Source organism: Barbus barbus (assembly GCF_936440315.1).
Source record: "Barbus barbus genome assembly, chromosome: 33".
Lineage (NCBI taxonomy): Eukaryota > Metazoa > Chordata > Actinopteri > Cypriniformes > Cyprinidae > Barbus > Barbus barbus.
Window position 1 is genome coordinate 17,250,431 of NC_136761.1, and position 71,848 is coordinate 17,322,278.

Genomic DNA, 71,848 nt, shown 5'->3' on the forward strand with positions numbered 1-71,848 from the left:
GTGCAAAAGATACAGTCAAGTCTGAGGGGTTTTTTTTTAACTATATGTTGTATGATATGTGTGTATGATAATCAGGAAGACAGTTTGTGAGACCTTATAGCTAAAAACCACAATGATGCACTATAAGTTTCCAAACCATGGTCACTGTGTGCAGAGACAAAAACTGCTGCTCATGTGATTCAAAACAATGACCATACAACTGCTGTTATGTTCAGACCGGGACTTGCTGTCAAACATGGAATTTGTCACAAAATTAAACTTCTTATCTGTAACTTTTTTTCTAGCAGTGGTATAATATGTTGATTTTAAAGAGCTAATTCAAAATACAAATGCATTGTCCAACCCAAATACATAAAAATCTAAGTTTTGCTATTGGGTGCACAAGTGAACACAATACAACCACACTGACATCCATTCAGACCAGATTCACTATAATGATTAAGATTTTAAAGCATTAGATTTTAACCTTTCAAGAGTTTTTTTCCTCCTTTTTTCATTAATATATAGATGGAAAACAAGTTGTCACATTTTTATTATTAATTTTATTATCAATTAAATTTATACAAATTTACTGTATTGTTTCATTTTGCCTTGAAAGCCTATAACACTGTTTAACGACAGAATAAACAATATAAATACCCCATAGTGTGAAACTATGTCCAGCTATGGGGCATGTTGTCACTAAAGTCAACACATGCCCAGTGTACTGTATGTTTTAATTCTAACGCCTGTGGCCTTATTTATTTATTTATATTTGTGGCTAATTCTGTAGCCTATATTCAAACTGAAAGAAAAGGATCTCTTCAGTATTCTTCATAACACCGTTAATCTCTAGCGCCATCTAGTGAAGTGACATTCAGCCAAGTATGGTGACCCATACTCGGAATTCGTGCTCTGCATTTAACCCATCCAACGTGCACACACACAGCAGTGAACACACACACAGCAGTGAACACACACCCGGAGCAGTGGGCAGCCAGTGCTGCAGCGCCCGGGGAGCAGTTGGGGGTTCGGTGCCTTGCTCAAGGGCACCTCAGTCGTGGTATTGAGGGTGGAGAGAGCGCTGGACATTCACTTCCCCCACCTACAATCCCTGCCAGCCAGAGACTCGAACCCGCAACCTTCGGATTATAAGTCCGACTCTCTAACCATTAGGCCACGACTTCCCCATCTAAAGGTTTAATGTAAATTGTGTAATTAATCTGTCCAGACAAATCAGATTTGCATTATTTGGATTAAGATAAATAACACAGTCCACAGATATATAAGTTTTGCAAAGGTATGTTTTTTTATATCATAATTTTTGATGGGCCTGTGGCTTCCATGGAAGTTTAGTTGATCTATCCCAACCGCACGTGTTGATCTTTCTCATTTGATATTGCCCTGTTGTAACATGTTGATTGTTATCTAGAACTTAACTAGGCCTGCCAGGAAATGATTGAGGATGAAAGGGCATGTGTTCAGGTTTCCTTTCCAGGTAAACATTAACTCTCTTTATCCCCACCCTGAGGTGGTAAATCAGCCAAGGCTTATATAATGTGTCACATCGCCTCGCCCTCCTGCAGCAGGAGTTTTTCTTCTGGGTGATATTACAATCTCTCAGTCCATATCCAGCTACAGAGAGGTCCATCATCATGTTGTTCGTTCAGTGGGCTTTCCTCTTGACCGTGTGGATGCTTCGTGTGGAGGTTTCATCTTTTAACCTGGACACGCAGAACGTGATGAACAAGCGTGGAGAAGCTGGCACTTTGTTTGGGTTTTCTATGGCCATGCACCATCAGCTCAAACCTTCAGAGGAGAGAGTGTGAGAAACTTATTATATATTTCATTTTATTTATTTTTTGAGCGAACAAGTGATAAATGTTTAAATTATAACAGGTACAAACTGTTGTGAACCTGTAACAATTAGTTTTATTGTTTTTCAAAAAATATCCAATAGTTCAAACCTTAACACTTTATAATTACCTGCATGATTATTAATATTATTGAAATATTAAATAATCATCTGTCTGTCTGTCTATCTATCTATATATATCTATCGACAAAACTTTCATCTTCAGATTGTTAATTGGAGCCCCTCGTGCTAAAGCATTGCCCAGTCAAAATGCCAATATATCTGGGGGTCTGTACAAATGTAAATTCACAACAAAATCTGATAATTGTGGACGCATTTCCGTTGATATAAAAGGTTGGTTGTGCCTTACTTATTGTTACTTTAACACATATTTCTAATATTTTATCAGTCAGTTGCATTTCTGAATAATGAGCAAATACTAATGAGTTTATTTTTTTGATAATGCAAGCAGTTTAAGTATCTTAAAGAGCTTATTCTAATCTTAAAGGACGTCCCCCAAACACTCCTGGACGAGATTATAGAGAAAATCAATGGCTGGGCGTCCGTGTCCGAAGTCAGGGACGAGGAGGCAAAGTAGTGGTAAAGAAGCATCTAATTTCTCTAATTTATTGTGAAAACTATATTTTTGTACATATAATAGCTTAATGTTTTATTGACATTATGTTTAAAGTCTATGTTCTGTTTTATCTAGACTTGTGCTCACAGGTACCAGGATTGGAGTTATGACAACCAGCAGTTATTGGGCAGATGTTTTGTCCTGGAACAGGACCTTAACTTGGTGACAGATGGAGAGCCCACAAGAGCAATTTGTAAGAATCTGGAAGCAGATAAGACCAAGTTTGGCTACTGTCAACAAGGTGTCTCTGTAGCATTTTCCAAAGACAAGAAATATCTTGTTTATGGAGCTCCAGGAGCATATGACTGGAAAGGTACTGCAAATTATTTGGGAAGGTGTATGTAAAAAAAAAATTTTATTTGTAGGTTTTTTAGAACTCATTGTAACTTTGTAAGTCTGTAATATTGAGTGTTACCTTGCAATCTATCATTTATAATCTCTTTTTCACACTTTAGGCATTGTGCACATGCAGCCTGTTGATGACTTCAATCTAGAGACCTATGAAACGGGAGATCATAATCAGCGTCAACACAAGCTTATTCCTGTGGAAATCAGCAGCCTTTTAGGTGATTATGGTCAACCTTTTGGACTACTGTGAACCAGAGGCCAACTTGCAGTACAACTGTATTGAATGCAGAACTATTCAAAATAATATATTACTGTAAATATAGATGCTTTTTCTTGTGTGATGCAGTAGATGCGTTAGAATGCATCAGCAAATATAAAATAATCAGAATCAGAATCAGAATGAGCTTTATTGGCCAAGTATGTTTACACATACAAGGAATTTGTTGTAGTGACAGAAGCTCCACAGTGCAACAGAAAGACAGTAACAGGACAGGACACAGGTAATGAAACAAAATAACAGGAAATAGCCAATGACCAATGTACAAGCAGCAAAAAAAAATAAGAAATACATAATATATAAAATATAATATAGGCGACTATGTATGTACAGGTCAAGTATGTGCAAATTAGAAATGAGAAAATAAAATAAGTGAGTGTGGTGAATGGATAATGTATTAGTTGTGTGTTCTACGTTTATTTATTGAGTGTTCATGAGATGTATTGACTGAGGGAAGAAACTGTTCCTGTGTCTGGTCGTTCTGGTGCTCAGAGCTCTGTAGCGTCGACCAGATGGTAAAAGTTCAAAGAGGTTGTGTGCTGGATGTGAGGGGTCCAGAGTGATTTTACCAGCCTTTTTGCTCACTCTGGATGAGTACAGTTCTTGGAGAGTGGGGAGGGTTGTACCAATGATTCGCTCAGCAGTCCGGACTACCCTCCGTAGTCTTCTGAGGTCAGATTTGGTAGCTGAGCTGAACCAGACAGTTATTGAGGTGCAGAGGATGGATTCAATGATGGCAGAGTAGAACTGTTTCAGTAAGTCCTGTGGCAGGTTGAACATCCTCAGCTGGCGAAGAAAGTACAACCTCTGCTGGGCCTTCCTGACAATGGAGTCAATGTGAATATCCCACTTCAGGTCCTGAGAGATGGTGGTGCCCAGGAATCTGAATGACTCCACTGCAGTCACGGTGCTGTTCATGATGGTGAGAGGGGGGAGAGCAGGGGGGTTTCTCCTGAAGTCCACGATCATCTCCACCGTTTTGAGTGTGTTAAGCTCCAGGTTGTTGAGACTGCACCAGACAGCCAGCTCCTTAACCTCCTGTCTGTAAGCAGACTCGTCACCGTCCTGGATGAGGCCGATCAGTGTGGTGTCGTCTGCGAACTTCAGGAGCTTGACAGAGGGGTCTTTAGATGTGCAGTCGTTGGTGTAGAGGGAGAAGAGCAGTGGGGAGAGTACGCAGCCCTGAGGAGCTCCAGTGCTGATGGTTCGAGTGCTGGATGTGAATTTGCCAAGCTTTACTAACTGCCGTCTGTCTGTCAGGAAGCTGTTGATCCACTGGCAGACGGAGGTGGGGACAGAGAGCTGAGTTAGTTTATTTTGAAGGGTTTCCGGGATAATGGTGTTAAAAGCAGAGCTGAAGTCCACAAACAGGATCCTCACATAAGTCCCTGGTCTGTCCAGATGCTGCAGGATGAAGTGCAGTCCCATGTTGACTGCATCATCCACAGACCTGTTTGCTCTGTAGGCAAACTGCAGGGGGTCCAGTAAGGGACCAGTGATGTCCTTCAGATGAGCCAGAACCAGTCTTTCGAATGATTTCATGGCTACAGACGTTAGTGCCACAGGTCTGTAGTCATTAAGTCCAGTAATTTTGTGTTTCTTTGGGACGGGGATGATGGTGGAGCGTTTGAAGCATGAGGGGACTTCACACAGCTCCAGTGATCTATTGAAGATCTGTGTGAAGATGGGGGCCAGCTGCTCAGCACAGATTTTTAGGCAGGCTGGTGACACACCATCTGGACCAGATGCTTTCCTTCTTTTGTTTTTCCTGAAGTAATACAACTTGATGTACCATGGAAGCACACTGTAACTTTCAGAAATTCCAAAAAAGGCATTTATTGAAACTAAGCAGCAAAAATCGACTCATTCTGAACATACTAATGTATGGACCCCAGGGAAAAATTATCTTATGTTCATCAAGGCTGCATTTATTTGATCAAAAATACAGGGGAAATAATTATAAATATTGAACCAAATAGAATTGGTTTACTATTTTAATATATTTTAAAATATAATTTATTTCTGTGGCACAGCATTGAATTTTTATCAGCCATTACTCCAGTCTTCAGAGTCACATGATCCTTCAGAAGTCATTCTAATATGCTGATTTATTATCAGTGTGAAAACTGTGGTGCTGCTTAATATTAATTTGGAACCTGTGATACTTTTTTCTTTGATTCGTTGATGAATAAAAAGTTAAAAAGAACATTGTTTATTCAAAATAGAAATCTTTTCTAACAATATAAGTCTTTACGATCACTTTTTATCCATGTAACACATCCTTGCTAAATAAAAGTATTAATCTCTTTAACAAACAGAAAAGAAAAAAGAATACTGACCTCAAACTTTTGAATATTAATGTATATTGTACCACAACATTTCTATTTTGAATAACACTGTTCTTTTTAATCAAAGAATCCTGAAAAAAGTCCCAAAAATATTAAGCAGCACAACTGTTTCCAACATTGATTATAAATCACCATTCTAGAATGATTTTTAAAGGATCATGTGACACTGAAGACTGGAGTAATGATGCAGGAAATTCAGCGCTGCGTCACAGAAATAAATTATATTTTACAGTATTTTAAAGGTACAGTAGGAGATCTCGGAAAATGCTAACTTCAGCCTGATAGCACTGAAAGCGAAAGTCCTACACTCCCTGCAAAACGCCGTCCAAAGCCACACCCCCTGAAGGCATATACGCACACTGACCAGAGACAACATTAATACATAATGTGTCATTCACCATTGAGAAAACTTTACAGTACAGTTAGTAACAGGTCTACAATACCAGGAAGGAAGATCAGGTTGTTGATTTTTGCCTGCCATTCTCGCTCTGTCAGCAGTAGCGTACGTGACCGCGCTGATGACGTATCCTGTCTGTGCGAACAAATACATATGGCAGGGCTCTCAAGTTATAGCAAACGTTTGGAGTGAGATTACATCTGTTAGGGGAGGGGCCACACAAAGGGCCACTCACGTGGGAGGAATCCACTCAAATATTTGCAGCACCCAAGTTTTTGCTAGCAGTTCAGTTTTACCTATTGTTCATAATTGACCAGCACAAATAGAAATTATAACAACTGGTAAATCTGATAAAAGACACATTAATCCAAATAAAATAAATAGGTTTATGCATGTCAAAACGTGTGTGTGTGTGTGTGTGTGTGATTAAAAAAGATTAAAAAAAAAAAACATTAATAAGCTTAAACTTTTTTAAAATACTGTATATAAAACAATTTTTTGTATTTGGATGAATTTGTGTTTTATCAGATTTTACCAATTGTTATATAACATTTCTTGCACTTTCCTTAGTTTCTGGGAGCAAAAGCTAAGTTAAAGCTTCTGGTTGCAAAGCGGTTGGAGTTTTTGACTGCATCAATAATAATTTAGCACAAATTTGGCTTCCCACCATCAGCTCTCACTATATTTGATCACAGGTAAGTGATTTCGTCCAGGAATCGTGAAATCAAAATGCTAAAAAAGGAAGGGGTTACCTATAGTATTCATCGTATCTTGCTCTTTCAACTTAATTGTAGGCTATATATAGCGGGACAAGTTATCCCTTACTTCTCAGCGTGAGAACAAGGTATGTTGTGAGAGCGTGTGAACTGGTTGAAATGCGTATAACTGAATGAAATGCATGTGTCTCACGGTGAATGCGTGCGTTGACAGGCAGGTAGGAAAGTCAATCAAAATGCTCAGAACGAGCATTTTGATTGGATGAACATTTCTTGGTCCTACACCTTCCACAGAATAAATAAATACAGAAAAATACATTTAACCATCTTCAAGAATCGGCTAAAAACACATCTCTTCCATCTTTATTTACCCTCTAACTCTAGCAGTCTCTATTCTAATTCTATTCTTTAAAAAAAAAAAACTTGCCCCTTTTAGACTTGCACTCTATTAATTTACTAACTTAATTTTAAAAAATAAACTAACACTTGCATGTCATTGCTCTTGTTGATTTTGATCGCCTCCATTGTCCTCATTTGTAAGTCGCTTTGGATAAAAGTATCTGCTTTGGATAAAAAATGTTTCTGAAGACAATCACCTATTGCACCTTTAAAATAGAACACTTATTTTAAATTGCAATAATATTTTCACAAAATTACAGGTTTTTTCCCTATATTTTTGATCAAATAAATGCAGCCTTGATGAGCATGCTGTAAGAAACCTCATAAAAAAACATTAAAAGTCTTATTGATCCCAAATTTTTCAATGGCAGTGAATGTATGCTGACATTTTAAATCTAATATCATCTATTTATCAACATATTTTCTTTTGTTTTCTGTCAGGCTTTGCTGTCGATACTGGGATGAACCTAATGAAAAAAGGAGAGCTGAATGTTGTGGCCGGGGCTCCGCGATCAAACCACAGCGGGGCGGTTTTGCTCCTGAGACCAGAAGAAAAGGCAGAAACACGGAACCTTAAAGCTGAGTACATCCTTCAAGGCCCAGGTTTGGCCTCCTCCTTTGGCTATGACCTCACTGTTCTTGACTTAAATGGAGATGGGTGAGTCTTCACTTAACAAGTTATAAAAATGACTATACAGGATGTGATTGTAAAATTTCTTATGAGTAATAAAGGCATTAAATGTTTACAACACAGCTGATTAGGGAGTTAATGTCTGCAATGCTTCAGGTGGGATGATCTTGTTGTGGGTGCGCCCGAGTTCTCCAAAATAAGCATGGATGAAGATGTAGGAGGAGCTGTGTATGTTTACATCAACCAAGCCAAAGGGCAGCGCTGGAACCAAATCAAACCAGTGTGTCTATATGGGAAAAGGGACTCCATGTTTGGACTAGCAGTGGCACATATTGGGGATATCAATCAAGATGGATACCAAGGTTGAATGAAAGGTTATGTTTTACTTCAGTCTTGGGCCTCAGCTTTACAGTGCATCTGACAGTTGATCTTTTCTGGTAAACAGATTTTGCAGTTGGTGCTCCTAATGAGGAGACAGGGAGAGGTCGAGTGTACATATATCATGGTTCAGCTGCAGAGTTTCGTCAAAAACCAGAGGTTTGTAAAAGGAGTCACATACTGTATGTATAAACTTTAGCGTTTTCATTTATTTATTTTATTTATTCATTTATTGTATTAGAGTTTGAGGTCATATTTAGATTGTATAAATATATATATATAAAATGACTAAATAAAATGTCAAGATATGTGAAAATGTATTATTATATTATATTATTACTCCCAGCATGAATCATTATGGAGATCTTCTATCCCCTTTTTGCATTTGAAATGTTTTTCAGAGTGACTCTGTTGAAACAGTCTCTGTTTATAGGTTTTAGATGCTGGAGATCCTAGTATCAAATCGTTTGGTTATTCTTTGGCTGGAAACATGGATATAGATGATAATGGCTATCCAGATCTTGCTGTGGGCTCACTTTCAGATAGTGTGCAAGTTTATAGGTTAGATGTTTCTTACATTCATAAAATCATAGATTCAAGGTTGATAAGATGTTTTGCATTCATATAATTCCTGTTAAGTGTTAGAATAACCAGACACATACCACCATATATAAGAAAATACTTTCATTAAATACCATTTTATAGGATCTGAACATTTCAGAATACTACATTATTTATATTTGAATATTTCTTCTATTTCTTATTTTAAGGAGTAAACCAGTGGTTAACATAGAAAAGACCTTAACATTAACACCGAATACTATTGATTTCAAGGCTCAGGACTGCAAGAGATATTCATGGTGAGATAACAGCAAAATCTATCTATCAAAATGTTTTTGTTTTTAACTTTTTTCTTTTATTTTAATGCATTTTAGCGATTTTACAGCTCAGTCCTGCTTCACTTACACTGCTCAGACACCTACATACAATCACAAACTGAGTGAGTCCATTCCTCCATACCGCATGCTTAAATATCAAAACAAAAATTAATATCCCAGAGCAATCTTCATGAGTCATTCCATGTTTGATTAGTTATAAACTTGTCAGAGCATTTCTTTGAACTTTTTGTGGCATTCGAATCCCATCTGATAGTCACCTTTCTGCAGGGATCAAGTACACACTAAAGGCTGATACATTGCGAATAGAGAGGGGTCTTCGTTCACGGGTGGTCTTTGTGAATTCTGAGGCTGCACAGGGATACCAGGAACTGTCTGTCCAAGGCAAACAAGAGTGTATCCAGACCAAGCTCAGGCTGCTGGTTTGTACTATCAGCTCACACTCTGATTTGCTGGTTTTAAGAATTACAAGTTACAATTCATGATGAAAACCATTTTATTGTGTCTTAGGGAGATATCCAGGATAAGCTGACCAGCATTTTCATCAGCCTGTCTGTTTCTTTGCCGTCTAACAATCCGAAACAGACAGTCAGAAATCTCCCTGGCTTAGAGCCAGTTCTGAATGCTCTGCAAGAAAATGCAACCAAAGCAGAGGTAAATTCCAAAATCTACCATAACACTTGTATTGCTTTAATATTTACCGATCTCAAACTTTGATTTCTTTGTCATGTAATATTTTGTCTCCCAGGTCACCTTTAGAAATGCCGGCTGTGGAAGTGACAACATCTGTCACAGTAACATGCAGCTCGAGTATACGTTCTGCACCAAACGCCAACAACAAGACAAATGTGACCCTCTAGCCATGTAAAACCATTATCTACGTGGCTTGTGCATGATTTAGGACTGATGTTTTTTCTACAGCTCAAAAATCGCACATGATTGGTATTTGGCAAGAAGTTTGTATAAAGCTAGTGTTTTGTTGCTGTAACTGCAAAACATGTCCTGACAAATCTGGACCTCTGACTTTTAATACCTCAAGGGCACCGATTGAGTAATAATTGCATTATGTGGAAATTACTCAATTCAATAGAAATACATATTTTACATATAGCTACATATTTGGAACATTTTGTAATATAGGCTTTAAAAGAAAAAAAAACCTTCCTTGGCATTCTTGAATTTGGCTGTATCTTTGTGTGTTGAAGGGAAAATTATGTTCCTGTCATTTCTCCTGGTGATAAGAACGTTGCCCTGGAGGTCACTGTAACCAACATAGGTGGAGATGATGCACACCAGAGCCAACTTTCTGTGACATTTCCCGAATTTCTGCAGCTATCATCAGTCGAGCCGAAGAAGAGTAGTGTGAGTGTTCCATTTTACTGAAAACTAATTTCTGTGTAATTCTTGACAAGTTTGTATCAAAAAGCCTGACTATGTTTTGTTTTTTACAATAATAGAGTCACATTTGTATAATGCTCTGTTGCATCTTTTTGGAAGGACTGTCATATTCAGGCCTAGACTTGTACGCTCAAAAAAATTTGAATGTGGGATTTTAAGATGAGCCTGTCAAGTATTCCCTACTGTCTTCAGTTAAACTGTATGAACTAAAGAAACTAGTGGTGCACGTTAGCATGCTAGGTAAAAGTTCATTAATTGTTTGGGTTCTTACATTGTATACGTTGCCCACGCACCTTGCAGACTTGTAATTACCAGTATTACTGTCTTTAAAATATTGTTCAACAATATATTTATCAATTTGTCCATTTTACTCACTTAACAATGACTGAGCAAAGAGCTAAAAAAGCTAAAAAAAAAAAATGTTTTTTCATTGAAAGAACTCTTAAATGAAATGTTTTAGTGTAAATTAGTGTAACATTTGGTGTACATTCCTTCAGATTTTGCATATACCTAGGTGGTGTTTTCAAATACCTTTGAAAACACGTTTATCTTTTATCATGGTGCAGGAAACTCAGGTGCAGTGTAACCCAAATGAAAATAGAACACAGGCCGACTGCCAACTTGGAAATCCTTTTAAAAGAGACTCAGAGGTATGAAGAGTAATTCAAATTTTACTCGGACATCAAGCACATTTTCAATCTATAATCAGATCTGTCAGCCTCCTAATTCAGGTTCATTTCTTTTCAACACCTTCAGGTTTCATTCTTCCTGATACTTAACACAGAAAGGCTTTCCTTGAGAGTAACAAGCGCTAATGTGACTATGTTGCTAAAAACGTAAGAAGACTCTAGCTGTGATATCTTATCTCTAGTTTAACAATTAATCAACATAATACTTTTAGAGAAGTAGTATACAGTTTATAGCATGAAGAAATGTACAAGCTAATGGGTTTGGAAGTTTAAATCTTTTACCATTTGTTTTTTGGCAATAGGATCAGCATTCAAAATATTCCAATGGTCGTTGCAGAAGCAAAAATTATCTTTGAACTGCATCTGAAAGTCGCTGGGTAAGTCTTGTTAATTGTTCATCAAAAATGTCCAGCAGTCTGCAAGTTTTTGAAGGAATTTAATACTTTCATATACTGTTACCTTTGACAATTTAACGTGTCCTTGGTAAATGAAAGTATTAAATTCCTTCAAAAAACTTGCAGACTGCTGGACATTTTTGATTAATAAGATATCAAAGATGAATATTGTCTTCAATAATGATAATAATAAGAAATGTTTAAAAATATAAAAAATATTTTTTATTTTCTATTTTTGGTCAAATGAATGTAGCCTAGGTGAGCATAATAGACCTTTCAAAAACATTTAAAAATCTTACTGAACGGTAGTGTACAAGCATTAATGTGGATTCTGCAATGCTTGTGACTGAAAGTTCTTATGATTTAAAGTATTTTAGATACTCTTAATAAGAGAATGCTTGTTTTTTTCTGATGTATTTTGTCTTTGTAGTCTTGCTAAACCTTCCCAATTATTCTTTGGAGGAGAAGTAAAAGATTTGAAAGCAATGAAATCAGAAGATGATATCGGCTCTTTGGTCCAATATGAGTTCAGGGTTGGTGTTTCAGTCTCCTTAAAGCTACAATAACAAATTACTATACATCATTAACCTTAATTCAATCTGGTTTAAGCTTTTTCAATTTCTAGACATAACAAATGAATGATTATAATAATATTTTGCAGATAGTAGCCTGTGTATTAGCACATTTATACCTCTCTGTATATACCTCTCTGTATACTCTGTCTGTGACAAGCTGCCAATTGATTTTGAACTGAGGTATAAATGTGCTAATACACAGGCTACTATCTGCAAAATATTATTATAATCATTCACAGTACAGTATTTGGAAGTATATTTTATTTACATAAGTCCAGTACAATTAAAAGCCTGTTGATTTTGTGCATGTGGTTTTCTGTGTCAGATCATTAACGTCGGTCGGCCTCTGAAGTCCTTCGGTTCTGTTGTGCTGAACATTCAGTGGCCAAATGCAACCAAGGAGGAAAAACGGCTCCTGTACCTTGTGCAGATCAAGGATCATCGAAAAAATATTATTCACTGCACACCAGCAGAGGCAATCAACCCACTCCGATTTATCAAGGTAGTTGGACTTAAAGTTAGATAATGATCATTTATTAACTTCTTCTACTTTGTAGCTCTCTGTATTTGATATATGTGACCCTGGACCAAACCAGTCTTAAGTCGCTGGGATTTATTTGTAGCAATAGTCAAAAATACATTGTATGGGTCAAAATGATTGATTTTTCTTTTATGCCAAAAATCATTAGGACATTAAGTAAAGATCATGTTCCATGAAGATATTTTGTAAATTTCCTACTGTAAATATATCAAAACTTAATTTTTGATTAGTAATATGCATTGCTAAGAACTTCTCAACATAGTTGTATCTCGGCCAAATATTTTCCTATTAATTGACCCTTATGACTGGTTTTGTGGTTCAGGGTCACATATGATCAATTCCTTCTGGCATTGTGGGAGAGGTGCCTAATGTTTCCAATGCTCACTCTTTAGGCGTCATCCAGAGGACGGCGTGAAGTAGAGCATGAATCAGGCTTGAAGGCTCTTGCCTCTACAGATTTTTTTCCCTTTTTGGGCAACAAAAGAATGTATAAAACCCTGGTAATTCCACAGTTTCTTTGACCATTACTTTTTCTTTTCACTACTATCAGTAGATATACTAGTGTCTTTAAAATGTATATTAAAGGATTTAAGGTACTTAAGTTTGTCATTCTTGGAAATATTTTCTACCTTTCATGTTTCCGCCCCAGACATGTGCTGATGACTTAAGATGTGTGGAGATAAAGTGCCCTCTTGAGGAAGTGGACAGCACTACAGCCGTTGTTCTTCATGCACACTTGTGGAACAATACTTTTCTTGAGGTACAGTTGCTGCACTTTTTTCTGCAGTATAAAAATGAATGAATTGACTAAAATATTAATGAAAATTCAAAAGGATAGTTCACCCAAAAATAAAAACAGCCTGGTTACAAACATTCTTCAAAATATCTTCCTCTGTGTTCGGCAGAACAAAGAAATTCATACAGGTTTGGAACTACCTGAGGGTGAGTAAATGACAGAATTTTCATTTATGGGTGAGCTATCGCTTTAAGCAGAACTAAAACTGAAAGTGTTACTAGAACTTTTGATATTTTCTATTTAAATTTAGTTACAGTCATTTGATCTACACACCAAAAATATTTTTGTTGCTAGATCAATCTATGCTGATTAATGCAGCAATAGTCTTCAACATTTGAAAGTTATGGTAGCGATATGAAGTGTTATTGCCATATTGTAATTAACTAGGAGACTTGAGTAGCACTTTATTTTACAGTCCTGTTCCTCATGTACATACTATGTACTTATTATAGTAATTACAATAACTAGGTAATAACTAGGTACTAACCCTGAACCTACCCCATGTAGTTACCTTATATTACCAGTACTTTCTTAGGTAAGTGCACTGTAAGTACACATACTGTAAACTAAAGTGCAACCGAGATTTGTTTGAAGTAATTTTGAATAAATAAAGTTAAAACTTTTTTTTACCTTGAATAGTTTGTCTAATGCTTTCCTCAGATTTTGTTTTAATGTATATGTTTTATTAATTGATGTGATTTTTATTAAAGGACTCAAATTAAATAAGCTTAAACTGATTTACATTAAAGGGATAGTTAACCCAAAAATGAAAGACTCTGTCAACATTTACTCAGCGTTTTACTCAGAGGTTTTTCCAAGTGGTTTGTCAGTCACTTTTCTCAGATTCTCATGTATCTATCTATCTATCTGGCCAAAGTTTTTACCTTATATTTTTGTCAGTCTTCTTAGGGTTTTTTTTTTTTTTTTGAAGAGCACTCAAATTAAATCTTTACTCTATTTTTTTTATTATTTAAATGGTTTGGTCTGTCAGTTGCCTTCCTGAGATTGGATAAATTTGTTGGGTTTTACAGTATAGTGACAAGATGTTTTTTCTTTACAGGAGTATAGTTCATTGAACTACTTGGATATTGTACTGGATGCATTTTTGACTCTTAATGCAACTCAGGGGAATATTGGGATGCAGCCATCCAATACTAAGGTTAAGTGTCCTGTAGATTAGCACTCGTTTATACCATTTTTTATTTGATTGTTCAGAAGTATAGTGAGAAAAAGAGTGCAATGTTTAGACGAAACTAAATGAAATAATATTTCTTTGACTTATACAGGTGAAGCTAACGGTGTTTCGTGAAAGAAAGCCTGCTTTGCTCAGTCGAGTCCCATGGTGGGTCATTCTACTCAGCATATTGACCGCACTGCTTTTACTGGGTCTTCTCTTCTACCTGTTAATGAAGGTAATGTGACCCTCATCATATCTAATCTAATTTTAATATTTGGTTTACCAGAAAGATAGGCAGTAATTAATATAGTTACATTGTAGCTAGAAAGGGTGTAGTTGCATGTGTTTGCAAACAAAGTATGAATTTGCTGTGTTTTTTTGACTGAATTGTATTGTTTTTTTTTGCTCCTCAGTTTAAATGCTTGAATTGTTGTATGGGTGCTAAAGAAACGAAGATATGCTAAGAATCGGGACAGGAGTGTATGACAACCAAACAGAGTTGTGTCTTCTCAGGAAGATGGTCAAAACGGTTTCGGATTCTGTGGAGATTTAATTTTTTCTTGCAGAGGTCAAAAAAAGTTTTTTTTTTCTTTCTTTCTTTTTTATGGTTTTTATCATGTTGTCTGTAAATAAAATTTGTTGTATCATGTTGTATCACTAAGGACATGTGATGCTACTCTGCTTATATCACATTTGATTAACATTGTTTGTCATCTTATAATGTTAATCATATATCTGACTAATTAATATAGTGAAAGAACCAATTACATTTATATAGTAATGTGCACTGTCTGTAATATTGGTGGCACAGTAAAATTTCCTTTTGTGATGTGATGTATTTGACTGGAATGACTCAAGTGTCATGGAGAAGGAGGTGGAGGTGTGCGCAGGAACATCTTGAGGGCGGGTGTAAAGATGAGGATGGTGCCGAGCACAGAGACTGTGAGGAAGGCCCAGAGAAAAATCCTGTCCAACACCTGAGCCACAAACTTCCAGTCCTGAACTACCTGGAAGAGGGAAGGAATGTTCATTATCATTATCATAACTATCATGACTGGCATCTTCATCATCAAATAATAGTCAACACTAAAAAAAAAAATTGTATTCCTTTCTTTATTCTTATCATCAACAGTATGCAAGAGCGACCTTATTACTGCAAAACATCATTAAATATATAGTAAAAGAACATATATTCTGGCCAAAATATATTTCAAATATATGCTACATATATATTGTAATCAATACAGCGAGGGAAATATATTTTTTAACAAAAACTGTATTTATGGCAAAAATATATTACAGAATTTACTTCAAGGGAAAGAAAATACATTTCAAAAATGTTAAATGAAAAAAATATATAAAATGTATGAAAATCATAAAATACTTTCTGGGTAAAAATATATTTAACATTTTAAAATGTATATTTTTTTACATTGATTTTGGAAAAAATAAATATACTTAGATATATACACCATTGTTTACAATTTTATGTTTTCGAAAGACTTTGCTTATGCTCACCACTGAATTTATTTGAATAAAAATACAGCAGAAGCAGTAATACTGTAAAAAGTATATATGTCTTACTATAAATATTTTTTTATTTTATATATATTGTAAAATTGTATTTATTCCTGTGATGGCAAAGTTTAATTTTCAGCAGCCATAACTCCAGTCTTCAGTGTCACATGATCATTCAGAAATCTTTCTAATATGAAGATTTGCTTCTCAAGAAACATTTTTTATTATTATCAATGCTAAAAATAGTTGTGCTGCCTAATACTTTTTTTTTTTTTTGAACTATGCAACATTTCTTTGGGATTTTTTTTGATAACAGCAAATTCAAAAGAACAGCGTTTATTTGAAATAGTAATAGTAGATTTCTGTCTCTTTTTAACAAATGAATGCATCATTTCTGTATAAAAATATATTTTAAATAACCTCATGTCTCTAAATAGTTTAATTTATTATTTATATATGCAATCATTCATTAGGAACTTTCCTTTACCTTCATCTCAAGACATCTTCATGCCCTTACCTCCCTAATAAAATGTTCCTTCTTAATGTGGCGTGAGATGTAGCGAACCGAGTTGGTAGCCTGCTCCAGCATATTAATCAGAGCTTGACCTTCTCCTTCAGGGCCAGGTGGCCCTTTCTTGTTCCTGGGCTTGAGGTCAGGGCTGTGAGGGTCCAGCTCTGGGTAATGATACCGGTCCGTGTTTCCCCTCATGCAGAGCAAATGAGGCAGCCGCTGGAGAAACAGCGAACGCACCCACGGAGACATGGGATGGTAAGTAGCTGAAGAGCGGTGGTGGACGTTGATCACAAAAACCGTCACGATGATGGAGAGAGTGACAAAAATCATGATAAAAAGCAGGTACTCTCCAATCAGCGGGATAACCTTGGAGGAAGAAGGGATGATCTCCTCGATGACAAGAAGAAAGACAGTGAGGGACACCAGGACTGAGGTGGAAAGAGAGACTTTTTCCCCTTCATCAGAGGGTAGGTAGAAGACCAGTACTGTTAGGAAGGACAAGCCCAGGCAGGGGGTAATGAGGAAGAGTGTGTAGAAGAGAGGAAGACGTTTCAGGATGAATGAGTATGTGATGTAGGGGTAGGAGAGGTGGCCGTCTCGTCGACTGCCTTTGACCCCAGTGGCGCTGAGAATCTCCCACTCGCCGTTATCAAAGAAGTCTCTTCGGTCTACCTGCTGGTTGATGAGGACTAGTTCGACCATGTTTCCATCATATGTCCAAGAGCCAAACTTCATAGAGCAGTTCTGCCGATCGAACGGGAAGAAGGTCACGTCCATGGTGCAGGCAGACTTGTAGCTGGCAGGAGGCGTCCATGTGATCATGCCATTGTACCGCACAATGGCTTTGGTCATAAGTGAGCCTTCAAAACGTCCATCAGCACTAAAAGTGGTCGGGATAATATATATTAATATTTTAATATTCCAAAATGAGTCATTATTGTTAAGTCCACACAAATGGCACAAACTTACTTCTCATATAAAACAATGTCTGGGAGCCAGATGCTCTCTGACGGGACTCTGATAGAGGTGATGCCACCATAATTCTCAGGCTTCCATCGCAGTTTATAATCCAGCCATTCCTCACACAGAAAAAAAAGAATAATTCTGAGTTCATTATAACAAAAAAAAGGGGTTTCACTACTTCACCACTGTAGCATTCAAAGAGAACTGTTAAATTTGTCTTCTGCACTAATAAGCGATATTTTAATATCATTGAGATACTATTTAGGTTTTTTTCATATTTAAATCTTTTTATTTTTATATTTTCTGTTTTCATTTTAATGTTAAAGTTTTAGTAAATGTATTGTGCATTTAGTAAATATTTTGTGGTTTTTGTTTGTAAAAAATGTAAATATTGTTTATTCATTTTTAATTTCAGTTTTAGTTATTTTAGTACATTGCATTACACTAAAGGAAAATGAGCAATGTTGCCTTGGCAATTAGCTAACATGAATTATGTTTAGGTTTATAGATTGGTAGATGTAATAATTGTTGGCCTTTGCCATAACCACATTAATTACAATATTTGGTGATAATAAAATAAATAAACAATTTCTTTATGCACAGTAATTCACCATGCACTGTAAACTATTTAAGATCTTTTAAAAATGAAAAAAAGAGTAATAAATCTTTTTTTTTCAATCTTAAACTGTTAACTTTTATATTGTGCATGGAGGATTGATTGATTGATTGATTGATTGATAGATCAATTGATTATTTTTATTACTACTATATTATTATCATTATTATCATCATCATTATTATTATATAACTGATAATACCCTTAATAACTAATTTAGATGTTGTGTCCAACCCATTTTTAATGTCCCACACAAATAATGACACTGATGTTTGAGGTTACATACCTGCCATAGCCACACATTAGTGGTCATGAGTTGGTTTTTCTCATCCTAAATTCATGAACAGAGAAGAAAGAAAAGATAACACCATAAGCAACTGAGATGTACAGTATGTGTGTGTGTGTGTGTGTGTGTGTGTGTGTGTGTGTGTGTGAGAGAGAGAGAGAGAGAGAGAGAGAGAGAGAGAGAGAGAGAGAGAGAGAGAGAGACAGAGACAGAGAGATTTAATATATGTTATTAACTCAAAGTTTTAACTCTAATAATTTACCATTAATTCTGGTGGTTAGATTCTAATGCATTATAAAGTCTGCTGTAAAACAGAATAAGCATCATAAAGAACCACACTGGGAAAAGACTTTTCATCAAACAGGTTTATATTATTACCCATGTTTTATGAGATTATGAGATATTTGAGGAAGTTCTGGGAACTTAACATAATAATAGTTGTTCTTATTTATTTTCCATAGCCCTCAAAATCATTGGCTATATCTTTTGATAAACGTCCAGCATAACCACTTTTAAAGCCATCTCTGAATTACGAGGCTCTTGGGCACCTGTGCCTTTAGGTAGGTTTTAAATCAATAATATCAAGCAGGCACATCTGAGCCCTCGTCAAATAAATTACACATTACAACGTGTACATGTAGCAAAAGTAAGTTGACGTCATCATATTTTGATTATTATTGAGAGGAACACAAAGACTTGATGGTGCACTTTATATGTCGGATGTTTATTGTTACCATTTTGTTTTTTGGAAGCATTAATAAAATACATTATAACGCTGACAGATTTCATCCAGAATCTCACACTGAAGAAGGTTTTACCAACAAAACACATATACTCATTCAGGCTCACAGCAGCTTAGATCACTACTGCTTTGAATGTTAGTGTGTGTCTGTCCATTTGCCGAAATTAATACCTGCAGCATTTGCTGAGCAAATACATTTTCATCGAAATATGCTGAATTGCCATCAGTTTAGTTTGAATAATTTAATCACAGAGGGAAATTGTACACCAATAGATTTTTGTGGGTGCACACTGTTAAAGATGCTACAGCTCTCTGGATCTCTGCTCTTTTAATAATTCAGCCTCCCATCATACGAGTCGTCTGAACAAATCCCTTTCAGAGAAAAAGCAAGGCAGAATAAAACTAGGAAATGGGGAAAAAAGATGGAGGAGGGGAGCTGCTCTAAGGCATCATTTTCTATATATAGACTCTAAAGAAGCAGATGCCCCTAATATATACAGAGATAAACTGGTTTCAAAAGTCAATGGTTTTCAAAACCATGGACAGCTCCATCTGTTGTGTTTCAGCACCGTGGACAGAGGCCAACTAAGGACCTTCAAAGTTTCAAATTAAGCTTAAAAATTCTGAATCTGTATGTTTGTCTTACCACATCCACTAGCTGAGATATCTTCAAGCCAAAGCGGACCTTCACAGAGTGGTTTGCATGCTGAACAGGCCTGACCCAACGCTGGTACCCCTGAAACAAGTCCCTAAGAAGAGCATCTTCTCTTTCTGCCAGAGATACAAACTCTCTAGCTGCTAAAATACATATATCATCATCTTATTACATCATTGACATAATTACTTACAACTTACAACCATTGTTTACAACTCATCTCAATTGACCAGATATCAATGCTACCTTAGTTCAAATGTGTGCTTTAATTAACTGCTAAATACCTGTGTTATAAAAGTGAGTCATATGAATAAAGTACACTAAGTGTAATGACATACAGACAAGGACAGACAGAAACCAGATACTTCATAGACATGGCAGTCAGCAGAAGTCCGCTCACTGCGTCCTTCACTAATTGTTTACTGACCTCAACTGAGGACAAGTGTACTCAACTACACATAGCGAACAAATTACATTTTGAGGAGAAATGTAAATAAAAATAATGTTAAGATTTCTTATAATTCGCAGATGTTATTGCTGAAACAACGTTCAAAACGACTCATTGTCATTATGGAATACTGATCATTCTGATTTCATATAATTAATATCCTATATGTCGACTCTTTAAATGCATTATGCTTAGTCCATAACTCAAAAACAAAAAAGGCTGTTAAACAAACATTTTTAAGAAATTACTTCACAGGGCAGAAAGAGACAGTGATTGGTTTGCACTTACCAGGCGTGGTGGCGATGATGCTGCTCAACAGGGTAAAAAGACCAATGACTGCCAGCGTCATTCTGGGAGAAAGTATTTGGGATTGCTATAATTAATATTATATATTAACTGCTCTTTAAAACAACTTTTCGTAACAAGGGATAAAAGTTTGTAGTTGTTATCTGTTGAGAATAGTAGACAATAGTAAAGCAGTGGATGTGAGTAGACCACACCTAGATGGAGTCCATCCAGGCGCGCGCGCTCGGGTTCCACAGCACACTAGTATACGCGAAGCGCGTGCGTGTCAGTTTAAAGGGACAGATGAATGCATCGCTTCAGCAAAATATATTACTCAGAATATGCTGCACGGTGTAATTGTAACTGTCACTCTTTGGTCAAGGTAGCCAACAGCACAAACCCTCACAGTTCTAGTGAACGTGAGTAAACTGCGTAAAGGGAAAAGAAAAAAAGGAATACAAAAAAAATGGGGAACTGACTACTTATCACAATGTAAAGTAGATTGTGGTGTAGCTGATTTTATCCAACAATACGTATTGTTTGAATGGTTTTCTTCAACTTTGGCCAGTTGTATGTCCTTCGGTTTTATTTGTATAAAAACATTTCTTTAAACATTAAAATAAAAACTCTGCAGAGTCTCTTGTGTAAACACTCACATCAAGCCCATGCAGCAGATCAGGCAAACATATCTCCTCAGCAGTCATGGCTACTGTCTGAGCTCAGATGATTTTCTGCTCCAGTTGAAACCAGCTGTGGCCTCCGTGAGGGTCTGTGTCACTTTTTTCTCATGCCATTGCATGTGATTCTCTATCATTCGAACATGAGATTAAACCTCACATAAAAGCATGGTCAAATGTGTAATACACACCAGAACTCTCAGTCAAAATCAATCATGCATGGATAGAATCAGAGAAATGCATTGTAATAGTTAAAACTTGTGAAGTCTAGTCTGGTATTATTGCATTTGGCATTATGATTTAATGGTTGCTGACTCACATTCTGTGCTTATTTGCGTCCTTCATCTGCACACAGACTGCTGTCTTCAGAAGAGAGCAAAAACAGACAGGAAAATAACTTAAATATTCATACACTCCTTTAAATAATGCATCTCAGCTTCCATTTGCACAATCCCTTGACTGCACTGTCGCCACCTGTCAAATCAGCAGAGCCACAGTCATGATGAGTTAACATTGAAAAACACTAAAAATATCTCTTAGAGTCCTCAGAAATTAACAAAGCAAAAATACAGTCCTAAACCCCAGCAAGTAGAATTGGTGCTTAACGTGATGAGGTGAAAAGTCCCCCTTCTGCATAGCAGCTGCATGCTTTGATTTTATTTACCAGTGTAGTGTTATAAGCAGTCATGTGGAAGCATAGAAAAAAATAGTTTCAACATTCATTTTTTTTTTCTAAAGTTATTTTAGGGTTTTAATGACCCAGAGGTTTTTAAAAGAACAGTTCACCCAAAAATGAAAATTTTCTAAAGATCTATTCACACTCAGGCCATCCTAGAAGTCATCTCGTCTGAATCAGGAGAGCAATGTGCACAGATCAAGCACTGTTTAAAAGTGAAAACAGTCCAACACAGTTCCAAACAAAAATGTCAGTGGATTTTGATATAAAAGGACAACAGGTGATGGACTTTGACTGGAGGAAGCATTATTTATTATGAAATATGAAATCACCATCGGACCAAAAGCAACACATTCTGATGGCACCCATTTACTGCAGAGGATCTATTGGTGACCATGATATAATTCTACATTTCTCCAAATCTGTTTCAATGAAGAAACAAACTCATCTACATCTTGAACAGCCTTATGGTTTTATTTTTTGGGTGAACTATTTCTTTAAAAATTGTGCTAAACGCACTGAATCATTTTGTTGCAAACAGCGTAGAAATATTACTAAGCCAACACTATCAAAAACAGATAAGCACAGCTGTTTGCTAATAATTTATATATTCATAAGCTGCATATAAAAATTTATTTGTAATCATACATTAGCAGCAAAATGTAACATATTCTAAAGATATATATAATCTTGACACTGTCTTTTTTTTTTTTTTTAAAGAAAGGTTAGTTAAGCCCCTTACTCACCTAATTAATCTTTCTATCAGAGCTGGGCAGTTTCCTGATAGTTGAAAAAAAGCATTGGTGAAGCCTATTTTCAAATGTGGGAATTCAGATGATATGGTTAACTATAGACCAATAGTCTTCTTCCAGTTCTTTCTAAAGTGCTGGAAAAGGTTGTATCAGAACAATTTTTGCATCACTTAGAGAATAATAATCTTTTACACCCCTTACAATTTGGTTTTAGACATAATTATTCTACAGAAACAGCTACTTGCTTATTATTAGAAAATATTAAGCGGTCACTTGATAAAGGACTCAAAGTTGATGCAGTATTCCTGGATTTGAAAAAAGCATTTGATACCGTAAATCATAATATTTTAATGTCAAAAATAACAAAGTACAATATATCAAAACAATCTCTGTTATGGTTTGATTCGTATCTAAAAGGTTGTGAACAAAGTGTTGTCATTAATAATGTTAAGTCAGTTCCACATAATATCGATATAGGAATTCCTCAGGGAACAATTTTGGGTCCGATTAATTTTAGTATTTATATTAATGATCTTCCAAAAGTGTGTCCTGATGTAAGTCTTCAAATGTATGCTGATAATACGGTCATCTATGTATCTGGTAGGAATTGTGTGGAAATCGAAGAAAAGTTATTAAAAAACGTAGAGAAAGTGTCAGCTTGGCTTGATGCCTCTTTTAAAAAGACAAAGTCCATATGCTTTTCAATAACAAAATTATCGGTAACAGAATCATTAAACATTAAAATTAAAGATGAGATTATAGAACAAGTATCAGAAGAAAAATATCTTGGCATGATTTTAGATTCTCAGTTAAATTTTAAAAATCATGTTAAAAAGTTGCGTAAAACAATTAAGGCATATCTTGCCAGCTTTAGAATAATAAGAAATTGTTTAACATATGATCATGCTTTTTTGTTTTTAAATTCGATGATATTATCACATATGGCATATGGATTATCTATTTGGTCTCAGACAAATCAATGTATAATTAATCAGGTTGAATGTCTTTACAATAGAGCTTTGAAAGTTTTAGATAGAAAGCAAATAAGATCCCATCATTGTCAGGTTCTCAGTAAATACACGATTTTGAGCTTTGCTCACTTTGTCTTTTTTCATTATGTAAAGCTTGTGTTTCAATGTTTAAATGGACTTGCTCCTACGCCTTTATGTACATTTTTTTGTGAGATTGCAGGTAAGCAGTAGATCCACTAGAGTGGCTTCTAGTGGAAACTGTAGAATTATATATTGTAAAACATCATTTGCTCAGACTGCTCTCTCATTCATTCTCTCTGTGAAAGGTGTAAAAAAATGTATTCATTGGCTGACTATTTAAAATATATTGCAAATTATAATCATTTTTAAAAAGCCACAAAATCTTGGTTGATACATCGACAAACTTGGTCATGTTTAGTGTACTTGTATTATAAATTTGTGTGCTACTTGTTATTTTATTTTTATTTGTTTTCTTGTAATTGTAATTTATAAAAGCCCTCCTAGGGACAAGTGTTGTGAATTAGCTTTGGCTATAAACACTGGTACATGCATGGGATGACTGTTATTTCGGTGTCATCTATGTTTATTGTATCTGTCCCTAACAAATAAAACATTAAACACATTTAAAAAATGAAAGCAAAAGTGACAAAAAATTTGTATGGTTTTAATTTATTCTTTTCTTAATACATCACATAACCACCATAATAAAATAACTTTATGATAATAATAATAATAATAATAATAATATGAAGTACTCAATCAATCATTCCAACGACAGCACATGTCCAAAAATCTGTCTGTAAAGGTCAATCAAAATGCTGCAGCAAGATGCTGTTCATGTAATGTTTAAACCAATCTAAGTATAATAAGGGGCAAAATTATGTGAAAATGTGTATTAAAGAACAGTGCATGCACATGTGTGTACAGTATGTTAAGGTGTAAGATCTATATTCCAGTAAAAAGCTTATTATTTGAGTTAAATAAATACCCACATTGGTACTGAGCTAGGATGGACGTTTTTAAAGACAATATATATTGTAGTCCTGATGTGTCAAAGCACCTTAAACACATTACAGGTCTATGATGTCTATGAGGTCTATGAGGTTCTCTGATGTAAACAAGTGTTTTTTTATGTAGAAGTGTGCAGATTTGAATGCAACCTGCACACAAGCAATTGGAAATGTCAGGAAATTAGAATACGTTTAAGAAAAACACTCAGTTTTGACAAATCAAGTCAAGGGTACAGTTGGTTTAAAGCCATTTTGGGATTTTGAGCTTCATTTTGTATGAGAGGTTAGATAATGTTGAGGCCTCCAGGGCTAAATATTGTGGTTGAATGACAGTTCTGAAGGGTTTTTGAGTTCGGGTCAGTGTTAGGGCAGCTAAATATTCACTGTGTGTCCAGCATTGTGCTCTGACTCAACGGCATCTAAGAATTTTGTGATATTGTGCATTGAATGGCACACAGAGCTTAACACTTTATGAAATGTGTCAGGTTTGAAGTCCATTGTTGGACTTTTTGCTACAATATTTATTGAAATAAGAAGATTGTCATGTGAAGTTTGTGATAAGACTAGGTTGTGCATTGAAAATAAACAGCCATATGGGTTGGGTTGAAGCTGGTCTGACTTTATGTGATCTACAAATCATCAGTGGAGGGTGTGTTATAGCTCTTGAAGAGCGGCTGCATAAAGAGGCCAGTGGTTCCTGAAACACACACTAAAACAAAGATCCACAGAAACAGACGGTCGATCACCATAGCCACATATTTCCAGTCCTCGATAATCTGTGAGAAAGAGAGAATATGCAGATTATTTGAATTTATGTTTGATATATCTGCACTACCATTCCATAGTTTGGAGTTGTTAAGATTTTTCTATTTTTTTATATATTTTAAAATAAATTTTATTCCTGTGATGACAAAGCTGAATTTTCAGCAGCTGTCCAGTCTTCAATTCATACCCCTTCATTTTTATCACGTTTTATGTTGCTGCCTTAAGTTAAACTGCTTTAAATTACTTTTTTCCACATCAATCTACACTATACACTATAATGGTATGGCAAAAAAAAAAAAAAAGTTAACATCTTTGCAAATTTATTAAAAATAAAAAAACTTAAATGATTCCATTGCATTAGTACTCATACACTTATCTGGGACAGTTGTAACTTAGCTCAGGAGCATTCATATTGCTTGTAGGTGTTCCTAGACTTTGAGTGAAGGTAACCTGTGGCAAATTCAATTGAATGGGTATGATTTGGAAAGGCACACACATCTTAATAAAAGGTCCAACAGCTGATAATGCATATCAGAGCAAAAACCAAGCCCTGGGGTCAAAAGAACAGTCTGTACAGCTCAGGTTTGCATCAAGCCACACATCTGGGGAAGAGTTCAGAAAAAATTGTGATGGTCATTGATGGGTCACAGAAGCATGTAGTCTCTGTTACCCTTAATGGAAGAAGTTTGAAACAACCAGGATCCTTCTTAGAGCTGGCCTCCTGGCAAAACTGAGCAATTGATGGAGAAGGGCTTTGGTTAGAGTGATGACCAAGAACCTGATGGTCACTCTAGTTGAGCTCCATGATCATATGTGGAGATATGATCTACAGAGAAATCTACAGAAGGGCAAACATCACTGCAACACTCCACCGATCTGAGCTTTATGGCGGTGTGGCCAAACTCTTCTTCTCCTCAGTGAAGACAAAAGAACACACTTGGAATTTACAAAAAAAAGCACCGTCAGACTCTGAGAAACAAGATTCTCTGGTCTGATGAATCTCAATTCAAAGCATCATGTTTGAAGGGAACCAGCTCTGCTCATCACCTGCAGAGTACCATCCCAAAAGTAAAGTGTGCTGGTAGCAGCCTCATGCTGTGGGGCTGTGTTCCAGCGGCAGGGACTGAGGGACACATCAGAGTAGAAGAAAAGATCAATGCACCAAAATATTGAGATAGCCTTAATGAAAGCCTAGTCCAGAGCATTCAGAACCTCAGACTGGGCAGAAGGTTCACCTTCCAACAAAACAATGAACCTAAGCACACAGCAAGAGTGGCTTACAGACAACTCTGTGAACGTCCTTGAGTGGCCCAGCCACAGCCTGGGATTGAACCCCATCAAAAATTTCTGGAGAAACTTGAAAATGTGTGTCTGCCCCCATCCAACCTGACAGAGCTTGAGAGGTGAAGAGGTGAGGAGAAGAATGGCAGATAATTGCCAAACGATGATGAGCAAAGCTTGTCGCATCAAACAAAAAAGACTTGAGGCTCTGTAAAGGTGCTTCAGCAAAATATTTAGTTAAGGGTATGAATACTTATGCAATGTACCTATTTCAGTTTTTTTATTGTAATTAATTTACAAAGTTGTGACAATTCTGTATTTACTTTGCCAATATGGTGTATGGAGTGTAGACTGAGGTAGAAAAAATAATAATTTAAAGCAGTTAAAATAAGGCAGCAACATAAAACGTGAAAAAAATGAAGGGGTATGAATACATACATATACATACATACACACAACAACAAATCCATTAAATATCCAATTTGATTAATTTATATATATATATATATATATATATATATATATATATATATATATATATATATATATATATATATATATATATATATATATAAGAGGTGGGTAGAGTACCCAAAAACTGTACTCAAGTAAAAGTAAAAGTACTTGTAGAAATATTTACTCAAGTAAAAGTAATAGTCTGAATAGTTACTTGAGTAAGAGTAAAAAAGTATCGGATAAAAAAAAACTACTCAAGTAGTTAGTTACTCGCTACTTTGGATCATATACTGAATATAGTCTATTTTTATTTAGATGTATAGATATTTAGATACAATTTATATATATATATATATATATATATATATATATATATATATATATATATATATATATATATACACACACACACAACTGCCGTTCAAAAGATGTTTTTTTAATGTAATTTATTTCAGTGATGCAAATGAATTTTTATCAGCCTTTAAGCCAGTCTTCAGTGTGACATAATCCTTCAGAAATCATTCCAATATCTTGATTTATTATCGATGCTGTTCTTTTCAGCTTTCTAGTCATAAAAGAATTGTGAACAAAATGTCACAGGTTCCAAAAAAAGCAGCAAATCCCTGTTGAAAAAAAAGCATATGCTGGTATAGGTATGTTTTGAAGCATGGGATGCTGGTTTGGGCTGGTTTAAGCTGGTCCTAAAATGGTCTGACCAGCTTAAGACCAGCACATGACCAGCTAAGGACCAGCATAAACCAGCATCACAGCTTCAAAACATACCAAACTAGCATATGCTGTTTGTTTTCAACAACACTGATAATAAATCAATATATTAGAATGATTGCTGAAGGATCATATGACTCTGAAAACTGGAGTAACAGCTGATAAAAATTCCGATTTGCATCAATGAATTAAATTATATTTTAAAGTATATTATGTTATTAATTAAGTATATTGATTAATTATGTATTTTGTATGTATATAACCTCTGACACGGAGAAGATAGAAATCTCCTCACATGAACGCTACAGAACATCTGAACATAACAAAATAAATGCATATGACGGATCTTCTTCCGTCTGTTCCGCAAAATGTAAACAAATGTAGCTTTTATTTCTGCAAGCGTAAATATTGTGAAAATATCAATATTAATTGTGTCTAAGCAAAGGCATTCCTCCTGGAACTAACGGGGGTTTGGCGGGTGTTCATTTCATACTCTGTGACAGCTTATTTAATTAATTAATTCTAGATTGTATTTAATGTATAAGGTACATTTACAAAAAAATGGTAATGTCATAGTGGTTCGTGTACTGTAATCGAATCTATACCTGTGGAACCGACAGCACACGCGGTGTTCATCTAATGAAGATCTTCATAGCTAGCAAACCATAGCCTTTGCAGATTTGCTTTCAATTGACTGTAGATCCAAAGCCATGTCTTCATCGCTCTTGATGTTCTTAAACTTTCTGTTATCTGAGTGAGAACCGCTTCAGAGACTCAGCGCGTGCGGCAGGGAACTGAACGAATCATTCAAACTGATTCGCGAACCGATTCACTGGTTTGCCAACTGGTTTGATCGAGCCTTCGAACAGAATTGACTCAAAAGAATGAATCATACGTGAACGGACATCGCTCGTTGCCCAGAGAAAGGTAGACGGCGCGTTTGGAATAAATTGAAGCATTTTTGTCTTTATTACGTATTGCATTAAGATAAAGTAACGAGAGGAGCGTCGCCCACAGTAACTAAGTCAAAGTACCGTTTTTTTCACTAAAAATGTACTTGAGTAAGAGTAAAAGTACCCAATTTTAAATATACTCTAAAAGTATTAGTTACTCAAAAAATTTACTCAAGTAAATGTAACTCGTTACTACCCACCTCTGCGTAAAAGTAACACAGCATTTCAGAAAAAGAACATCATACCGACAGTAAAATATGGTGGTGGTAATGTGATGGTCTGGGGCTGTTTAGCTGCTTCAGGACCTGGAAGACTTGCTGTGATAAATGGAACCATGAATTCAGCTGTCTACCAAAATATCCTGAAGGACAATGTCCGGCCATCTGTTCGTGACCTCAAGCTGAAGCGAACTTGGGTTCTACAGCAGGACAATGATCCAAAACACGCCAGCAAATCCACCTCTGAATGGCTGAAGAAAAACAAAATGAAGACTTTGGAGTGGTCTAGTCAAAGTCCTGACCTGAATCCTATTGAGATGCTGTGGCATGACCTTAAAAAGGCGGTTCATGCTCAAAAACCCTCCACTCCAGATGAGTGGGCCAAAATTCCTCCACAGCGCTGTAACAGACTCATTGCAAGTTATCACAAACGCTTGATTGCAGCTGTTGCTGCTAAGGGTGGCCCAACCAGTTATTAGGTTTAGGGGGCAAGCACTTTTTCACACAGGGCCATGTGGGTTTGGAGTTTGTTTTCCCTTAATAATAAAAAAAAACTTCATTCAAACATTCAAAAACTGCATGTTGTGTTTACTTGTGTTATCTTTGATTAATATTTAAATTTGTTTGATCTGAAACATTAAAGTGTGACAAAAATGCAAAAAAATTTAAAATCAGGAAGGAGGCCAACACTTTTTCACACCACTGTATATATATAAATATATATATATATATATATATATATATATATATATATATATATATACATATATATTATATATATATGTGTGTGTAAATGTTCATATAAATTAATCATTTTATATTTAATGGATTTGTTGTGTGTATATATATCTCCTTGGTTCTGAATACTGTGTGTGGTTACCTGGATGATCCACGACTGTTTTTTGTATTGTGATGGGTGTTCATGAGTCCCTTGTTTGTTCTGAACAGTTAAACGGTGCACTGTTCTACAGAAAAATCCTCCATGTCCTGCGGAATCTTCAGCTTTCCAGCATCTTTTGCATATTTGAACTCTTTCCAGCTGTGACTGTATGATTTTGAGATCCAACTTTTCACACTGAGGACAACTGAGGGACTCATACACAACTATTAAAAAAAGGTTCAAACATTCACTCCAGAAGGATACACGATGCATTAAGAGCCAGGATGAAGATGTCCAAATCTTTCTTATTTTGTAGAAATATATATTTTTTTAATTTAGACCTGCCCTTCAGAAGCAACAGAAGATACTTGAATTACTTGTTTTCCCGGAAGACAAATTAAGTACAATTTACCTTGATCTTCAAATTTAAAAAGGTAATGCTCAAAAAGTTAACTTAATGCATCGTGTTTCCTTCTGGAGATTCCGCAGGACATGGAGGATTTTTCTGAAGAACAGTGCTCAGTTTAACTGTTCAGAACAAACAACGGACTCATGAAGAACCATCACGAAACAAAAAACAGTCGTGGATCATTCAGGTAAACACACACAGTATTAAGAACCTTTGAAGAACTTTTGAATGGTGTTATTTTAATAATTTCAGCTACTTTTTGTCTCTTATCTTGTTAAAATTACTCACATTTTCTGCACGGGGTTCACAAACTTTCAAGCAGCACTGTATATACAGTGTATATATATATATATATATATACACACATATCTAAAACAAATTTAGATAGGTCCATTGAACAATTTTATTTTTTCAGTTTATTTAAGTGAAACTCAACACTCACCCCTTCATCATCATCCTCATTCTTCAACTTGTCAGCGATATATCGGACTCCCTTCACAGCCTCCTCCATGTCTGCAGAGCACTTTACCGCCATTCGCTTACGAAATTCTGTGCTTTCCTGCAACTCGCCAGGTCTCCAACCAATGTGCTTGGCATCTTCATTGACAAAGAAGGTGGAATCAGTCTCATTCGCCTCACTTTTTGCTGGGAGATCTGATGAAGAGCCCTGCTGGTGCTTCCTGTGAAATTTCTCATGTTTGTTGGACTCTCCCGGTCGTCGCATGAATAGGAAACCAGGTAAACGGAACAGGAAGTAATATTTGACCCACTTGGGCATAGTGTGTGTGCTTGGGGAACGATGGTGCACGTTTAGCACACACACACTTGTAACAATTGAAAATGTCACCAAGACCATGGCGAACATCAAGTACTTTCCAATGAGGGGCACAGCGAGTGAGGTCGGCGGTACGATTTTGGAAATAAGCAAGAGGAACACAGTTAAGGCCAGAAGAACAGAGATACACAAAGTCATCTTCTCCCCACAGTCTGACGGGAGGTAAAAAACTAAGATGGCCAGTGAAGTGATGAGAACACATGGAATGATTAAGTTAATGGTGTAGAACAGCGGTTTGCGTCTGATGATAAAATCATACGTTATATCCAAATATGTGGCGTCATTTGGGTCTTCGTTTTTGCGACCAGGCAAGGACACAATATCCCATTCACCACTTGGCTTGAAGTCATCTCGGCTGGCAAAGTCCGACAACAAGATGAGGTCGATTTCTGTGTGGTCATAAGTCCATGAGCGGAACTTGAGTGTGCAGTTTTGCTGGTCAAAGGGGAAGTCCCGGACCTCAATTTTACAGGCACTCTTATAAATGGCTGGTGGTAACCAGGCAACCTCACCGTTATTTGACACAACCGCATTGGAGTAGAAAGACACTTCATAGGTCCCATCAGCACTAAAAATAAACACATTGTTTTAAATTTGTTGTTTTAAATATAAAAAGCAAAGTATCCTTTTTTGCTTGTGTGCATGATAAAGTGCATAATAAAGGAAAGTTAAAGCTGATACTCTTATCCTGAGTGCCAGCTCATCATCATGCGAAAAATGCTGTCATTCTAATCTCAGCCTCAATTCCTGAGATTAACGCAGTAACTCTGTCCTTGGTAAAGGTGAAACCCTGTCCAAATACTGCATTGATGCAGCATTGTAAAAAGATTACAAAATAAGCTGCTGCTGCAACCTGTATTTTTATAAGGATTCAACCTTTGAATAAATAAAACCTCTTGTAAATTATTTAAAGTGATATTTCAGCAAAAAATTAACATCATTTACCCTCATGTCCTTCCAAACCTGTATGACTTTTTTTAAAAGATATTTTTAATTCTTTGGTCATGCAATGAAAGACCCGTGTGGTTCTGAACCCCGCAGATTTTCAGTGTATCAGCAAAAACAGACAGAAAGACATTCAGGTTTGGAACGACATGAGGGTGAATAAATGACAACAGAAGGGCTGGAAAATTTCTCACTTGTTGTACAGGACAATGTCAGGCAGCCATATATGCTGGGAAGGAAGGCGAACTTTCCTGATCCCTTCATACTCCTCTGGATCCCACATCAACCGGTAATCATTCCATACCTGCCAAAGAAACATAATTTAGAAAGATTTATTTATTTATTTATTCAAATTACAACCCAAACACAAAAGTTCCACTGCTCATACCTGAGTGAGCCAACAGTTTGTGGTCATGATCTGCTCTCTCTCATTCTGAAAAACAAGCATAGATATTGCAAACATTAATTTAATAAAATGTGCCATGTGTGGCAGCTCCTCATGTTTCAACTACCCACCACACTGATGAGCTGGGCAAGGGACACTTGGATTGCAATGGTAACCTGCTGGCTCTTGTTGACTGCCGGACGGATCAGCTTGTTGTATCGGTCAGGGGAGAGTAAATAGTTTACCAAACGTTCCTCCACCTCTGCACACCATATAGCTGAAAACAGATGTGAACAGGTTAAAAATGTTTAAGAAAAGGTTCTGACTTGAATGGAAGAAATGGTTTACTTGGGATTTCCACATAGAATTTGTAACACCTTCAATACATCCAATGCTATAAATACACAGTTGAAGTCAAAACTTTACATACACCTTTCTGAATCTGCAATATGTTAATTATTTTACCAAAATAAGAGGGATCATACAAAATGCATGTTATTGTTTATTTATTACTGACCTGAATAAGATTTCACAGAAAAGATGTTTACATAGTCTGCAAGAGAAAACAATAGTTGAATTAAAAATGACCCCGTTCAAAAGTTTACATACACTTAATTCTTAATACTGTGTTGTTACCTGAACGATCCAAAGCTGTTTTTTTTTGTTTGTTTAGTGATAGTTGTTCTTGAGTTCCTTGTTTGTCCTGAACAGTTAAACTGCCTGCTGTTCTTCAGAAAAATCCTTCAGGTCCCACAAATTCTTTGGTTTTCCAGCATTTTCCAACCTTTCCAACAATGACTGTATGATTTTGAGATCCATCTTTCCACACTGAGGACAACTGAGGGACTCATATGCAACTATTACAGAAAGTTCAAACACTCACTGATGCTCCAGAAGGAAAAACCATGCATTAAGAGCCGTGGCGTGAAAACTTTTTGAATTTGAAGATCAAGGTAAATTTAACTTAATTTGTCTTCTGGAAAACATGTAAGCATCTTCTGTAGCTTCTGAAGGGCAGTACTAAATTAAAAAAATAGGATGTTTAGGCAAAACAAGAAAGATTTACTCATCTTTATTCTGTTCAAAAGTTTTCAAGGCTCTTAATGCATGGTTTTTCCTTCTGGAGCATCAGTGAGTGTTTGAACTTTCTGTAATAGTTGCATATGAGTCCCTCAGTTGTCCTCAGTGTGGAAATATGGATCTCGAAATCATGCAGTCATTGTTGGAAAGGTTGGAAAATGCTGGAAAACCAAATAATTTGTGGGACCTGAAGGATTTTTCTGAAGAACAGCAGGCAGTTTAACTGTTCAGGACAAACAAGGAACTCGTGAACAACTATCACTAAACAAAAAAACAGCTTTGGATTGTTCAGGTAACAACACAGTATTAAGAATCAAGTGTATGTAAACTTTTGAACGGGGTCATTTTTATAAATTCAATTATTATTTTCTCTTGTATTACTGTATGCAAACATCTTTTATGTGAAATATCTTATTCAGGTCAGTACTAAATAAACAATAACATGCATTTTATATTATCCCTCTTATTTTGGTCAAATAATTTACATTTTGCAGATTCTGAAAGGTGTATGTAAAGTTTTGACTTCCACTGTATATAGTCAAACAAAGAACTATATTTTAAGGAAACAAAATGAACTTTCATGGCCAATAAAAACATTTTATGATTGATTTTATTAGATTTTCTACATTTACTCGCCATTGGCACATGCAACTAAAAGGTACTTTTGAATAGGCAGGCCAAAGAGTAAATTTCAGAAAGAAGAAAAGAGAAAGCCCAAAACTCTACTGGTGTTTCTGTGCCACTGTCTCTAAGGGACAGCAAGTCAGGACAAATGACATCACTCTGTGGACAAGCAGTGCACTGCGGGGACAATGAGTACAGAGACTACAAGATTAAAGTTGACAGTAGAAGCACTGGGGCAGCAGTCAGCATTCAACACACAATCACCCAGCCTGTGCTCAGTGAGACATACTCCATCTGACTAACAGCTCAAGTACAACTGAAACATGTGACAAATTAAATGAATGCCTTGATAAGCCATTTTGGGAGCCATGTGAGCAAACCAATTACAACCAATCTGAAACTCTCCAAGAATTTCCCAAAGCTGAGAGTAAATGTTTTCATACACAACAATCTTTTGAGAACACATTTTTGGAGGTTATTATTCAAAATGGCAGATGTGCACAGATAAATAAACACTTTATTAACTCCTGAAGCTACATATTAATGTTCATTCGATGTCTTATGAGCCATCTTTATAATGTATTCATCTTCAGTATTTCTTTTGTCATCAAATTAATTAATCCACAAATCATATTATTAACTCGTTTATTCAACTGGCAGCCCTACTACGAATATTTCTGCAAAATAAGGAATCTCTTTATTCACGTTGATGCTACCTGTATCTCTCATAAAACTCAAATTTCATTATCCCTTCAAAAGAATTAACATACATTAATATGAATCCTGACAGTTACATAATGAGCCACATTCATCTGTAAACAAGATGCACCGAAGCAACAATCCTCATGATTCACGGACAGCATGCAGAGGGTCACAGAAGCCCTATGCCACATCTCTCATTAAGACCCCACGGGGACGATCATTCTTTAATGCCAAACATGAGTCAGCGGTTCAGCCCATCACTGCCCCATCAGGACACATTCTCTTTATCACAAGCTCCCATATTACAGCATATGAAAGCAGAGTCTGATAGTAATTATCATAATGAGAGTTTAGTAAGCAAAATGATAGGACCATAAATGAACACTACAAACACAGCAGTAGCCATGTTAGTTTTCATTCCCAGTTGTTTCAGATTATGATGCCCATAATGATTTCAGCATTATGGGCAAGACATTGGAACATCGGAAGTGTTTTTTGTTGGTTTGTTTACTTGCATATTAAAAACATATAACTACTGTATAACATAACTGTTATATAAAAATATATAACCTACTAAGGCTTTTTAGTTCTTGATTTATGAGCAATTCTGTACGGAAGTGTGTTTCTTATGAAAGCGTCTTTCTGCGACAGAAAAAAGGTGACTTTTTAATCTCAGATTTCGGACTTTTCTTTTTCTTCACGAATAAAATAAATCTGCAATTCTGATAAAAAAAAAACTTAGAATTGTGAGACTGAAAGTCACAATTATCTTTTTTATTATTTTTCAGTCATGACAGAAAAAAAAAAATTACTAAGTAAACTGAGAATTCAGAGAAAAAAGTCAGAATTGCAAGATGTAAACTCAGAATTATGAGAAAGCAAGAATTTTGAGGTTACATCTCGGAATTCTGATTTTCTTTTCAGAATCGCAAGAAACAAAAATCCAATTGTGGTGAGTGGGGCGGGGCCGAGAGCCGTGGGAACGGAGCGAGGCCGGTGGAGTTAATGATAATGAGCGACACCTGCGACACTCACCGGTCTCGAGTCCCACGGAGGAGCTCCGGAAGGATAAAAGGAGGAGTGACGACAGTGGAAGACGAGAGAGGACCAGGCCTGGATATTATTTTGTGTGCGGCAGTCGTCCGTGAGGGGCTGCCGCTTTACTTTTACGTTTGTTTATTTTGATTATTAAATTCTTAAATGTTTGCCGGTTCCCGCCTCCTTCTTCCCGACCTACGAACTTTGTTACACCAATATAAACTCAGAATTGCAGGAAAAATAAATTGTGAAATAAAATTCACAATTACCTTTTTTATTTTTTTTATACCATGGTGGAAACGGGTAAAAAATAAAAAAAAAGTCACTGCAACTATTTATCTCACAACTGTGATACAGTATATTTCTTGGAATTGTCACTTCTCCAAGTTGTGTTCTCCCAAATGTGAGATTTTAAACTTTTAAATTTACATTTGTTTTTAATTTTTTTTTTTATTATATTTTTTAGATGGCTTCCATAATTATGAAAGAATGAAAACTGTTCTCAACACCAGTGTGTTTGAGCAGTCTATTAGTCTAGACTTGTTAACAGAAAAAAAATAACAGTAAAAGGTTAAATTCATATCTAAAAGTTTACATATAAAAAAAATGTTCACTAATGTCAAATGTTTCTCCAAACTCTATAGGAAGGAACACATCTTTGTGCTTTTGATGCACAACTGAACTGTCAATCATTGTACTTCCTTTCTTAGAGCAATTGCTTCCAACTGAAACTCCAATATAGTGACGACTGCACTAGTTAGGCTAATTAATTAATACAGTTACCCAATACAATAAATATAAAAAGAATAAAGAAACAAATCAGTAAAACAATGGTTTGAGAATATAACATCTTCAGCATAAACACACTGTCTTGTTTAAAATGACTATTTAGTATGGAGGATGCTGTCTAGAGTGGTGACTAATATCTGTTGAAAACCCTATAAACCCTCAACTTAATCAGACAAGCCCCATGTCCTGCTTCAGGGCTCTTCACAAAAACACACACTCCTAAACAACCAAGGCAGGACAGGGGCTTGGAAAGAAACACACACCATCTCAAGATTATACAAAACAACACACACACACGCTCACAGTTGCATGCACTGAGCTTTTCCACTCCGGTGCACTTTAACTCTGTGAATAATTCACCTGCACTAAAATAAAACCTGCCTCATCACGCAGACAGCAGCAGCAGACACACACCAACAGACAAACACACACAGACCTAGCCTAACTCTCAGAATACTTTACTAGGGAAACAAATAATAACATAGGATTCAATATTAGCACTAACACAGACTCACACACATAAACACTTCCCATTCTAAGTTAAACACAGTTACTCTCTTCTTTTTGACAGGACGGTGCTTAACCAGTGTATAGGTTTTTGAGTAGCATAAATATCCACCAACTAAATTATTAAAAGCTACTCCTTCTGCAGCCAAGCTCCACTGCATCAAACAACTTATATACATATATATACACACTTATTCACTAGCAATGGCCCAACCGTTACCCTAGTGCCACATTTCAGTGTCTGAGAGAGTCGAGTACACTTCATGCTACCCGTAAAAGAGAGGATGCTTTGTTTCTGCTGAAGGCTTTTCCCCATTTCTGTCTGCATTAGTTTAAGAATCTGAGACTGTGTGGAGGTTTTAGAATATCACACTTTTTCTGGAATCAAAGAACATTTTTCACAATTCCTACAGAGACTGAAACCCAAGATGGCTTGTCTTTAAAATAATCACTTATTCTTTTCAACATATTGGGATTATGTCCAAATACAAAACCTGGTTCAGGTAGCCTAACTTCCATTTATTGGGCAGAGCATGTTTTTGAGGTTAATACTTTAGCACAACATTTATAAAAATATAATATATTTATTCAGCAAGAATGCATTAAACTGATCAAAAGTGAAAGTACATTTATGTTACAAAAAAATCTAAATAAATGCTGCTTTTATTTACTTTACATTTAACAAAGAATTCTGAGAAGAAAAAAAATCAGTTTCCACAAACATATTGTTGAGCAGCACAACTGCTTTCAATATTGATAATAATAAGAAGAAGAAGAAGAAATGCTTCTTGAGCGCCAAATCAACTTATTAGAATGATTTCTGAAGGATCATGTGACAAAGAAGATTGAATTAATGGCTGTTGAAAATTCAGCTTTGCCACCACAGGAATAAATTACATTTTTAAATATAAAATTATTTTAAGTTGTAATAATATTTCACAATTGTTATTGTTTTTAATCAAAAGAATGCAGCCTTGGATTTTTTTTGTAATTTGTAACCGTTTTTGTAATTTTTTGAACAATGTCAGAAAAGCTGTATAACACTTCTCATGCTTTTTTGCAATTTTAAGATGAATTGCTTTAATATGAGTTGCTCATTTGGAAGTTGTTTTGGATAAAATTGTCAGCTAAATTAAAAATGTAAAACGTAGTGTACATATCTGATTGCTCATGTCACGACCTTGGTTACCTCTGTGTAACTGACTCACTGCTTAATGAGTGGAAATACTTCAGCAATAAAAATCATTAACGGAAGCAGTGATACAGGAATCAATACTGCTAATGGCAATCACAATAGTTGGAAATAGAGCCCAGTGCTTATCCATAGCTTATACAAGGGCTTACTTTTTGTTAGAACGCAAGGTGTAATAAAATGTAATTAATAGAGCTCACTTAAAACACTACCTCTATACCACAAAAATTGTTTTGTTTTGTTTTTTACTTAAGCCAGCCGTAATATATGTCTGCAATTCAGTTTGATAATACATGGAAGCAATAAAACGACTCAATTCAGGCATTTAATAACAAAATTTGTGTACAAACAAGACTTTAAAAAAAGCTGTCCTTCACAGCAACAAGTTCTTATGAAGTCTAGGTTTATTCTGTATGTGTATATGTGTGTGTGTGTGTGTGTGTGTGTGTACGCTCATGAATGTGTTTAAGAGACCCTCTCTGCAGCTCTGACTCACTGAGCAAAAGATCTAATCAGAGTTATGACAGAGTTAGCATAAGCAGGCCTCAAGAACCAAAACACACACGCTATCACCATGCATGCCCTGAAATGGACTGAAAAAGAGACTCTGATATTGAATTGTACAAGTCTCCCTTCACCACAACACAGAGATCAAGAAAACACCATGCAACCTTGATGAAGGGTCTATTCTATATAACTATTCATTGTAAATTATCTAACAGCTATTTCATGTTCATTGTGAGAATGATCGATGATTTTAAGTAATAAAGTCATCCTTCATACTCAGTGAAACATGATGCACTCACAAAAGACTCTCTGCTGTGTGGGCACTGAAGGGATGCTTCACAGTTGGAAACAGATCTGTGAGTGAACTGAGAATGTGCCATTAAGTGGACTGACCCAATTTAACCCCTTAATGCCACTGGTTACAGGTCTAAAGAGAGATGAGAGCAATGAGTTGTCAACTATAAATAAAATCACAAGTTGTATTGACTTCATGTGAATCTTTTACATGTCTAGTGTAAATAGTGTCACAAAACCAAAGCTATTTAATGCATCCTGAAAATGTACTTCTGTATCAAAGCTTCACAAAAGCAAGCACTACCTCCGATAATGCAGTTGCAACCATCATATTTAGAACATATATTAAATAGAAAGAGCTATTAATTTAATAAATTCGATTAAATTGATCTAGCTCAAGTCATAGTCATAAAGATTTCATTGGTCACATTTGTAATGTGACACTTTTTTTTACACTACAACAATGTATATTGAGTCAATTAAATAAACAATCGTTTATTTGTATTTTTCCCATATTTGTTTTTTACTTGTGCTAATTTGTTGTTTTCAATTGTCTTATTTAGTAACTGCGCAATTTGTGATCCACACATTTTGACTGTCACTATTGTGACCAGACGTAAAACACACTTTCAATAACTTAACAAAAAAAATAAATAATTAAGCACATTTAAGACTTAAACTAACAGAGGTTAAGAGCGTAAGTTTTGATGATAAAGCAACTGTTCAATGAAAGCAACACATCAATGGAAAAAAAGAGCTGCATGCTTACTCGCCACGGTGAGCGCAACAAACCAAAGTCCTGAAGCCATCTCCTGCAGGAGCCCCTCCGTCCACACTTACATCAACTGACAGGCAAAGATCGCGTCTTTACAGATCCATTTCCCCGCACACTTCACAACGACAGTCCCTGCGGTTGAGACAACAGATTTGAGTACGCGACAACGCGGGATCCGGGCTTCTTATGGCCTCAGATTGAGAAAAATTCGAGCGCGTCTTACGCCTGGAGAGTCGCTCGGTTCCTTTTTAGTGATAATCAGCCACAAACACGCGCGTTATGATAAAAGATCTTTGGGATTTTCTCCTCTGCACGCGAACTGACTCGTGCGCTCTCGGCAGACTGTGCGCTTCTCTTGCGCGCGCGGTAGACTTGACATCAACTTATGTAAAAAAGTCTTCTACCACTTAAACAGTATACAGTTCACAGTCCCATATTATTAAAAATATTTCAACAATCCGTTTGTCTTTCTCATACCATGTCGAATGACATTGGTGTCGTTTTAAATATTACACAGTTTTAAAGAGAGAGCAGGTGTTGATGGCCAAGTGTGATAAGTTATGATAATTACTGGCTCAAGTCAAGTGCATATGGTTAAAAGAATTGCAAATTGCCACTCTGGCTTGCATGGGCAATTGGCTAGGTGTGCGTCACGGGGGAGGAGTGTTTGCTGGTCGTGTGTTCTGCACCATGGAGCATAAGAAACGGTATTAATAGACATTTACATGAGTTGGTTTTTCAGTTTGACTCACTATGGGAGACACTGAGAAGTTGTCAGAAGGGTTATATCTCACAAACTGTTTTGAACTTACAGAAACTTGCTTGTTCAAAAAATTTACATAAATTTTGTTGTCAAAGCGTATATATTTTGCTATATATACAAAGTATAAAGTGAACACCGTGAATCCACAACAGACAACCATCACCTATATGATAAATATAATAAATATACATTTAAACCAAAATGCATTTTCTATAAGTATTATGTTGGGGGAATCTGGCACATGAGTTTTATAAGCTACTGGTCAAAACAACGGTTCAGTGTTACCATGTACACTTCTGGTCAAAAGTATGAAAGAACTAAGATTTTGATTAAAGAAGCCTCTTTTCAAGGCTCACCTACAGCTGCATTTATTTGATTAAAAATACAGTAAAAAGAGCAATATTGTGAGATATTATTACAATTTAAAACACCCTTTTCTATTTTAATATATTTTAAAATGTAATTTATTCCTGTGATGACAAAGCAACATTTTCAGCAGCCATTACTCCAGACTTCAGTCACATGATTCTTCAGAAATCATTCTAATATGCTGATTTAGCTCAGGGAACATTTTATCATCATCATCATCAATGTTGAAAAAAGTTGTGCCGTTTAATATTTGTCTGGAAACTGTGATATCTTTTTTTTTTCAGGATTGTTTGAGAAAGTTCAAAAGAACAGCATTTATTGGAAATAACTTTTAAGTCTTTAAAAAAAATTGAGCACCAAATCAGCATATATTAGTATCATTTCTGAAGGATTAGTTATTTTAAATTATAATAATATTTTAAAATATTATGATATGTTTGATCAAATAAATGCAGCCTTGGTGAGCATAAGAGACTTCTTACCAAAACATTTTAAAACTTTGACTACTAGTGTATTTTTGCCATTTAATATTTTGGCCTTTCCTTGTTAATTGAGGCTGAAAAGCCTATAGTAGGCTGTCTAGTAGCACGTCATTATTGTGACAACATGCCCCACCTCACTAATGTCAATGTGTCACATTAACAGTATTATTTTTTTGTGGCCAATGATGGTGCAAATATTCCAAAATATTGCAGCCAAGACTTCATCCATAGATGAGTGTCAAGTTCAGAATGAAGAGAGCTGATTGCAGTTTACTGCAGTTTCTCAGCTGCTCACTTCAAAGGATAAATATATTGCTAGAAAAGCATTGTTTTCTTAATTAACTTTCAATGAACTTAATTAACCATGAAAACCCCAATCACGGACGCAAATTAATGTCTCACACTCTGTCACACATAAAATCTCATGAGGAAAGACATCACACAAAATGTCGCAAAGCAGTGGACCCTTGAGGTGAGGTACAAAGCAGACCTAACGTTATGGTCCTAGAACAGGAGAAAATAGGACTCTTGTCATTCCACAAGCCCTCTGCAGTGTATGCATGCCTGAGTGCGAGAAATCAAGAAAGCATGAGAGCAAGAAACAGAGAAAACTGTGCAGTCAAAGGAGGCATTAAGGTAAGTGATTCTACAAAGTGGCTATATGGATCTTTAAACTTCCTAAGCCTTTTATGCATACACAAACATTTTCATACACAAGCATGCATATACTCAAGGCTCTCTCACACACCCATGCCCAAATGTTACAGCCATTAGTTTTGAGTAAATGGCTGTTAATTTAATTAAGTCTGAGTGAAAGAGGACCTCACATAATGTTACCTGATACAAACAGAAATAATGAAATACACAAATAATTCACAATATCGATTTCTGCACAGGCACATTACATGTTTATTCTAATATGCAGCCTTTCCTTTACGGACATATCTGAAATACATTTTTCTGAAGCTGACAGTAACAATGTAGTATGTTCACAAACTGCAGTAACATTTTGATTAAATAATCTAAACATAGGGGTGGGCGATATGGGAAAAATATCATATCACGATTTTTTATAGAAATATCACGATTCACGATTTTTATCACGATTCTTTGTTAGTTTTACTATTTTGGTTTTACAAGTTGTCTGAGCATTACAGCCAAACTAGAAAGACAAAGATGCATGGCAGATATTTAGGCCAAAGTGGGCGAAGATAAAAAATCTTTGTCATTATTTTATTTTTCTTATTAAAAAATAAGAACAAAGATACACATTACAAATACACATAATATACAAATAAAACAAACAGTGCTTTATTTTCAGGTACAATAGGTGTATTTAGCAGAGCATTCAATGAAATTGAATGAACAAATATAAAAATAAAACACTAGATAGACTGATTCCTAAAGCAACTGTATTAAAGTTTTTCAGTCAAGAATAATGAGTGATTTTTCTCTCTGCGTTTTGTTGTTTTGTTAACGTTAAATGAATAGTTCCCCCACAAATTAATATTCTGTCATCTGTCAATTCTGTCATAATGTTTTATTTTTATATCATCATTTACTCAAAAGTCGTTTTAAACCGGAATGAGTTTCTTTCTTGTGCTGAACATTTATAAATGCCATTTTGAAGAAGGTGGAAAACCAAACAGTTGCTGGTCCTCAGTGACTTCCATAGGATTTTTCTTTCCTACTATCAAAGTCAATGTGGACCAGCAACTGTTTGGTTTTCCACTGAGTAAATAATGACAGAAATAAAATTTTAGGGTGAACTATCCCTTTAATGACAGTCGACAGCACGTTTAGTGTCCTGTCCCTTTAAGAGCTGCACGCATCTAATATACAGTACAGGCACGCATCCGTTTCTCTCTTAACTATTTACTTTCATTTTAGAGATAACCAACTCAGTCTGTATATAAACCGTGTGTGTTTTGACAGTATTAGCGCAAAAGATAAGTTAGTTGAGTAATCAGGCGCTGTTAGACAGGCGTTTTAGTGCACGTGCTTCAGGTGTATCCGCTCAGAACAAGCGCACGTCAGACCAGCGCGCGAATTAAACATTTAACCAGCAAGGCTTGTGTGCAAATAATGTACTTTTGCGATCGCGAATAAGTGCAGTGTCCAGTCTGAGTAACTCTACTGCTGTATGTCGTGTTGTACAGTATATAGAGACGGAGGCGCCAGAACTGTATTTGATATAATGTGCGCGGTAGCGCGATACTACGATATTTCTTCAAAAGCAGATCGTGGAGACATTTTTATCGTCCACGATCAAAAATCGTCATATCGCACACCCCTATCTAAACATAAAACTTAATCTTCCCAAAGCTGATGTTTTGCTTTATTCGGAGCACAATAAAGCATGTGTGGAGCAAATCTATACATGAATGTGTGACTGCATACACATGAACATACCTACATTCACCACCATTTATGTATTGCCCTTTTCTGACTGTCTGCAGCATGAAGTCTGGTTCGCCAACCCTCTCATGCTCCAATTTCCCCAATAGGAGGTGTTTGGGGACAGAAGCACACTGCAGTATAAAGATTTAAACGCTAACAGACATTAGCTCACCATTTTGATGCCTTGTTTACACATCAGAAGCACTCATCCGTGGACTTTCAACATGTTTTTACACAGAACATGACAGTTTACCTAACGCATATCCAGGATAAACTACTTTAATCTTCTGCATCTGGTGGATGACGGTTACTTACTTCAGTCATCTGATCTCCAGAAGGTGAAAATTGCTCCATTCAAATGATCTGGCTGAGAAAAAGTAAATAAAACAATTGACTGTTTAAAACAGGCTAGTCTTTACAAAAAAAAAAAAAAAAAAAAACATTAATAACATTGCACAAACCTTCCAAACCATGTATGAACGTGTAAAATAAATAAATATTGTTTTTAACTGAACAGTGTACATATTTATTGCACTGTATAAATGCCAATAACCAAGCCAATATAATTTATAATTGTGAGGTCGATCACAATTTCATCACTACTATCATAGTAAATATTCCCACTCTAGTCTTTAACTTTATGTGTAACATATTACACTATACCGTGTTTTTTAATGAGCTTAAAATAAACCACGTGTAAGATCTCCTAATAACCAACCAAACCACAGCATGTGAAAAAAATGTGCTTCATTTGGAAGACTGCTACAGGAAATGAAAACACACAGCTAAATCTACCTAAAGAGTGATTAAAGAACAATGTTGTTTCAACAAAGAAATTTAAAAAATCATTTATTTGCACACATTACGCTTGTTTACGATGTTGTTTACGCATTGCGTGGCACATTTACGTCTTTTCTTATGGCGCCATCATGTGGTGAACTAGATACAGGCCCTTGATAGTGAATATAATAAAGTTTGTTCTTTCTTAGAAAACAAGGATTCAGATTTTGGTCTTAACATTACTGTTACTTTGAAGGATTTTAATATGGCTTTGGAAGCATATTATAGATGTAGATTAGAAAATGTTAAACTCAAACCTTAAATTGATTTCACTGTTAGATAAACTAATTTGAAAAAGTCTCACTTTTATTTAATAAATCTAATTTATTTATTATTTAAAAAAAGAAAAGAAAAAATATTTTTCCTGTGGAAACTGCGCGTTTTAGATTATTAATAGCATATGTTCCAAACACCGAACAACATTTTTTTTCTGAAATTTTATATATATATATTTATTTGATTATTTTAATGTCATATTCCCAGACTAGATCCCCAGTCCTTTATCTTGGTGTGAGGACTTCCTGTCGGGAAAGACTCCACAGCAGCATCATCATCATCACCACCGTTCAGTTCCCAAACTTTACCAACTCACTCTCCAATCCGAAACTTTTCCTCCAGCACCCTCCATCGAAAAATCCGCTGGGAAAACAAAAGCAGAAATGTCCCCTCCATCCGCACGGCTTCAAACCAAACCCGTGATAACGTGTCTGAAGACGTTTCTGATCTCGTACAGTCTGATTTTCTGGGTGAGTTTGTGTTTTCATCAGATTTGTCGTTAGCTTGAGGCGGCTAACAGCACAGCTAACCTTAACTCACTCTGAACAATGGACTCGGTCAACTCTTAGTGTAATCATAGTTTAGAGTTTTAAGATGTCTTTATCAAAAATAAAATACATTTCTAAACATTATTTAAATGTTATTTATCTTCTGATTATCAAAAAAGATTTACACACTTGCTCTCGATTACCTTTTATTGCTTAAGGATGCGTCGAATAATTGTAGATTTTAAAATTGTATGAAGTGAAACATTAATTTTAGGATAGAGAATAAAATGTATTGCAGACGATCAAATACGAAACTTTTAAAATTATTTTGATCGCTGTTCAATGCATTGATCTATACCGAGATTCAGTATGGCAACTGATATAAACAGTTCATCAAACGTGGCCTAAATGGGTGCGAAGTCCGATGCATTGCTTTTATCTCGACTATTTATTGCTATTCACTGATTTTCAACTGGCAGGGGACAGATGGTCATGTTTATAAAGTGGATAAATTAAAGTAATAGTCCAAGACTCAGACCCAATCAGATGCTTATGATCGAAATGATAACTCCGTCATTTATTTACCCTTGGCAGTAATACACATCACCAAATAGGCTTGTCACTACTACAAATTATGAATTGAACAAAATCTTACCAGATTTCAAAGTCATCAATGTCATAAAATAATAACTCCAGTCTGCATCTACTATAAAATATCCATCTTTATCCACATACATACATTTAACTTTACATATATACTATATAGTTAATCTCAACTGTATGATTGAATAGTGTCGCTAAATGTAAACTATATTATCCAGTTAAAATCTGCTAAAATGTGACTATAAGGCGAAGTATATTCAGATATCATACACATTAACATCATGCTCTTCTGAAAAGCTCTTTAAACAATGTGTATGTGTGAAAAGCACTATATAAAATGACTTGGCTTTCATTTATTTTGACCAGTTTCTAAATAGGTCAAGGCTTGTATTTGCCCACAACAGTTGTTGCAGAAACTCCCTGATTCCCTGTTTTTATTTAATGCTCTAAACTGTCCAAGTTTTGAAGCTGAAGTGTAATTACAAGATTTGTAAGGGTAGTGTTAAGAATGGGGATGGGCAAGACCCAGTGCCATAATCCCTCATGCAAATCCATAAACACTTATCGAATATGTCTCTGAGAGTCTTTAACTCTTGTAGTTCACAGGAGTGATCTTGTTGGCTGTTGGAGTATGGGGAAAGGTTAATTTGGAGTTTGACCTCCTTCTGGCTTCAGACAAGGGCACCAATGCACCATATGTCCTTATTGGGACCGGAGCCGTCATCATCATCTTCGGGTTGTTCGGCTGCTTCGCGACTTGCCGTGGAAGTCCATGGATGCTGAAGCTGGTCAGTTCTACAGATTTCACAAGATTTACAGTACAGTTACAGTAGCTACAGCACATTCTATGTATATGGTACACTTAGAATGCGTATGTCCTTTTTTTGTTGTTGTTGTTTTTTTTAAAGAAAGAAAAAACACATACTCTTATGTCACAAAACTGACCTATCATGAAAAATTGCTCATTTGCATTTGAGCCCTCGACCCGGTTACAGAATTTTGAAAAATAAATTCTTTAATTTATATGAAAGCTTAATAACTACAGCCCAACATTTGGAGTCTTACTGCTGCATGACTGCCTTATTTAATAGTTTTGTGTACACTATATATTTTAATTTTTATAGATTTGTTAGTTTAACTTTTTTAACAGTTGGAAAAAATAGCCTCATAAAACATAAATAGAAAGTAAACCGGCTCATATAATATTTATTTTTACCTCACAAGGTTGATGATCGTTTCTGAATGTTTTAAATATTTTAAGATTTTCAGGCCTTTTTTGTGCCATTTTTCTTAAAATTTCATTATGTTTTGACCCTTTTTTGTTGATTTTTGTTGATTTTTTTGCATTTTCTCTTTTCCCCCCTGTAGTATGCTATGTTCCTGACACTTGTGTTCTTAGCTGAACTAGTGGCAGGTATATCCGGTTTTATTTTCAGACATGAGGTAATTTTTTTTTTCTTTATATATATATATACATACATACAGGTGCTGGTCATAAAATTAGAATATCATGAAGAAGTTTATTTATTTCAGTAATACCATTCAAAAAGTGAAACTTGTATATTAGATTAATTCATTACACACAGACTGATATATTTCAAATGTTTATTTCCTTTAATTTTGATGATTATAACTGACAACCAATGAAAGTCCCAAATTCAGTATCTCAGAAAATTAGAATATCAATTAAGACCAATGCAAAAAAAATGATTTTTAGAAATGTTGGCCAAGTGAAAAGTATGAACATGAAAAGTATGAGCATGTACAGCACTCAATATTTAGTTGGGGCTCCTTTGGCCTGGATTACTGCAGCAATGCGGCGTGGCATGGAGTCGATCAGTCTGTGGCACTGCTCAGGTGTTATGAGAGCCCATGTTGCTCTGATAGTGGCCTTCAGCTCTTCTGAATTGTTGGGTCTGGCGTATTGCATCTTCCTCTTCACAATACCCCATAGGTTTTCTATGGGGTTAAGGTCAGGCGAGTTTGCTGGCCAATCAAGAACAGGGATACCATGGTCCTTAAACCAGGTACTGGTAGCTTTGGCAGTGTGTGCAGGTGCCAAGTCCTGTTGGAAAAATGAAATCTGCATCTCCATAAAGTTGGTCAGCAGCAGGAAGCATGAAGTGCTCTAAAACTTCCTGGTAGACGGCTGCGTTGACCTTGGACCTCAGAAAACACAATGGACCAACACCAGCAGATGACATGGCACCCCAAACCATCAATGACTGTGGAAACTTTACACTGGACCTCAAGCAACGTGGATTATGTGCCTCTCCTCTCTTCCTCCAGACTCTGGGACCTTGATTTCCAAAGGAAATGCAAAATTTACTTTCATCAGAGAACATAACTTTGGACCACTCCGCAGCAGTCCAGTCAAGATGCTTCTGACGCTGTCTCTTGTTCAAGAGTGGCTTGACACAAGGAATGCGACAGCTGAAACCCATGTCTTGCATACGTCAGTGCGTGGTGGTTCTTGAAGCACTGACTCCAGCTGCAGTCCACTCTTTGTGAATCTCCCCCACATTTTTGAATGGATTTTTTTTTCACAATCCTCTCCAGGGTGCGGTTATCCCTATTGCTTGTACACTTTTTTTCTACCACATCTGGTCCTTCCCTTCGCCTCTCTATTAATGTGCTTGGACACAGAGCTCTGTGAACAGCCAGCCTCTTTAGCAATGACCTTTTGTGTCTTGCCCTCCTTGTGCAAGGTGTCAATGGTCGTCTTTTGGACAACTGTCAAGTCGGCAGTCTTCCCCATGATTGTGTAGCCTACAGAACGAGACTGAGAGACCATTTAAAGGCTTTTGCAGGTGTTTTGAGTTAATTAGCTGATTAGAGTGTGGCACCAGGGGTTTTCAATATTGAACATTTTCACAATATTCTAATTTTCTGAGATACTGAATTTGGGACTTTCATTGGTTGTCAGTTATAATCATCAAAATTAAAGGAAATAAACATTTGAAATATATCAGTCTGTGTGTAATGACTGAATCTAATATACAAGTTTCACTTTTTGAATGGTATTACTGAAATAAATCAACTTTTTCATGATATTCTAATTTTATGACCAGCACCTGTACAGTATTTCAAATACCATCTGCTTTATACAGCCAAATAATGTTTTTTTCTTTTTTTAAGATTAAAGCAGTGCTTCAAGGTGTCTATAAAAATGCTGAATCGGTCTACAGTGGTAAAGACAACGAAGATCTGGACAGAATCCAGAGAACAGTAAGCATGTATTTGTTTTATTGGGAGCAGTACAAAACATCGGGATTATATCAAACTTCACTTATCTGCTTGAATGTTATTTTGAGGAATGTCATTTATTTATTTTGTCATTTGTAGCTGCAATGCTGTGGAGAGAAGAACTACACCAGCTGGGCAAACACGGAGTACTTCAAAAAAGAGGGCATCCCCAAAAGCTGCTGCAACATAACTGCTGGTGTAAACTGCACTTCTGCAGAACTTAAAGATCTTAACACGGCTGCATCAGTGGTATATCAACAGGTAAGATCTCTGCTGTTTCTGAACACTACTAAATCAACAAAATCATAAGACTTATGAATTCTGGAAAAAAAATCCTTCTCTTGTAGGGCTGTTTCTCCCTGATGACTACAATATTGGAGGCCAATCTTGGAATCATTGCTGGAATTTCTTTTGGAATTGCGTTCTTCCAGGTACTCATCGTGTCCAGTTTTTTTTTTTTTTTTTTTTTTTTTATTTATATCTAATCATATATATGTTTTGCTTTATTTAATTCCTCATCAGCTCATTGGGATATTCCTGGCATGTTGTCTGTCTCGCTATATCACCAACAACCAATATGAGATGGTGTAGTGATCCACAGGTATATTTTCTTACTCTTCCCATTAGGCTGTTCTCTTTAAAATGGCACAGTTTTGTGTTGTTCTATTACATGTCATTTAATGAGTATTTTGATTGATTAAAAAATGACTAGGTTATCATTTAAGGGTTCTTACTGTCGCTTCTGTCTGATTACAGGGTATCAACTGGAGATCACAGAAGGCTGAACCTGACAAAAAGGGAAACCATTTAGTTTCAGTGTTTTGTATGTGTGCCTTAGTTAAACATTTAATTTTAGAGAATTTCTGACTGTTTTTTTAAAGAATATTTCTTCCTCCGAAGGCATGCCATCATTTTGCATTGTTTTTGCCAGAGTGAAAATATAACAACGATTAGAAGTTTGTAGAAAGTGCATGTGTTTTAGCCGGTGTTAAACCAAGAACCAGTTATGCAGTAAAACCGTGTACTGCGCACACCTTTACGTTTGTTTTATCGGAATTAACACATGCTAAAACTTTGCATCTAGTAAAAACACTAGTAAAATTGCTTGCATGCAGCTAAAGTTCAACGTTTGCCAAAAAGGATGTTTTTGAGAATGACTTAATAATTTGAGACATTTAAGATGTTGTCCACTCATCATGTTACATGGGGTGTTCTCTTTATTACCAGCAGTTCATTTTCAAGAACTAGTTTTAATGCATGTATGTTCATTGCCACTTGGATTGCTTCTGTGAAAATAATGTGGTTATTTGCAATTTCTCTGCAGTCTTTATTAATGTAGCAGCTATAGTGTTAAGGTTGTTGAATGAGAAAAGTTTGTCTTCAAAATGTGAAATCTTTTGTCGCCCAGGTTGATCAGGTAACGATATTTAACGTGCATACGAAGCTACACATATCGCCATTATCTATACAAGGGTTGAGCTGTATTTAAAGACGTCTTTGCTTTTGTAAGGAAAATAAGGTGATGTACAATCCAGATTACTTTTTAAACTATAATTCTAGTTTAAAATCTATAATTATAATTCTCTCGTCACTCAAGCATAATCATACTGATTAGTTTTTACAGTAAGATAAACCACCCTCTGCTTTTTATCAGCATATGGGTGTACTTTTGGGGCATTTACACGTTGTATCTTTGTAAGACAACAAACTGTCAACAGCCTGATGTTTTTGTGTAAACTGTAAAATGCATAGAAACAATAAACTGTTTTATATGAGCATAGGCTTCAGACGTAGAACCACCAGATGGCGCTATCTATCTATTTATACAACTGTACTTAGCAATCTGGGTAAGAACCAATGAAGAGTGGATCGAAAGGAGGTCCACAATGGCGAAGTGTGCCGTTTGGGACAGGCATATAATATAAAGAAATCTAGCTAGTTTTTACTATCTTGCTGTAAATCAAGCGGGCTGCAGATCGCATTATTGACATATACGACACTGAATGCCCATTGAGAGAAAATAGTGGTTTGTAGGTTGCATCGCTATTTCTTTAATCACCACGAGCAAGAGCTCGTATTTAAGCACGGAAATCGATCACTACGTTCAGAGTAAAGAAAATGTCATAATTTACACATCCTCATGTGAAAAGATTAAAAGGATACCGACAGCCGTCGATGCAGATGAAATGCTGAAGCTCGATTGGTCCGAAGGCCTGTCAATCACTTGCAGCTCTGCACACCATTGGACGTGACGCTTCCCTGCCTGACGTCAACAGTATAAGTTTGTCTGTCGTCAGTTGAGCGAACAGAAGAAGGCAGCTTTCTTCTCAGTTGGTGCGGTATAAAAGCTTGACTGTTTCGGCAATCCTTTATAATAGTTTGGTTTTGGGTTATTCCAGTCCAGTAAATAGTTTCATCCAGGTTAGTAATTTGCATCTAAATCTTTTTGAGATATATTGCGTTGTCATAGCAAGGTCGGGTGTAGTGCAGCTTGTCTCGTGCAATGAAAGGTTCATTTAGTTCTATATGCTCGTAAGCTCAATTTCAAACACCATAGGCTTTTAATGAGTTTCATCTTAAACGTCGTTTAATATTGTTTGGTTGATGATAATGTGCGGATAAATCGGTGTCTTTAGTTTATTCTTAACAATGACTCTGTTGAACCGCTTAAAAAGCGACACTGAATCGAGGTTGGACTCATTGAACCGAAGAAATTGCAGAGTTGGCTTCATTAAATGGCGGTCTTTCTAACTATAATTTATTGTTTTTAAAAGAAATGTAAACTAAATCTCAGTTCTAGCTGAATCATGGCTGCAGCGGCTGAATTAGGACACGTGAAATCGTAATAAACGCCCTTAAATGTCCCAACAAATGTCTTTATTTGAAGGTTTTACCGCGTGTAGTGTTGTATGTTACCGCTTATGAATTGAAAAGAAAACCGTTCAGTCGGTTTGTCGCTATTCAAAATGGTTGCCCTAATTGCAAGAGATTAGGTCTTAAGACCTTTTTCCATGGCCTTTGTTTTTTAGTTTTAATTGTACCCTTTCATTCCAGCTTTGCCATGATGCAGCTCAGCAGCGACACACAATGCAACAAGCACTCGTTGCTCAATGTCATGAACCGGTTCATGGCTGCTGCCAACAACATGGACGAGACCATCATGGTGCCAAGCTTGCTGCGGGACGTGCCTCTGGAGGACCAGGACAGCCAAGCCTCTGTTAGTCACAATAACAACGAGCCCTCTTTCCCCAACAAACAGAGGGACATGTATGAGCACTACCTTCTGCTGAAGTCCATCAAGAATGACATGGAGTGGGGTCTGCTGAAGAGGGAGATGGGCAGCAGCTTTCTAGAGATGGCAGTGAAGCATGAAGAACCGCAGGTGAACGAAGGAGCTGCAGAGGAAGGCTCTGACCTGGAGGGCCAATTCCACTATCACCTCCATGGACTGTTTGCTGTTCTGTCCAAGCTCACGGTCCAGGCTGACCACCTCACAAATCGTTACAAAAGAGAAATTGGCGGAGGTAGCCTGTTGCGATAGGATGGATTGATTTAGAACTAAAGTGGACTATTTTTGAGCCTTTTGGACTGGGAAGTGAATGGATTGCAGTGGACCTAAAGGGCTTCAGATTCCTCTCTGCCATCAAAAAAGGGTTTCTTGCCCAAATTGGTTGTCCTGTGGCCTGTCTTGGTGGTATCTGGTGATTTCAGGCTGTTTCCTCTAGACACTAAAGGGCTATGAGAGTAATGGGTTTCTTGGGGGGTTTTTTTTTCACACTGACCATTTCAGCAGCGTGCATCTATTCCATTTAGACTTTAGCTTTGGGTTTTGTTTTAAATCTCTATGCCAGGTCAGAAAGCCCTTGACGTTGTCACTTAAAGCTGTAGAAGAATGTGGATGCTGGTAATTCAATTCTTTCTATCAGCCAACCAATGCCTTTTAATGAGGGGATTTGTATGTATAATGCTACTCTTGTGCACTTGTCCATGTAAAATGGCGTGCCTTGTCTTCATTTCCCACTTGTGCTGTTCTCCTATGTGCTTGTCATACTTTGTATCAGTGCGAGTCCCTTTGGGCCCCTATGAGTCTGTATGCCACTTGTTTTTCTGGTTTGTCCTAAAAGATTTCAAGTTTTATATCGTGCTGTAATATAGTGACTTGTTAAATAAAGCATTAACTTAAACTGCCTTTCTGCATTGTCTTCCTCCTGAGCATTTCCTCACCTCTCAAGTGCAATAAGACGACATTTACAAGAGGGCTGGGTCTAATATCATCCCTAAATGGCGCTAGTGAGTATCTGCTAATCTAGTTTCGTTAGGGCTGTGTCTCTTGCATTGTGCGTGAGGAATGTGTTTTACAGAGGCAAGTTTGAGCTTGACTACTCAGTTTTCTCCTGTTTGCAACGACTTAAAGGGATAGTTCACTTTAAACTAAACTTGTCATTTACGTGTCATTCCAAACCTGGAAGGCAAAAGACATTTTAAAGCATGTTGGTAAGCAGGCATTTGTGACTGACTTTTACTGTGTGAAAGATGACATGAGTTTGATTTCTTTTATCTTGTTCTCCATTCCCAGCAGTGTTTTTAAAGGAATAAACCAACCAAAAATCAACTGTTCTAAGCACAATGCAGGTTGGACCTGCATTGTGCAATGAAAGTAAGCTGTGGTTACCAACATCCTTCAGAATATCTCATTTTTGGGATAGAAGTCAGGTTTTGGAGTGTCATGAGCAAGTGTTAACTTTTGAATAAAATGTATATCTAACTCCCTTGAACGGCATAAGCACTGGCTGAAACTGGTGTTTTAAATGCTAATGCAGGCAGTTCCATAAGACATGACATCATTATCAAATATAGCGGTTCAAAGTGCATTAGACCCATAAAATTTGTCTGGTTAAGATTATCAGTTCATGACCTTTTGATCTAATTAGGAAAGTATATCTAATCCTTTAAGATGCTGAGTTTTAATGTTCAGGTCTCAAGCATTGCGAGAGTTTGAAACTTCAATCTAACCTCAATTTCTCCAGTCTCCAAAGATAAAGTATTTAGAGGAAATTATTTGCCATTTTTGCATTTCCTCAAATCTTGCATGCATTTTATATTCCCGTTTTTACTCTGTGATTGAACATGAATACTTTTTGAAAATGGAAACCCTTTTACCTTTCCTAACCAAAGAGCTTCTCATCTTCCCCATACTAAACGTTAACTGAACCATGAACAATACAACTCTGTAACCGTTCAAGCCGCAGTTGTGGTAACACCCATCCTTTGAAGCAATGTACATTGGTGGACAAAAAGAACAGACAAAAGCAAACGTGAGAATCACAGTGATACCAATCAAAATGTCTGCTTTGGTTACAGAGGGGTATATCAGACCAAATGCAGTCCAACCATCTGTCCATTCAAGTGAAATAGGTCAGCGTGAGGTACGTGAACTGGGCCAGGCGGTCACAGGAACAAATCTGCATGATATACAACCAGTAACTAAATGAGCGATCTGCTGCTGTCTTAAAATATAATTTTAAAGGGGACCTATGCAAAAATCACTTTTATAAGGTGCTTGAACACAGTGTATGTAAACAACCAGCCTATAATGGTAAAAATCCACCCAATAATTTTTTTATAATCTCAAATTATAAACAGTCTCTCCATACGAGCCTAAATGTGGCAATTTCTATAAAGCTATAAAAAATATCTTTAGGAATATTTGGAGCTAAAACTTCACATATGCACTCTAGGGACATCAGAGACTTGTTTTGCATCTTGTAAAAAGGAGCATAATAGGTCACCTTTAAAGCTTCAACCAAAATGTAGCATGCTAGGACATTAAAAGCAAGCCTTTTATGTTGTTTCATTCACCCAGAATGCATCTTCGCAGGATCCACATTCATGTATACTATAGAGAATGTAAAGATTATGATGCAGAGGAAAACGTTTTCAGTAGGTTAAGCTATATTTAGTGTCTCTAGATTGCACTAATACATATTAACAGGTGTAAGGATAAACCGTTGTAAATCATAAAGGGACTCATAAAAGCATAAATCAGTTTCAAAATGTTTGGCTGGATCAGCTTGTCCCTATGCCATGGTGCACTGAGCGACTACGTGATCAGGCAATCTAGAGCTGGCCGGGCACGTCCAGTCTGCTGGATGATATCTAACAGCTGCCCTTTACGTGCTCCCGTACATCTTGGCACCCACAAGGGAATGTCGGTGACTGGCATACACGCGTGAGACGTGGCAGAATGTTTCTCCTTCTGTCTTCATGGGTCAAACTAATTTTAAAAGACAGTGATTTCCTTTAAACAAGAACCACAAAGAACATCATAAAAATATATGAGAAAGTATTTAACAGGTTTAGGGAAGCTACCATGAAACTAATCGTAAAGCAAATTAGAAAAAAGTGGTAAGCTACACTACAAACAAAAAGCAGCTAAAACACTTTAGTTATTTGAAGCAATTTTGATAATTTAAAAAATATATATAACTATGCAACTATATAATTTAAACAAATATGTGTTTTTAATAATGGTTTTTAAATGAATTAACTCTCAATGTGGCTATAAATTGATCAGGTAAAAATACAGCTGTATAAATGAATAAATAAAACACCCTCATCTCATTTACATAACTGAATCAAAAATATAGCTAATACATAATACAGTTGAAAAATAAAGCTGTTTTATGAGTTGTCATGATTCATAAAATCTACTCATTTAGATGAACCATCCAAAAGATCAGATTCACTAGAATGAATCAGACTTTCCAGAAAGAACTGTTTAGGAAGAAACGATTCATTAAGATTGAACTGGTGCTATACTGTAAATGAAGAAAGAGAGAGAACCATTTGAACCAATTCAGTGCAATGACACAGACTTGTAATTGCCACACATAAGAGAGGGGGCCATTTATGGTCAACTGGTTCACTTAAATGAATCAAACAATTCAGTGCTTCCCACGAAAGATGACTGTTTAGGACAAACCAATTCAGTTCAATGAATCCAACTTGGTGCTATATATGGGCAGGAGTATCATTTAAGATGAACTGATTTAATGGAATGAATCAGACTTGTAATTGGTACACAGTACTACACACAGGAGAGAGCACCGATTCACTAGAATGAATCAAAAATTTCAGCAGTTCAGATGAGAGAAAGGACTGTTTAGGATGAACTCGTTCAGTATAATGAATCAGACTTGGTGATACAAAGCCATTTAGGATGAACCAATTCAATGGTATGAATCATAAATCATAAATGTTGTAAGTGAAAAACGTAGTGAAGTATTGTCGGTACACTGCTGCTTAATATTATGGTCCTAGGTAATTTATTAATGCATTCTGGCATAATGTTGGGAGGCTGACAGCTGTTAGTGATGCTATGGTGAGATGATCAGCTGGTTTGGGTAAGGAGATGCTCACGCCACTCAGCCTCACAATACTAGGCCTTGTGTTGTATAATGAGAGCCTGTGTGTTCCATCACAGCATTACCAATCTGTCTCTGTACGACCTCTCCGTGCTAAAGCCGAGCTTTCACACCACCCACTGGGCACAAAAGTCAGTAAGCGATTTCAGTTCAGTTCAGTTTTTCATTGTGATTTTTAGGAGGTGCACGATAGTGACTTATGTGACAGTTTCTCTTGCATCCGAAATATGTTCCTGAAAGAGCAATAGAGACATGATTGCATACAAATCCAATAAAATAGTTCCTAAGCAATAGTTCCTTTTTTGTGCCCTAAGACGTTAGTGTAAAATCAGATTTGGTAGAGAAACGTTTACACTGTAAAAAATATATATTTTACAAATCTGTAAATAAAACAGATTTTTGGAGTACATTTTACAAGAAAACACTATTTCAGTCTTTCTGCTTCAAAATTTCACATTTAATTTAGTGTACTATTTGCCAAATCAATTAAATTGTAATTATTTCTGAAATTTACAATTATATTGTTATATATATTTTTTTTTTTTGTGATTGTAGTGTCTGTCTTTTGTCTATGTGATAAAGTCTAATGATTGTGAGTGAACCTGTTGTAACACAAGACAAATTAGGTTTAGGTTAGCATTAGGTTTCCTCTTTCACTTTAGAGCACAAATTAAACATTTAACTGTTTACAAAAAAAAATCTAAAAATTGTTTTTCTCCTTGCTCTTAGGAACGCCACACATTTTTACAGCTTGTGTATATTTAATTATCAGTTTGTTTTTATTGTTTGTTTTCTTCTCTGTTTGCTGTGTTTTAATTTACCTATTGCTTGTATAGTGCTGTAAAGCACTGGTCAACTTCGTTTTTTTTAAACTGTGCTATATAAATGAAATTTCATTGTGTTGTACATATATCTGAATGTTATATAAAATTTATGAAGAAAGCACACTTATTTACGGTACTTTAACTAATCCAGATGTTTATATAATAACCCTCAGACTGCTGATGTAAAGTCACAATGTTTGTCTTTATACTGATATCTTTCCTGTCAAGCTCTTTGTGCAGAGCAAGGCTGAAGTGCAACCCCTTCCGCTATCTGTCACAGGAAACAGAGCCGAACACAGAGCCTGCAGAAACTGTAAACAGTTAGCGAAGAAAAAGCGCTTAGTGACCCTGAAAAGTTCAAATGTTGACTTTATAGTGAATACAAGCTATCTTATCACGAAAAGTTTGCTTTCTTTGTACTGCACTGCAACACTGCAAGTTAAAGACCATGTATAAAATATGCAGAGTCAGAGAGGGCAGAGAATTCATGCTGTCCTGCAGCTGTCTTGCTGTACATGATCAGCTCATGCAGACTATATATGATAAGCCAGGGTGCTCCGTGCACGACATGTAGCTGTAAAAATGTTCAGGGCAGCTGAGGTTACATAAGCCAGTGGGCATGGTGCTCAGCTGGAACATTTACAACATCATGTGTTGCCTTGGTTCCCTCCACCCATACAGACACACGCACAGCTTATCAGTTCAGTGTAGCGTCAGTACAGATATGTTATTTGTATATTTGCACAAAATATTCAAGAAAAAGATAGTATATTAGTCTTCTCAGCCTGTTGTCCTCATAGATTATAGAATGGTCTGTGGTCAGTGTCCTCAGAAAGGATCCAGCTGACTCCTTCATGTGATTTAATCTAATTTGAAGGACAGGAGCGAGTCATTAGGTAGCTTGTCAGTCATGTCCTATACTCAGGGATTCGACTGATAATAATTGAACTGAAGCACTGAAATTATACCACTTTAAAATGACTATTTCAGTTTGAAATTATATATTTCTCAAATTTGAAATCATACATATGAGTATATATAGAGAGAGAGTATAGGTTTTTTTTTATTTTTTATCTAATCTAGTTTAAGTCCAGTTTAGTTAAATGTAATAGATTCTGATATAAACATATTTAAAAATATATATAAACATAATTATGCAACATAAAAAGTGACAATTTCATTACTAAAACAAACATTTTCAATAATAATTAACTGCTTAATGCTTATTTTCTGCCAAGACATTATCCATTCATTCACAAACAGTTCTGTTAACTCTACAACCAAACATAATACAGTGCAATTCAAAATATAAGTAAAGTGCCTCTAAACAATCCATACAGAAAATGATGTCATATTAATACACATTGTTTCATTATCAGTGCTTTTTTTTCAGCTTGCTCCTTTGAAAAGGCCATTTTATGTTCAGTGTTCTGGTTTAAAATGTAATTTCCTCTGCTGTCATAATAAACAGTAACACATAGTTTGAGATGTGGTGGAAATGACATCATCATGGCAATGTTCATGACATCATGACAAAAAAAAAAAAAAAAAAAGTCAGAATTCTTCTGTGATGCATGTTCGAGATTGTTCGTAGACAAACTCCACAAAGTCCACAGTACCAAAAGTGCCCATATAATTAGAGGAAACACAACACACTTCACTGGTAGTGTGAAAGTTTGCACATAGTCTGACAATGGTGTGTGATCTGTGCATGATCAGTGATCTAGTTCACAAGGGCCACATGCCGTGATGGCTAAAAGATATTCTATATTTAACATCCAAGAATATTTGTCCCTGGCAGACATGAGTCTTTCCAGAATAGCAACAGATTATTGAGCCATGCTATCCAGGCTATAAATAATTACAAAGAATGGAATTAGCGGCACCGATCAGTAACGGTTCTGCTCAGTCATTACTCAGCATGCCTGGAGAGTTAAACTAATGCAAGGTCAGTGCAACAAACATCTCCTTTCACAGATGCATAAAAACAGAATAGTCCTACGTGAATGTATCTCACTTTAAAATACTGCAAACCATATCTAAGATAAGTAGGACAAGGAGAATGGTATCTTAATTAACATGTAAGCGCCTGCTCAGGTTGTCTGGCATATCTAACTGTCTCTGCGTCTCCATAAAAGAGTGTTCAAAAGCAGAATGCTAAAAGGGAAGTTCCCCAGTGGTGTTTGAGAGAAGTAAAGCTGGCAGGGCCCCCCCTTTGTGGAAGAACTCTTACATAATGTCAGTTTGAACAAAGACGAAAACCTGCTGACCCTCTGAACACAGATCTTTAAGAAAAAAGGGTGACAATCAGATTTAACCCTTTAAAGCTGTGACTTCAAATCAAGTGACTTTTGTGTTGGTCAGTTGTTTCAAGGTTTATTTGGTGAGCAGCTCTGCACAGACTTTATCCAGCTTAGAGTTTAGCCAATAAAGATATTTAGTCAAAACGTACATTATTTTATTAATTAATACTGCATTTGAAAAAAGCCTTTCCCTTTTGTTATATTAGTTTTAACACATGCTATAACTTCCATATGCTTGCACGTGGATATTTAACTGTCGGGATGTCTTCTCTTGTCTAGACGTGCCCTAGATTTAAACCAATCGTGGTTTAGCTCCAAAAGGGTCAGCCAATGGCAGGTTGCAGATCTTGTGGGTTTGGTGAAGGAGTGGCTCTGAAACCTGAGTCCACATATGATGCAACTGGGAATGTCACCATGTAAGAGAAAAAGTCATGACTGGTAATTTAGGGTAATTCTAACACACTTGAGCCATTACTGGATTTAAAATCACATCAACAAGCCAATAAAGATTCATGTAAAAACCTAATTCTTAATAGTTTTAAAACATAGTGAAACAAGTGAACTGGAGTAACCTTTAGTTAGTTTGCTTTGCTTTGTAATCATTCCCTGAAAACTATTAAACACTTTTCAGTAATTGAGTAAATCCGAAATAAAATATTCAAATTAAAACTTAAACTTGAAGAACTTACACTTATACTAAACTATAATCATATAAATAATACTAAAATAGCATTGTACCTTTGCAAGTTAAAGAGCACAGGTGACTTGTGCTGCCATTAAGGCCTTTGGAGATATCCTTGACTGTCTGAATATTTTGTGTACCATGAGACGCAGAGATATAGTCGATGTGTTAACTGAAGCATATTTAGTTGCATTTATTTTCAGACTGCGGCATCCTTAACTCATCTTTCTCATGACTCTATCTCACCTCACCACTGTACAGTGCTGTGCTCTTTTGCATATAAATGGCCCCTAAGCCACTCAGCATTCTCTTCCATTCCACTGCTTCAATTCAGCACCAGGCAACCAAACGAACCGATCAATGGCTCACTATACAGAGTAGAGTCGAGTTACACATATTATCTTGCATTTTCCAGCGAACCTGTGTTTTTTCAAGGTGTCGGCATGTAAAGGACTTATCAGACATTCCTAACTAACTGACTCACGTGTTGAGATACAAGTGTGTGAAAAGGCTAGCTTATGGGTTATTGATTTGAAATGAATCAAAACACGTGAATTCGTTTTGACATGCTCTGCTTTTGTTCTATGTTAACGGTCGGATGTAGGGTGAGGTAGCGTAAGAGAGACTGTTTTATTGTTTAATGACATTTTGTTATTTTATACCAATAAGGCATGTGTCCCTGCTGCAGAAGAAGAAGGCCAGTCAGGAATTATCTGAATTGTTCCTCAGCATCAGACAACTCTTATTTCTAAATTCTGTCTCGTCTGTTTTCCCACGAGCACCACAGTGCACTAGTTTCTCAACAAATTGATTCTCCCTTCCTCCAAAAAACAGCATCACCTACTTTGACTGACCTTTTACCGCTGCCCTCCAAACCTTTGAATTGGATGTGTAGGCATCTTTTTAGTGATACTATACTTTGGGTCGATAAGATTTTTGTTTCTTTGTCTGATTTTGTAAGAAGTCTCGTAAGGTTATTTGAGCAAAAATTGCCTACATTAATATTGTGAAAATTCAAGCTGCAAAAATTTGGCGCTCAAGAAATATCAGTAACTTCTTAACATGTTGCATAGTATCTTTGAGAAAACCGTGATACGGTTTTAAAATAGAAATCTTTTGTAACGTTATGTCTCTACTGTCACTTTAATGCATGCTTACCCAATGAGTGCCAAGTTCTTTCTTTAAAAAGATATCTTACCGGTCCTAAATGTCTGTATGATAGTGTTGGCTCACATGTAGAAATGTGCAAATAAACAGCTTCTTTCATATAAATTTAATAAACTAAATGATTAAACTTCAATGAATCTTCTTTAGCTTAAAAAGTGCAATTTAATTACCTTCTCGGATCATGGCGCAGATGAAGTCATGTTAGTATCTAGTGCCTCCTTGAGGCCAGTGCAGCAGTTTTTCTAGTCAAATGAGACTCCATGTGCTGCGTTGTTTCAAATTACACTTAAGATATTAAAACCGAATTAAGATGGCACAAAAAAAAAAGGTGACATATGCTGGTATTGGTATTTTCTTTTCCAACATTCTTACATTAGCTTTTGCGTAGCGTAGTGTGGATACAATCTATAATTAATTCACTTAGTGCATTATTGTAAAATTTGACTCGCTTACAACTGTAAAAATAGGAATATCCCTTTTGATTTTTATTAATAATAAATTAGATTGATTGAACATTGCTATCTTTGATCATATTGCTGTTGCAAACCTTTTATAAAAGCAGTAATCCAACTGGATTTACTATGGCTAAGTGTGGAAATTTCACCTCATGCTACAAAGACACTGCAGATCACAAGCAAGACTTGACAATCATGCTTTATTCTGGTTGATTTCTTTAAAAAAAGAATCAAATAAACAGCTCTCCTCTTTGAACAGAGATCACTGAAGCAATATGCCTTCTTTAATCAAAACCAAGTACTTTCTTCATGTCTCGCTGTATTTCCATAAGTAGTGAAACTAAACTCTATCTTTACATCTCTGTCTCTCTTCATTTAAATATTTATTGGTTTCAGTTCAAACAAAACTTCATTGATTGTCAACACAAAATCTAGCTTAGCACCAGTACAATAAAACTGTACTTTAGCTTGTTAAAATACTGTTCGCAGTGTGGGAAAACAAAACAACCTGAGGATAAAGGGATCATTATTTGTACATTGTCAAATAAAGCACCAACCATACAAAGCAATTTTCATATACCATTTGTCTGATACACACAAAAAAGGTCAAATATATTAATGACTATTAAATTAAGCACAAACAACAATCAATGTAAATAAAACACACCACGCGCCACAAAGCACGCTGGAATCTGGTACACCAAGCAAAACTTGGAGATGACCCCTTCCGTGAGCACTGGAAAGCAGTTCAAGACGGAATCTAGAAAAACAGCTCTAGAAAATCCTTAAAAAAAAAAAAAACACTCCACAGGCTCTTTTGTTTGTTTGTTTGTTTGTTTGTTTACCACTTAACTGGTTGATATCGGCTGATACCTGCTGATATCTTAAAATAATTCAACCTGTGGATAAAACCAACAGTTCATCAACCAAAGCAAAAACGAGGCGATGTCAGATGTCACAGGAACACGTCCTGTGCCTGCTACGATACAAATGAAATAAAGGGAAGGTGTAATGTTTCTGGCAGAGCTGCAGTGGTGCTGAGGTAAGGAGGGCCGGGGTGAGGAACATATGCTGTTGGTTAGGGGGCTTCTGGGAGCCGAGAGAGGCTCGATGATTTACACAGGAACCATCTGGCCCAAAGGCATTCCTGCCGCTGTTAGCTTGACGTAAGCCTCTTAGCTACACACATTTAGTTTACCAAGATAAAAAAAGACTTGGATTACCACTCCTTCTAAAGGACCGTCAATAACGAACAAACATAAAACATGTTAATGATAAGTTACAACCAGATGCATTCACCCTGATGTCAAGATATACATATATATATTTACTTATAGGTTTATTTAAAAAAAAAAAAAAAAAAAAAAAAAAATTATTGAAGAGTGAAAAAACAAAACCCTACAGAAGGAACCTGAAAGTTGCTTCCCGGTGGAGTCCTTCTCCAGCCTTTCTCCCTTGGTGAGGGCATGGCAAAGTCGCTCCCTAGGGCCCCTTTCATTGCTCGGGGGGGTCTGTGAGAAGAGTGTCTGTGATGAAATAGGACCTCTCTGGCTGATTCTGAACATACAAAGTGCTGGTACTGGTAAAAGGCCATCGGACCCACACATGACTGAGGACGGCTGCTGACAATCCCAGGCGATATAGGGCAGGAGTCGCTATCGACTGCAGGGTCTGGTGTTGGGCCCTAACTTGTCGTCATCATCTTCACGGAGGAGCTGTATGGAGGAGCCTAGCAATCCCTGTAGCTCTGGTACGCACCGCACCAGCTCCACCGTCTCCTCCCTGTCTTCGTCGTCTGGCCGGAGCTCTTCCGGAGCGATGCACGTTTGACTGACGGAGACCTGCTTCCACAGCTCTGCCTGAGCGATGCTCACCACCTCAAACTGAGGGTACCGAGCCCGGAAAATACGCGCTGACATCTTTAGCCGCTTCAGAACTTCCGCCAGCAAGAACCAGTTACAAAACCTGTGGAGAGGAAACAAAGAGTGGCATTTAGATGGGTGCCGCGCTGACCGTGTTTTTAAGGGTGTCTGCTGTCCCTCACCCCTGCGTTAATGATACTTGGACGTGGTAGGAGGGTAGGAGGGGTTCGGAGGAGAACTCGAACAGAAGACAGTCTGTATCGGTGTCTTTCTCCTTCACCTGCTCGCTCAAGTTGTCTATGCTGTCTTCCTCGGGCTGAGACAGTAGGAAGTCCCAGCAAGGTTCCTGTTCTGTCTCTGTATAAGTTTAAAACAAATAAAGACAAAAGCAAATATTAACCTCTAGTTACAAACAACGTGTTTACAGTGCTTCTGCTACCCTCTAGTGGGCAGTTATGTCACCTAATACTTGGATCACTTTCAACTTGAATTAGGGGAAGCTTGGACAATCTATTAGTCTTGCTTGTTATGCCACCATCGTCTAGCAATTTGAAAGAAAGATTATTTAAAAAAACGAAATACAGCAGGGTCCAAAAGTCTGATAACATATTGAATATCTTGGATTTAAAATCTCATTTAAACACGGGAATAAAAAGGTTTTAGGATTTTTTTTTCTTAAAGAAACATGAAAATCAACATTATCAGTACGTTTTGTGAATATCAAATATAGAATATTCTGAACTATTTACAGGTCACTAATAAAAAAATCCTATTTTGGACAGATTAAACACAAAAGGTCAGATTTTCATGCTTTCACTGAAGAAAAATCTCTCAATATAAGATTTTTCAAACCATGCTGGAGAACATGATCATCAGGTTTCGCACGTGTGGAGTCAATAGCATATCAAGTGCATGCAAATACTAATTTAATTCTTCAAATAAATTTTTACTCTGATTATTATGTTGATAGAAATGTATAATAAAAATAATGTTCATATAACATGCTTAAAAATATTTAATGACAAAAATGTAAAATACATGCATTTTCACAATATATTGCTGTTCAAAATTTGAGGTCAGTGAGATTTATTTCTGAAGTCTCTTATGCTCACCAAGGCAGCATTTATTTGATCAAAAATACAGTAATAATATTGTGAAATGTTTAATACAATTTAAAAAAGATAGTTTTATATTAATTTTTTTTTTTTTTTTTTGTGGAAGCTTTGATCATTTTTTCAGGATTATTTGATTGGATTATTTAATTCTTTTGATGTTCAAAAGAACACCATTTACTGTATTTGATTTTTTTCATAACATAAAAGTCACTTTTGATCACTTTAATGCATTGTTGCTCAATAAAGGTATTAATAAAAAATCTTACTGAACCCAAACTTTTGAACAACAGTCTACTAGGGAGTTCTAGTAGAGGGTAACTGCAGTTCTGCAGCTGTTACTTGGATGGGATGAATATTTATTATTTTATTTCTTTTAATTAGTTTGCTTAAATTAGGACTACATTAAGTAATTTTTTTTTTTTTATCTAAACAATTTAGCATTTTTTTTTTACTTTTTAAAATGCCAAATTGTATATGACATGATTATTTATGTATATATTTATGATTAATATCTATGATCATTTAATAAATAGGGTCTCACATTAATTATAATCTATTAATTTATCTGACTAATCATGTCTAAAAAATATAATTATATCTACCAAGCTCTGATAATGTATGGAATATTATATTAACAGACTATCCAAATTTTAATAAAACAATAGGCCTATACCTTTAGAAGCATGGATGTGTCTGTCACTTTAAAGGTATGGTTCACCCCAAAATGAAAACTGTCATAATTTACCCAGGTTGTTCTAAACCTGCTTAAAGTTCTTTCTTCTGTTGAACACAAAAGAAGATACTTTGAAGAATGTGGGTAACTAAACAGATTCTGGTCCTCAGTAACTTCCATAGTAGAGAAAATAGTCATTGGGACCAGAAACTGTTTGGTTACCCACATTCTTCTTTTATGTTCAAAAGAAGAAAGAAGTTATTACAGGTTTGGAACAACTTGTGGGTGTGTAAACGATTTTCATTTTTGGGTGAACTATCCCTTTAAGTAAGACAGTCCACCCTGTGAGCAACCGAAATGCTTCTTTGCAAACTGTGCATTCATCAACAGTTACAGGACAGACCCACTGATAACCTTCCCATGCAGCCCTACATCTGGAGAGCCTTGTGTTCAAAGGGCAGATGTGAGCTCCTAGATGTTTTAAGCCATGAAGGTTTAGCACATGCTGCTTTAACAGCTTGCAATCTGGAGACTCCGTTGCTATGGAAACAAAGACTCATGCGCAAATGAGCTTCTCTAATACTTCTTATGAAATATATCTAATTATGATTACTATTAGTATTACAAACAGTGTAAAATACTTGTTTATTCAAATATGTGTTGGCCTTTGTAAAATACGGGACAAATCGTGTCCCATATTGATTTGATATGGGACGCATAATTTTACCTTTAAATACGGGACAATTCTGTATTTTAATGGACGGGTGGCAACCCTAAGTCTACATAACTTTAATTTCTTACCAAATACAGAGCTACTGTAGAAATCCCATTGTACATTAGAATTTTGGTCTGTTCGTCCTTCTAAATCAGTGAAGTACTCTGTGGATAAACACAAAGACAGTTTTAATCTAAATAGTGCATCAGTTTGATTTGGGTGACCACTCTGCAAATAAACATTAAGGTTTAGCAAACATGTATGCAAGATTTTGAAAACGTAGCCGTTTTACCTTTGAGGAAAGTTTTCATCCCGGGGCTCTGGGCTAGTTTAACTGCGGTCTGACCGGAGTAGGTTGCCAGTGTGGGATCTGCCCCGTGATTTAATAGCATCCAGACAGCAGCCAGATTATCAGTTGCTACAGCATCATGAATTGGGCTGCAATGTTGGAAACACAAGTTAGTATCCTGAAAATGTTATATCTAAAGATAAGCTTATTGTTCCTGCAGATGGACTGCAATGAAAAAGGCAAAAGCTCTTACAGCAAATGGTAGGAGGAATAATAATTTTATATGGTAATTGGACAAAGTTTGCTGGACATACAGTCCCCTCCATAAGTATTTGAACAGTAAAGACAAAATTGCTCCGTTGGCTGTGGAGTCAAGACATTTGCAAATATGATTAAAAGATGAATACGAGACAAAACTACAGAATGTCACATTTTATTATTACCCGTTTCAACACATACATGTTTCACCAAATAAAAAGTACTGCACTTTTAGAGTTTATCCCACTCATTGATGTGAGCATAAGTATTGGGACAGTTGAACATAAGGCAGATATAAAAGATTAAAAGCTATTATTTAGTTGCAGATCCCTTGCGCACAATCACAGCAGTGAGTCTGTGACCCATAGACATCACCAGACTCTTGGTCTCATCCTTTGAAATGCTTTTCCCAGCCTTTAATGCAGCCAATTCCAATTGTTGTTTGTTTTGGGGAGTTTACTCTCCTCTTCAGCTGGTGAAATTCATGTTCAATCAGATTTAAATCTGCAGATTGACTTGGGCAATCTAAGACTTTCCATTTCTTTGCCCTTATAAATTCCTTGACTGAACTGGCAGGGTGTTTTGGGTCATTGTCCTGATGCAATATGAAACACTTCCCAATTAATCTGGTGGCATTTTCTTGAATATTGGTAGGCAAGATGGTTTTGTACCCTTCCAAATTCATTCTGCTACTGTCATCATACAATGTCATCAGTAAAGTTGAGAGAGCCTGTTCCAGAGACAGCCATGCATGCCCATGACATGACAACACCTCCACCATGCTTTACAGATGAGGCTGTATGCTTAGGATCATTTGCAGTTCCCTTTTTTCTCCACACTTTTGCTTTCCCATCACTTAGATAAAGGTTCATCTTTGTCTCATCGGTCCATAAACACAGTTCCAAAACTCTTCTGGCTCATCTTTGTGCTTTTTTGCAAACTCTAATCTTGCCTTTCTGTTTTTGGTGCTGGTCAGTGGTTTGCATCTTGCTGTGTAGCATCTGTAATTCTGTGACAAAGTCTCCTGAGGACAGTAGATTGTCAGAGCATCACCCCAGACATGTCTTTTAGGGTTCATTTTTACAGCTTTTATGATTTGTCTGTCATCAACTACTGTTGTTTTCTCAGCCAATCAGGTAATTGTTGGTTGCTGGTGTCGCTGGTGGTTTCCAAACTCTTGATTTCTCAATGCCCTTTGTTTTTGCTATAGCTCTAATTGACTTCCTCTTTTCTTTTAGCATCCAAATTGCTTACTTTTCTCTCAAAGTCAACTCCCTCGTCTTCTTCCTGGTTTGTGTGCGTCATCATCAAGTGCAGGATTCAGAATACAGAAGTAATGGATATAACTGATACAGCACATTTCCTGCTTTTGATATCTGAAGAATTAATGCAACAGGACACAGCTGATCACTTAGAAAGAGCTGTGAGGCAACTGTTCCAATACTTATGATCACATCAGATAGGAGGATGAAACTCTAAAAGTGCTGATCTTCTTAGCTGGTAAAACATATATGTGTTGAATCACCCAATAATAAAATGTGACATTCTGTAATTTTGTCTCATATTCATCTTTTAATCATATTTGTACATGTCTTGACTCCACAGCCAACAGAGCAATTTTGTCTTTACTGTTCCAATACTTTTGGAGGGCACTGTAATAATCTTATTTTGTACAGATTCAGATACTAAAAATACATCTTCCAAATCTAACGTGGCCCATTAGCTACCTACCATAAAACGGTGTCATTATGTCATTATACAATTAAAAAAGCAGTAGCCCAAAGCTGTATATGGGGATGAAAAGAACTTGGTGCCTTGTAGTTGAAATTAATATTTCAAGTAACAAACGAAGCATTTATTCTGTCTGTATCATATCTTCAATGTAACCCGCTGCTCACCGTGTTCCATCCTGTGCGCTGCAGTTAACATCTGCGCCATGCTTCAGCAGCACCTGTACGATGTGCGTCCAGCCACGTGCACAGGCCTCATGCAGTGCTGTGTAACCCGCGTTGTCACGACGGTTCACCTCTCGCACATCCTTTTCCAAGCAATATAAAACCACATCCTGAAAATAAACGTTTATGTATAATGAACAACTGATCAAACAGTCAGTTACACCAACATCAGACAATTAAAATGATCAAAATGTATACATTTAGGGCTATTAATCAAATTATTTAGGGTTTCCTAAAGTGGGGTTTGCGAGGTAACTACAAGGGGTTTGTGAACTCGTGAAAAGATAATAAATAAATTAAATTAGTAATATGTAAAAACAATTAAAAACATTTTTTTAATTGTGAAAATTATTTATTAGAAACCGTTGTTAAATTATAAAAATATTAACTTAAAATCTCAGGGGATACTTCGAGTAAATAGGTCAAGGGGTTCAGATGACCAAAATATATCAATATCTGCTGTCAAGCCCCCAAATTAAAATAATTCAAAGACAATACATAATTAACAAAAATGTACAAAAATGACAAATTAAATGTTTAATTATGAATTTAACATACATGTTTTTTATATTTAATCACATTGGAATAACTTTATTGAGCTTCATTGTACAATCACTATTAATATTAATAAATGTAACAATTAACATTACACTGTCAGCTAACATCCAAAAGGGTTATGAATGCTTTACCTGGTAACCTAATCGAGCAGCTCTCTGTAACAGCGTCTCTCCTGCATTCTTATTGACAATCAGACGACGGACTTCTGGAGGCACTGGACGGCTTGGAGTAGATTCAGGGATTCCTGATTTCCCAGATGTTCCTTTTTTACCAGATTGTGGTGAGTTTGACTGCTTGGGAGGAGCGTAAGGAGGAGTTGGGATTTTCTTGGCGGCTGGACCATCCTCATCTGAAATGAGGGGCCCTGCGCGTTTACCAAAGCTGCCTTTCTTAGTCTTGAGCTGAAACAAAGACATAAAGACAAAGAGAGTCATACATGAAGGATGTGACATTCAGGGGATGGCAACGGTCCCGTCTAATAAAAACAGCTGTTGTAAGAAAGCCCTTTACGGTGACTTGAAATGCCACTAGGGGGCAGCAGAAGACTAACTGAAAAGACATATACCTTTGCTAGGGAATAATCCCTTGAAATCTCAATTTTCAGTTTAATTGCTCTAGTTTAAAAATGCTTGAAAGTCTGAAAAGATGTTTCAGCTAACCTTTTTCTGGTCGTCAGTGTCACACAAGTGTTTACTTTTGAACTTCCTCTTCCCAGAGGGTTTGTCGTTAGGCTGTGTGGCGGGTGGACACTCTTGAGGTCGTGCCGAGCCTGAACGTGTGAACAGGGTCCGCCTAGGGCTGATGTCTGGACTGGGCACTTCGCCGGTCAGTGTGGCACTGAGACGAGGGTACACACCCATCTTCTCATCTGCAATGGCATAGACTGACATTTCAACACCAACCTTCTTGTTACATAATTCCTAACACAGCACAGATAGATGGATATAACTCCACTGAATAAATTGCTTTCAATCAAAAAGAAACTTCTGCTAAATAAGACTTGCGTACCTAAGCCCTATTCAGACAGAACCATTTTTTTTCCTGAGGGGGTCAGGTAAATTTGCGATTCAGTCATACTTTGACCTTCAGACCTTTGGTAAAACCCCATCCAGACTCTGAACACTCCTATTTTAGTAAAAACTACAGATTCCATTTTCAGTATCCTCTATTAATAGCAGTAACTAAAAGGATTTTTTGGAAGTTTAAATTGTGCTAGATATTGCTCCCCTACGGGAAATTCATTCAACATTTATTTTAATTATGCTACCCTCAACTGTAGCACACGGACTAAATATCAAGAACAGGAAAGGCAAAGACAGAATGACGTTCTCAGCAAAATGTTCATCAAGCCTCAGACATCTTTACTCACTAGTGGCCTCACCATCTTCCACGCCCAGCTTCTCCTCCTCTCCATCTGCCACCTTATCTTTCTCTGTGATGTATTCCCCGTTCTGATATTTACGATTCTTGCAGCGTTTCCTTTTCTTTATTGAAGAGGTGTCTCCACCCTCTGTGGGCCTGTCCTTGTCCGCATCCACCTCCTCAGGCAGAGGATTGATTCGAGGCCTGCCGCGCGGCCGGCGGACTGGTACAGGGGGTAGTGGGGTAGAGGGGGTATCGAGAGGGGGAGGAGTAGGTGGAGTAGCGAAGCTCCAGTCTCGGAGCAACGCTTCATCAGTCCGTCTGCGCCCTCGTCTCAGCCGCGGAGAGGCCTCCTCCTGGGAGTCTGATTCCTTACTAGGCCAGCCTGGACTGCTGAGAGACCTTGAATCTCTGTCAACCTGAGGACTTCTGCATGGACTGTTCTCTGAATCAGTGACTGGTGACAGAATTCAGAATTATCCATGAGAAACACTCTAATATTTGGGAAACCATTCCATTGTCTTACATATGACACAAAAGCAAAAACATTATCATTATTTACTCTTTTGTCGCTTTAAACCTGTATTTTGGTATATTGTGGTGAAATCTTTCACACAGGTCTTTTAAATACAAGTTTGCAGTGACCACAGCTGTTAAGCTCCAAAAATGACAAAATAAACCCCAAAAAGTGGTACGCTAATTGTTTGCTAAATTCCAATATTACACTAGCTATGTTTCAATCCACCAACTTTATTTGCATTTTGGAATATCACATAAAAAATGCGTATTTCGCCTGCTCGCTCTGAGGTGCA

At 36.4% G+C, this 71,848-nt stretch overlaps 6 protein-coding genes across 9 annotated transcripts in view; 3 read left to right on the plus strand and 3 right to left on the minus strand.

Annotated features, from left to right (window-relative positions):
- The first annotated feature begins 1,509 nt into the window (after positions 1-1,509).
- On the plus strand, positions 1,510-15,995 carry itga6l (integrin, alpha 6, like). 2 transcript variants are annotated; one of them, XM_079389878.1, is made up of 25 exons: positions 1,510-1,804; positions 2,061-2,188; positions 2,343-2,434; positions 2,547-2,784; positions 2,927-3,037; positions 7,398-7,614; positions 7,744-7,949; positions 8,033-8,124; positions 8,399-8,526; positions 8,736-8,825; positions 8,901-8,965; positions 9,132-9,283; positions 9,372-9,515; positions 9,610-9,725; positions 10,067-10,223; positions 10,826-10,909; positions 11,016-11,095; positions 11,251-11,325; positions 11,774-11,876; positions 12,244-12,420; positions 12,852-12,959; positions 13,109-13,219; positions 14,316-14,414; positions 14,542-14,667; positions 14,846-15,995. In XM_079389878.1, the coding sequence occupies exons 1-25, from the start codon at positions 1,635-1,637 to the stop codon at positions 14,894-14,896; spliced, it is 3,120 nt and encodes a 1,039-aa protein (XP_079246004.1). In that variant the 5' UTR covers positions 1,510-1,634; the 3' UTR covers positions 14,897-15,995. The 2 variants fall into 2 exon arrangements, with proteins under 2 accessions (XP_079246004.1, XP_079246005.1); XM_079389879.1 differs by lacking the exon at positions 8,736-8,825 and having other exon boundaries at positions 1,608-1,804.
- On the minus strand, positions 15,293-20,523 carry LOC306852797 (neuronal acetylcholine receptor subunit non-alpha-2; the record flags this gene model as incomplete). The annotated part of the gene is made up of 6 exons (XM_079389880.1): positions 15,293-15,439; positions 16,468-17,344; positions 17,434-17,543; positions 18,330-18,374; positions 19,718-19,866; positions 20,463-20,523. 6 exons carry the CDS (start codon positions 20,521-20,523, stop codon positions 15,293-15,295), a joined length of 1,389 nt encoding a protein of 462 aa, XP_079246006.1.
- Positions 20,524-25,195: 4,672 nt separating this feature from the next.
- On the minus strand, positions 25,196-39,961 carry LOC306853006 (neuronal acetylcholine receptor subunit beta-2-like; the record flags this gene model as incomplete). The annotated part of the gene is made up of 6 exons (XM_079390158.1): positions 25,196-25,342; positions 30,697-31,657; positions 32,229-32,338; positions 32,423-32,467; positions 32,551-32,696; positions 39,922-39,961. 6 exons carry the CDS (start codon positions 39,959-39,961, stop codon positions 25,196-25,198), a joined length of 1,449 nt encoding a protein of 482 aa, XP_079246284.1.
- Positions 39,962-43,358: 3,397 nt separating this feature from the next.
- Positions 43,359-51,169, plus strand: LOC306853265 (tetraspanin-7-like). The gene is made up of 9 exons (XM_079390547.1): positions 43,359-43,389; positions 45,265-45,527; positions 46,748-46,936; positions 47,517-47,591; positions 49,287-49,376; positions 49,494-49,655; positions 49,742-49,825; positions 49,917-49,995; positions 50,151-51,169. Exons 2-8 carry the CDS (start codon positions 45,441-45,443, stop codon positions 49,983-49,985), a joined length of 756 nt encoding a protein of 251 aa, XP_079246673.1. The 5' UTR covers positions 43,359-43,389; positions 45,265-45,440; the 3' UTR covers positions 49,986-49,995; positions 50,151-51,169.
- An 81-nt stretch (positions 51,170-51,250) lies between these two features.
- LOC306853012 (mid1-interacting protein 1-like) lies at positions 51,251-53,583 on the plus strand. 3 transcript variants are annotated; one of them, XM_079390168.1, is made up of 2 exons: positions 51,251-51,815; positions 52,449-53,583. In XM_079390168.1, exon 2 carries the CDS (start codon positions 52,456-52,458, stop codon positions 52,933-52,935), a length of 480 nt encoding a protein of 159 aa, XP_079246294.1. In that variant the 5' UTR covers positions 51,251-51,815; positions 52,449-52,455; the 3' UTR covers positions 52,936-53,583. The 3 variants fall into 3 exon arrangements, with proteins under 3 accessions (XP_079246294.1, XP_079246293.1, XP_079246292.1); XM_079390167.1 differs by having other exon boundaries at positions 51,706-51,728; positions 52,449-53,577; XM_079390166.1 differs by lacking the exon at positions 51,251-51,815 and adding an exon at positions 51,884-51,926 and having other exon boundaries at positions 52,449-53,577.
- An 8,846-nt stretch (positions 53,584-62,429) lies between these two features.
- LOC306853409 (uncharacterized protein) overlaps positions 62,430-71,848 on the minus strand; it is a 19,149-nt gene continuing 9,730 nt past the window's right edge. Inside the window, exons 5-12 of the mRNA XM_079390783.1 lie at positions 71,044-71,493; positions 70,334-70,542; positions 69,806-70,075; positions 69,060-69,226; positions 66,907-67,052; positions 66,701-66,778; positions 64,294-64,468; positions 62,430-64,214 (exon numbers count right to left, since the gene is read on the minus strand). Coding sequence (XP_079246909.1) covers positions 63,905-64,214; positions 64,294-64,468; positions 66,701-66,778; positions 66,907-67,052; positions 69,060-69,226; positions 69,806-70,075; positions 70,334-70,542; positions 71,044-71,493 — 1,805 coding nt within the window. The 3' untranslated portion in view covers positions 62,430-63,904. The remainder of the gene's footprint in view (positions 64,215-64,293; positions 64,469-66,700; positions 66,779-66,906; positions 67,053-69,059; positions 69,227-69,805; positions 70,076-70,333; positions 70,543-71,043; positions 71,494-71,848) is intronic.

Coding starts and splice junctions, on each gene's coding strand:
- itga6l (XM_079389878.1), top strand. CDS start 1,635: ATGTTGTTCGTTCAGTGGGCTTTCCTCTTGACCGTGTGGATGCTTCGT. Junction 10,224..10,825: donor TCGAGCCGAAGAAGAGTAGT/GTGAGTGTTCCA, acceptor ATCATGGTGCAG/GAAACTCAGGTGCAGTGTAA. Junction 12,960..13,108: donor AAAGAATGTATAAAACCCTG/GTAATTCCACAG, acceptor TTTCCGCCCCAG/ACATGTGCTGATGACTTAAG.
- LOC306853265 (XM_079390547.1), top strand. CDS start 45,441: ATGTCCCCTCCATCCGCACGGCTTCAAACCAAACCCGTGATAACGTGT. Junction 45,528..46,747: donor CGTACAGTCTGATTTTCTGG/GTGAGTTTGTGT, acceptor TAACTCTTGTAG/TTCACAGGAGTGATCTTGTT. Junction 49,826..49,916: donor TTGGAATTGCGTTCTTCCAG/GTACTCATCGTG, acceptor ATTCCTCATCAG/CTCATTGGGATATTCCTGGC.
- LOC306853012 (XM_079390166.1), top strand. CDS start 51,898: ATGAAAGGTTCATTTAGTTCTATATGCTC. Junction 51,927..52,448: donor TCATTTAGTTCTATATGCTC/GTAAGCTCAATT, acceptor CTTTCATTCCAG/CTTTGCCATGATGCAGCTCA.